Source organism: Pediculus humanus, genomic scaffold (assembly GCF_000006295.1).
Source record: "Pediculus humanus corporis 1103172107436 genomic scaffold, whole genome shotgun sequence".
Lineage (NCBI taxonomy): Eukaryota > Metazoa > Arthropoda > Insecta > Psocodea > Pediculidae > Pediculus > Pediculus humanus.
Window position 1 is genome coordinate 221230 of NW_002987058.1, and position 72089 is coordinate 293318.

Genomic DNA, 72089 nt, shown 5'->3' on the forward strand with positions numbered 1-72089 from the left:
AAAATTTTATTATTATTATTATTATTATTATTATTTTATTCGAAAGGAAAGATTTTTTTTTACATTTTGAGGTTTTATTACATATGCTGCGAATATTTTTTTAATTAAAGGTACACATTTTGCCAAAAGTGTTTTAATGACATTCCGGGGGACACCGTGACACTAGGAGACGATCCAAGTCAATCTCAATCGTACGTAACAATCTAATAATTATTTTTCCATCGTTAATTAAATAAAATTACGAAAATAACAAAAAAAAAAAAAATTGTAAAATTTATAGGGTAATTAAAAAGGACCAATTCAAGGAATTAAAAAACGATCATTTAGAGTTGGAGCCTTTTGTAGCCTGCAGTGATTGCGGGAGAAAATTACATCAGATTTGCGTGCTTTACATGGAAGCCATATGGCCAAATGGGTATATATTTTCCATTCAATTAATCCCTAATATATATATATATAAATAATTATGTGTAGTTCTTTTTAATAATCAATTCATTTTGTTTTAGATTTACTTGTGATAATTGCCTGAAAAAGAAGGGTGCGAAACGTAAGGAAAATAAATTCAATGCCAAAAGGCTTCCCGTGACAAAATTAGGAACCTACATCGAAACAAGAGTGAATAATTACTTGAAGAAAAAAGAAGCGGGAGCAGGCGAAGTCGCGATCCGAGTGGTTTCGAGTTCGGATAAAATAGTGGAAGTCAAACCGGGAATGAGAAATAGGTTACTATGCGAATTTCCAATTTTAAAGGAAATATTTGAAATATTCCTACGAATGCAGTTAAAAACGTTAATACTTAATTATATGTGTTACCTTTTAGATTTGTTGACAATGGCGATCTTCCAGAACAATTTCCATATAGAGCGAAAGCTTTATTTGCATTTGAGGACGTGGATGGAGCCGACGTTTGTTTTTTCGGAATGCACGTTCAAGAATACGGTTCTGATTGTCCGACACCGAACACTAGGCGCGTTTACATCGCGTATTTAGACTCTGTACATTTCTTTAGGCCTAGGCAGTTCCGTACGGCGGTATATCATGAAATTTTACTAGGATATCTGGATTATGTAAAGCAATTAGGGTGAGTTAAAATAAATTGAATTTACGGGGAGGGGGGGGGAGGAGGACTTTAAAAATATTTGTAATTTGTTAAAGAAAAAAATTATTATTATTATTATTATTATTATTACAGTTACACAATGGCGCATATTTGGGCATGTCCACCGTCTGAAGGTGACGATTATATTTTTCATTGTCATCCTGCTGAACAGAAAATACCAAAGCCTAAAAGACTTCAAGAATGGTATAAAAAAATGTTAGACAAAGGCATTATAGAAAGGATAGTTTTAGATTATAAAGTAAGAGATAGTGGCAAAAAAAAAATAAATAAATAAATAAATGTTTTGTCAAAACGTAAGCTTTACCTAAACTCTTAATTATTATTTTTATTAGGATATACTAAAACAAGCAATGGAAGATAAATTAAGTTCAGCTGCGGAATTACCTTATTTCGAGGGAGACTTTTGGCCTAACGTTTTAGAAGAAAGTATTAAAGAGTTGGATCAAGAAGAAGAGGAGAAAAGAAAACAAGCGGAGGCTGCAGAAGCTGCTGCAAGTGTTAGTATAATAAAATAAATTGAAATTAATATTATTTTTCGGGCAAAATATTTCATTGATCATTTTTTACTCTCGAGCATTACTTACTTTCCGCTTTTTGTTCTAATTTAATTAATTTTTTTTTTTTTTTTTTTTAAGGTTTATTCTTTGTCAGATGATGCTGGCGAAGGTGGATCAGATGGTAAGAAAAAGGGACAGAAAAAAGCTAAAAAGTCAAACAAGTCGAAAGCTAATCAAAGGAAAAATAGTAAAAAATCGAATACTCCTCAAACTGGAAATGATTTGTCGGCTAAAATATTTGCCACAATGGAAAAGCACAAAGAAGTATTTTTTGTCATTAGACTTCACTCTGCTCAAAGTGCTGCAAGTTTAGCTGTAAGTTGCCTAGAGAAATTTACACGCTTTCAAGTTTCAAATCAGAAATTTTTATTTAAATTTTAAAATTTTTATAGCCCATTCAAGATCCCGATCCTTTCATTAACTGTGATTTAATGGACGGCAGAGATGCCTTTTTAACAATGGCCAGAGAAAAACATTATGAATTTTCATCGTTGAGAAGAGCAAAATATTCGAGCATGGCCATGCTGTACGAGTTACACAATCAAGGTCAAGACAAGTAAGTTCACCTTTGAAAATTACCTACAAAAATTTTAAATTTATTATGTGATTGTTCATGATTCGTAACAATTATTCAAAATTATAGATTTGTATACACGTGTAATAACTGCAAAAGCCACGTGGAAACAAGGTATCACTGCACGCAATGCGAAGATTTCGATTTGTGCGTTCAATGCTACGACAAAGAGGGACATCCGCATAAAATGGAAAAATTGGGTTTCGATCTCGATGACGGTTCGCCCGTCGAGGGTCAAAAGGCCAATCCGCAAGAAGCTAGAAAATTGTCCATTCAGAGGTGTATTCACTCATTGGTTCACGCTTGTCAATGTCGCGATGCTAATTGTAGGTTGCCAAGTTGTCAGAAAATGAAGAGGGTGACGCAGCACACAAAAGTTTGTAAGAGAAAAACAAACGGTGGTTGTCCCATTTGTAAGCAGCTTATTGCTCTATGTTGCTACCATGCGAAACATTGCCCTGTAAGTATTCACCGCACACTCGTTTATTTACCTTTTCACTTGAAAATTATACAACGTTTGAATAATTAATAATTTTTTTTTTTTTTTTAGGAACAAAAATGTCCGGTACCTTTCTGTCTAAATATTAAACACAAATTAAAACAACAACAACTTCAACATAGGTTACAACAGGCTCAATTATTAAGAAGAAGAATGGCTGTTATGAATACAAGAGCGAAACCGACTTCAACTCCATCCTCTCAGGCTGTAAGTTTTCTCACATTGCCTTTCTTAAATAAAACCCGGAATAGAAATTTAAGTTTTGAAATTTTACATTTGTTATTCATCTTCAGGTGAGTCCAGTTAGTGGGCAAAACGTAATGCTACCCATGCAATCACCTCATCAAGGAATCGGCTTAAAGCCCGGGGCACAAACTCCTCCGCCAAATGTACTTCAAGTCGTCAAACAGGTTCAGGCCGAAGCGGCGAGACAGCAAGCGCCGCATGGGAATTTCGGAAAAGTTAATCCGCCTCAGGCTGTCATGCCGCCTCCAATTCAACAACGTATAAGCAATATAGGTCAACATTTATTACCAATGGATCAATGGACGCCGAGGTATCCCAACAATACTCAGCAACAGCAGCCGCAGAATAATATCGGTCCCGGAATTAGGCAACCCGGACAACAAGTAATGCCTCAACAACCAGTAGTACCGGTAAAAATTTATTTAAAAAAATTTTCGGTTAATTTTTTTTCTTTTTTTTTTAAAATGAAAATAATAAATAATTACAGCAACAACAAGTACCTCAGCAAGCTCAAGCGCAGCAACAACAGCCTCCTCCTCCGCCTCAACAACAGCAAATGATGGTCGGCCTTCGTCCGGGAGGAGGGGCTGGATTACCACCCGGTTCTCAGGTTCAAGTCGCCGGAGGTGGAACAATGCCAAAACAAGCTCTTCAACAATTGTTGCAAACGTTAAAATCGCCAAACACGCCTGACCAACAACAGCAAATTTTACAGGTTCGTTTTTTTTTAAAATGTACAATTACACTTGATGATTAAAATATAATTAATCGCCATTAATGAATGAATAAAATGAATTTTGAATTTTTTCAGATACTTAAGAGCAATCCGCAATTAATGGCAGCTTTTATTAAACAAAGGCAAACGTATCAACACCAAATGCAGCAGGGTCAAAACCCTCCTGGACCAATGACGAATGCTCAGGTTTGTTAATTTCATTTTTTTTTTAAATTTCAAATTAATCAAAAAAAAAGAAAAACGGTGGAGGGGGAGGGGGGGGAAAATTTAAATTTTTTTAACATCTCAATTAAATGCAAATATTAATATTCCTTCTTTAACACTAGATTGCCAGATTTTGGGTTTTATACCTATTTTCCGTGAATCAGGTCAAAATTTAGTTTTAAAAAAAATTTCTTTTTTTTTTTTTTTTTTTTTTTTGGTATTTAATTTAATTTAATTTTAATTTATATTTGTATGTGTGACGTATTTACAGTACCTTAACCGGAAACATACAAAGTGGAGTCAAATCGACTCTTTCCGGCAATCTAGTGTTGAATATCATTTCAGAAAGTATCAAACCGCCTATCCTGATAATCCTTCTATTTACCTTTCCTCATCCTGTTAATTTTATTCTCAGTGAGTATTATTATTATTATCAATGCAGACATTAACTTTTTTTTTATTATTATTATTATTATTTTTCAAATATGCTTTTAGTTAAGGCGAATAATAATGTTTGAATTTCGTTGTAGATTATTTTGCATTTTTAAATTTGACATTGAGTTTGTGTTTGTAGCTGTGAAACGATTTGAAAAAAAAAAAAAAAACGGTTGCGTTATATTTTTAGGGTCCATCATGCTCAAATCAAGGTAGCCCTGCCATGAATAATCCTCAATTACAGCACATGTTAAGTCAGCAACAGCAGCATCAGAATAGGTTACAAATGCAAATGCAAATACCGGGCCAGCAAATGGCGCAACAAAATCCTCAACAACAACAACAACAACAACAAGGACAGCAACAAGCTCACTGGTTTGTTTAATGATTTTTATGCGTACGCGCGTGTGCGTGTTTAAAGTATAAAAAAAAAAATTTTTTTTTTTTTTCTTTTCTGGTAGGTACAAACAACAATTATTAGCAATGACTCAGCGTCAACAGCAGCAGCAGCAGCAACAACAATTCCAGCAACCGCCCGGATACCCACAAAGGTTGCCTGGGATGAGGCCTCAAATGAATTACGGTGGTCCCGGGTACAAGCCGACTCCACCTCCCGTTCCGTCCCCGCAAGGAGTCATGGGCCCTCCCGGCTCGAATCTTGTTCAGCAACAACTCATGTCCGTCAGGTCTCCTCCTCCGATACGTTCGCCTCAACCGAACCCGAGTCCGCGACCCGTGCCGTCTCCGCGTAATCAACCCGTGCCGTCGCCCCACCACGGCCCCATGTCTTCGCCTCATCACGAGTTGGGCGGCGAAATGCTCGGACTCACACAACTCGCGGGGGGTCAACCGTCGCATCATAATTCCGCCGGCGGACCCCCGTCGAATCCTCCGTCGCAGGAAAACGCGGATGTGACTCCGATGACTCCTCAGGACCAACTGTCAAAATTTGTTGAACAGTTATAGTAGTGGATACAGGAATGGACATAAATATTGTTGATGTACAAGACGACTATATTAATTGTTAATAAAAATAAAAAAAAAAATAAAAAAAAAAAACGAAAAAAAAAATTTTAAAAAATCTGGAAAAAAATTTTTTTTTTTTTTTTATAAATACTATAAAAGTAAAAAAAAAGGAAAAAAGGAAAAAAAACAGAAAAGATGAAAATTTTAGTGTATTGTCCAAAAAAAAAAAGAAAAAAAAAAAAAAGAAAATGCAGTGTTCAATTTTTTTATACTCATTGACGAATTAGTATTGTTGATAGACAAAATAATATTATTGATTACATTTAAAATAATTTATATATTTATATATATATATACATAAATACATAAATACATATATACATATATGTATATATATTTAAAAGGTGAAAAAAAGTAGTAAGTTTTTTGTTACGATAAAGGAAATAAGTATAAAATAGGTACGAGGAAATAAACAGGAAAAAATAAATAAATAAATGTAAATAATATGATAATGTGAAGTTAAAAAACTCCTCCGGTGTGAAAATATTACTACTCATTTTGTTTACTAACTCCAAACAAACAAACAAACAAACGAGAAACAAACGAAAGGGAAAAAAAATTTTTTTAAAACGGTTATTATTAGTAAAAAAAAAAACATTCTTCGGGATTGTCTTTTTTTCGTACGAGACAATCTAATTTTTTCTCTCTCCTCCCCTTCCACCTCGCTCCTCCCACCCTCCCTGTCACTCCTCCCTCTTACTCCTCCCACTCCTTTCCTTTAAAAAAATCCTAAATTTCCTTAAATGTTCCTTGTACATAATAATAATAATAATTTTTAAAAAAAAAATGTAAATATCGTTCGTTGTTTAAAAAACTTTTGTAAAATGGTGTTATAAATAATAATGATGATGGGAAGAAAGAGGAAGGAGAAGAAGAAGGGAACGGAAACGGAAACGGGATTTTTATAAACTGATAATTAATTAAAGTGATTGATGTAATTATGTTTAAACGGAGAAAAACTTTTTATATATATAAAACTAAAAAGGTTACGAAGAGGAAAAGACTTGATGTTTTTTTTTTCCGAATATTGAGAATAATAATAATAATGATGATGATAATGATAATAATGATAAAAGGAAATGAACATTTGTGAATATTTTCAAAAATGATATGAAAACAGTGTTTTTTTTTTTTTTTTTTTTTTTTTTAATATTAATATATATGTACATATATATTAATATGAGTGTACATATATATGATGTGTATATATATATATTTGAGTGAGAGTGAGAGAGAGAGAGAGAGAGAGTGTGTGAGTACGCGTGTATGCACGTGCGTACGTACGTGTGTATGTATTTGCGTGTGTGCGTGTGTGAACGACACGCAGCCGAATAATTTATTTAATTAAAAATGTACTTTTATTATTTACAAGTAATACCGCGACACGTGTGCGTCCGTGCGTGCGTGCGTGCGTGCATACATGCATACATATGTACATAAATGAGTTTACATAAAAATAATTTTTTTTTTTTTTTTTAAATTATCATTTACGATGAAATAAATATACTTTTTTCCTACTTAAATAAAATAATTAATAATAATTATTATTATTATTATGTAAATTTTAAATTAAATAAAAATTGAATCAAAATAAAATAAATATTAATATTATTATTATTATTATTATTATTATTATTATTATTATTATTATTATTATTATTATTATTATTATTATTATTATTATTTTTAAATTAAAATTAAAAAGAAAAACCCCCCCCCCTTATTGAATCGAATGAAATTTTATTATTATTATTAATTATTATTTATTAATTATTATAAATAAATAAATAATTTTTTTTTTTTGTTAAATTTTTCAATAAAAAAAAAAGAAATTTAGTTATTTAATAATAATAACGATGATGATAATGATGATGATAATAATTTAAATAAAAAAAAAAAAAAAAAAGAAAAAAATTTAATATAAAAGTTTTTAAAAAAATAAAATAAAAAAGTTTTTTTTTTTTTAAATTATTTTTTTTTTAAATAAATAAATAAATAAATTTTAATAATAATAATAATAATAAAAGAAAAAAAAATTGTAAGTAAAAAAAATTTTAGTAATAAAAAGTCAATTTGTAGAAATTTATGTATAGAAAAATCAAAAAAATCAAAACATACAAATAATAATAATAATAATAATAATAATATAAAAGAATTGAAAAATAATTATTTAAGTAATAATAATAATGATAATAATAAGTTTTTTTTTTTTTTGTAAAATATAACATATATATATAAATAATAAATCGGCGAATTAATTTATTATTATTATTATTATTATTATTGAAATGAGTTCCGAACGAGTAATAATAAATTTGTATAATTTAAATATAACAATTAATTAAGGATTATAAATAAATAAATAAATAAAATAAATAATTTAATAAAAAAAAAAAATGTTTTGTACAAAATATAAAAAAAAATAAAAATAATAATAATATAAGATATATCATCAATATTAATTATATTGACAATTAAAAGTTACGATTATCAGTTTTTATGCTATTATTTATTTAAAAAAAAAAATAAAATAAAAAATTCACTTTGAAACGTTTATTATAATAAAAGTAAATGACAAAAAAAAAAAAAATTTTATAGATATATATATATATATACATATATATATTATTAATATTATTATTATTATTGTTTTAATTTATTTTATTATTATTATTATTATTATTATTATTTTCATTTTAATTTTTTTTTTTTTTAAATAAATACCTTGTCTTCTTTTTTTTTTTTTTTTTTTTTGAATAAAGAAAGAAAGAGAGAAAAAAAATAATGATAATAAAAAAAAATGATAATTATATATTTATGTGTGTTGAGTTTATATTTATCGTACCGTTTAACGAGTGAGAAGAAATGTTTTTGTTTACGTTTTGTTTTGTTTTCTTCTGCTGCTGACGTACGCTGCAGCCGATTTCTGGCGCCACTTTTTTTTTCAATTTTGTTTTTCTGCATTCGAATGCGGGAAGCGTAACGGCATTCGAACGAATACAGTACGGTTTAAATTCGCGAAAAATAATTAATAGTTAATTAATTAATAATAATAATAATAATAATAATAATAATAATAATAATAATAATAATATTTATTCCGCGGTTTTTTATTATTATTTCGCGAATGTTTTTTAATAATAATAATAGATTGTTGTTAATATAGATCGTTGATGAAAAATGAAAACGATAAATAACCGTTAATAACGGAAAATAATAATAATGAGAATGTGTGGGCGGATGGGGAGGGGGAGTGGGGGTAATATTATTTTATCGTGTATATTTTCGAGTTAATCGTGTGTTTTTAATAAATAATTTAATGATTTATTTAAATTTTATCATTAAAATGGAAAAAAAATTGCGTCCATTAAGTTAAATAACGGTTAAACGTTTCGAAATTTATTTAATTTTATTAGAAGAAGAAAAAATTTATCGCTATTCGAGTTGTTTTGTTAATTACGAAATTAAATGATTCATTATTATTATTATTATTATTATTATTACGTATTATCCCAATATTTTAAATTAATTTTCGTTGGCATTTAAGTTATTTTTTTTTTTTTCATAATATCCGTTTAAAAAATTTGCGTGGGAGTTTAAGTGGTTATTTTACACGATGATAAATTACATAAAAAAATATTTTATTACATTTAATAATGTTAACAAGTAAACGTTTGGAAAATATCGTTAAATGAGTTAATTTTCAACAGGTGGATTTTTTTTTTTTGTTTTTTTACGTGAAGGAATAAAATAGTTTAAAAAAAAAAAAAAATTAATGGATTATGGAATTTAATGGCGATGGATGAGTAATATGGCGATTTCGTAATATTTAAAAATTGTTTTTTATTTTAAAAAAACATTAACACAATTAATAGTAATATAATAAAACACGTTTCAATACTTTTTTAAAAAAAGAAAATAAGTTATAAAGGGAAAATATATATTTGAGCAAATTTTACAAACGTTTTAAAAAAAAAAAATAACGTTAAAATTTTTTTTTTCGAACGCGTTTTGATTTCGTCATCATTTCGTCACACTAATGGCGCCAATTTTTTTTAAAAGAAAATTTAAAACGAGATATTAATTATTAATTTAATTAAATCACTCAAGTTAAAGAATATAATTTTTATTAATTTTTAATATATTATATTATAATTTATTTATTATAATAATTTAAATTCGATATAATATTCGTTTACTTGAAAATTTTTTTTTTTCTACGTTGGTTGCCCTGTGTTTACAAAACTATTCGCGTATTCGTTCATAATGAGTTGATTCGATTATTTTAAAAAAAAAAAAAAAAAATTAATTTAATTTATCATTCTTAATGTATTGGCTTACATCATTTTGGAAATTTGAATGCTTGTTTTATTAGCTTCTTATTTGAAAGAAGCAAAATTTATTTAGAATATGGGAAAGTGTTCTGCTAGACACTTTGTTTTGACAATATGCACTTTGCAACTTGTTAGTACTTTACATTAAGAGATATAATTTTTAAGATGATAAAATCATCTCACAAGACAAGTGAGGTAATATTTTTATCTATTTTTTTTTTTTACACAGCTTGTGGTTGTAGAATGTCAAGTATTTGATTTTATGGGTTTTATGTATGGGCCAATCTTAGCCAATTTTTTTCACATAATTTTTATAATTCATGGATTTTTTGGAGCATTGCAATATAGTACCAAATACATACTTTCTGTGAGTATAATTATGTATGACCTGATTCATTTTTTTCATCGTTTATCACATCGAAATCATTTTAAATTTTACCTCATACTTATTATTAATTTTTTTTTAGTATTCTTTATGGAATATTTTTTGGATAGGTTGGACGGTTTTTATTATTTGTTTTTATTTAGATACTGGAGTTTTAGACAAGGTAAATATTTCTTTTGAAAATTGATTTAAATAAAAAATTTAATTCCCCTTTTATCGATACAATCATTATTATTATTTATGATTATATTTGAATATTTTTCTTTTGTAGAATAGTGATATTTTAAATTTAGGAACTGGAAGTAGAAGTTGGTGGGAAATACACGGATATGGTTGCATAGCCGATTTCACATCAGTCAATAACGGTTCTAGTCTAGAACAAGATCCTGATCCATCCAGACCTCCTAGACCGACTAAAGTTGAAGGTTGTCTCATTGAATATCAATTTATCGAAGTGATTCAGGCATCAATGCAATGTTTACTCAGTGTGAGTTTTATTATATCTATATCGAACTAAAACTTTAGCTTAAGCAAGATTCGAATACACTTGAATAATTTTTTCATTTCATTCCTTTAGTTTTAGTAATTGAACATGAGAATGATTATTTTGGTAAAATTGATTATTTAATTTATATTTCTTACAGATTTTAGCAGTTATTAGTGGAATGTACATGAGCAAGTTGTATATTGACGAAGATGATAGTTGTAAGTTTTTATAATTTTGTTTCCTAATTAAAAATTCAAAAAAAAAAAAAAGAATAAACTTATGTTTACCTGATAAATTAAGTTGTTTAAATTGCACAATGAGGTGATAGGGAATAAAATTTAGCATAACACGCATAATTAACAAAACTTAAACAAAATTTTTTCTAACATTTTACATTTAAATTTAGCTTGCTTGCACTTACATATGTAATCAGTTTTGTGATTTAAAATAACACTAACACATTTAAAAACGAAAAAACAAATTCATATTAAGTCTTTAATCGATTAGAACGAATAAAGAGAAGGGGGGAGGGAGGGAGTGTGGGGGGGTCAAGTTTATCTTACTTATATTACATCGAAACACTTTAAAATTACAGTTGACTATATTGGTGGATTTCATCCACAAAATATGTGGTAGTTTGGTAAGTTTAAAAATAACTTGAAATTTATCAAATCGTTAAATCCTTCTTTGATTATTTTATTAATTTTAAATTTATGAGAAAAAAAAAAAAACTTAAAAATTGAGAAATAATAATTTTTACATTTTGCATAGCACTCGACTTTGGTGCTACTACCCTAACCTTAACCTTATTACTTTATTTTCAGTGTTGTTTTTTTGGAACAATTCTAAATCGTTGAGGCAAGTTGAAGTGCATCCTATATATGTGTCAAGCGAAATTAAAAATTGGAATTGCTTCAAAAATAATAATAATAATAATAAAATAAAATATAAAAGAAATGAAGATAATAAAAGACGGAATAGTAGTAATCGTAGTCGTAGTAGTAGTGGTGGTGGTGGTGGTATGATGTATTATAATAGGTCAGGTGTGAGTTATTCGAAATTAAAAATAAAAAATAAAAATAGAAGTAATTATTCAACTGTCGATGATTTTTTAAAAGCATCAGGAGCTGCTACATATGTTTAATTATCAATTATGATTTTTTATTTCACTTTTGACGACATTTTATTTGTTTTTTAATTGAAAAAGATCCATTTCGATCCATATAAGTATTCGATATTTACAAAAAAAAAAAAAAGTACTTAATAATGTTTTGTTATAAATAATATTCATTCGACAATTCATTCATTCATTCATTCATTCACTGATTTATTATCAGAGAATTTTTTAACGAATGAAATTTAAATAACTAAGCAGGATGCGCACAAGTAATTACCATAAGACAAATTTTTGCAAATATCATTCATATATTATTTAATAATAATGATAATAATAATAAAACTGGCCTACTAGTCACAACGAAAAATATATATATATAAATATATTTATAATAAATAAAATTTGGGATTATAAAAAAAACCAAAAAATTATTTTATTGTTATTATTTAAGCAGTTTGTTAAAAATCGTCTGCTTTTTAATTATTTAATTTTAATTATTTAATTTAATTAATTTATTTAAATTTTATTAACTTGTTTTATTTTTTATTATTTTTTTTGACATTATGTAATTTATTTTAATAATATATATATATACATAAATATGTAGGAAGCATATTTAAAGCTAATTTTTTTTTTTTTTTTTTGGCTTTATATATATTATATACTAATACAAATCGGCGGCTTGCGCGGTGTTTGTGCCTTTTTTTTTTTTTTTTTATCCATTTGCTAAAGGAGTAGTAGATTTTCTTTTATTAATAATAATGATAATGATAATGATAATGAAACTGATGGCAAATTTTGTTTATTTTTTTTGTAATTATTTTTATGAACAAAATGGGTGAGTATTAATTTTTTTTTTTTTTTTAAAAGCTTTTCTTTTATTTCTGCTTATTATTATTATTATTAGTATTATTATTATTATCGACTTATCACGCTGTCCTTTTTTTTTCTTCACTCTAACCGGATTTTATTTTATATTTAGCTGGTTTGGCTTTTTCTGCATTTTGAATTCATTTCTCACTGCACAAAATGGCTTTTATAATGTTTAGGTAGGTTTTTTTTTTTTTCGAATGCGTTAAATAATTATATCGAAATACGATTGTTATATTTTAAACGGTTAAAAATAAAATTTTATGATTGATTGATTGATTGATTGATTGATTGATTGATTTTGTTTGCAGCACAAACGAAAGATTCCCGCGGATCCGATGCTTATCCGCCAAATTACGCAACACAAACCATGAGGAGTCATTTGAGTCAATATCAACAACAACAACCGGATCGGTCTGATGGTGAGTTTGAGCCCCCCCCCATAGTATTCAATTAAGTTTTGTTTGGGGGAGAGGGAGGAGGAGAAGAGTAAAAAGATTTTCGTGATTTTTTAGGTTACGGACCACGTCCCGTTTCGCCGAGACCCATGACACCTCGAAGAGTCAAACGGAGGAGCGTTCTTGCTAGAGACACGATGAACAGATCTAGTCTGACACAAAGGAGACAGGGAAGCTCAAGATCAAAGTAGTTGTTATTTTTTGTCTTTGCAAATTCCCTCCTCCCCCCTCTCTCTCTCTCCCTGTTTTATTAATTGATTCGATTTTCGACAAAAGGTCGTCGTCATCTCAAAGAAGGTCACGAACACATCAGAATCCGGTCACGAAACTTTTGGAACAACAAAATAGATTTTTAGAATCTTCTATGATTTCTACGTCGTTCAATGATTCTTCCATTCCTTTGGATTCGTCGTCCAATCAATTATCGGCGGCCATGATGGATTCTGTCGGAGGTGATGATTACGATGTAAATAATGGATTCAAGACTGTGGGTTTAAGCAATCCAATTTTTCAACAAAGTAGTAATTCGTCACTTAATCAATCTGGTTGGGTTTTGTCGCTGACATTGCTGTCGTTGCTGGAAATCATTCTTTATTATTATTATTATTATGTTTTTTACAGGTGCGGATGAAATATACAGGCCCAACAGCGCACGTTCGAGTTATTCGAATTATCACGCTAGTCGACCTGTCAATCTTCTTCAAAACAACAACAACGATTATTTTTCAAATCAAGCCGTTGCTCAAGTTCCAATAAGTACAAATAGAAATAATAATAATAATAATAATAATAAAATAAAACGAGAGGTGGTGGAGGAGTGGGGGGAGTAGTAGTAGGAGGAGTAGGAGATAATCAAAATAATTTTTATCCAAATAAAAACGTTGCGACGTTAAAATCATTTTCACAAAAAAATTTTAATTTTTTAGGTCTTAACATAAAAGGAAGCCACGGGGGTAGTGGTAATAATGGTGGTGGTGGTAGTGGCAGCAGCAACAACAACAACAACAACCAAACGAATAGTAGTAATAGTAATTATAATAATAATAATAATACGTCACATTTTACGAGAAACGATGGTAGCATGAGAAATTCTAATAAAAGGTTTAGGGTGGATTTAACGAGAAATACGGATGGAATCGCGAATTCGTTTTTCAGTCAGGGACCACCGGCGTACAGGGAGGGAAACGGTTTAGATTCGGAAACGGTTATTTAAATTTTATCAAATGAAGGAGGATGAGGAGGATAAGAGGATAGAGGAGGATGAGGGTGAGAGTAAGAGAATGAGGATATGAGGTTGATGATGAGAATGAGGTTGAGGTTGAGGTTGAGGTTGTGGTTGAGGATGTGGATGAGAATGAGGGTGAGAGGAGGAGGATAAGGATGAGGATGTGGATGTGGATGAGGATGAGAGGATGAGGATGAGGGTAAGAGTATGAGGATGAGAGGATGAGGATGAGGGTAAGAGTATGAGGATGAGGATGAGGTTGAGGGTGAAAGGATGAGGATGAGGATGAGAAGGAGGATGAGAGGATGAGAAGATGAAGATGAGGATGGGAGGATGAGGATGAGGATGAGGATGAGAAGATGAAGATGAGGATGGGAGGATAAGGATGAGGATGAGGATGAGGAGAGGGGGGAATTAAACTATTTGTTGCTTTCACATTCCGTTTAATTTATTTATTGATTGATTGATTGATTTTCTCTCTCTCTCTCTCTTAAAAAAAAATTATTTCTGATCTCTTTTTTTTTATTTTGATGATGTAGAGTGAAATTTTTTTTTATATATATTTTTCATCCGTCCCTAAATTTATATATATATATACATGAATATAGTTTGTGGTTGTTGTTGTAAATATTTGATAATTTAAATGGAGGTACAAAATAATTTTAAATATATAAGTAAACCGTTTTGTTTTAAAAGCGGTGGTGAAAATCATTCCTGTAAATTATTAATAATAATAATAATAATAATAATTAATTAATTTATAACGAAGTCGACGAGTAGGAGTTTTTTTAGTTTTTAATGATTTAAAAAAAAATTTTTTTTCACTGTGATTTATTTTTTTTCTTATTAAAATTATTAATAAGTATATTTATTATTATTATTATTATTATTTACATAAAATTAATAATGATGATATAAAAATAATTTTTTAGTTTTCAAAGTGGCCATTTTTTTTGTTGTATTGTTTTAATTAAGATAAAAATATTTTAAAAAATGATGGAATTATTTTAAATAAATATGTAAATAAATAAATAATAGATTCTTACAAAAAAAAAGGTGATTTATTTAACAATTTATAATTAATTAATTAAAATAAATCATTCGAAAAATTATATTCTAAAAATGAAAACTATTTATTTGTATATATATATTTATTATAAGTAGAAGAAAGAACAAAAATATTATTAATATTAATAAAAAGGAAGAAGAAAATTAATTAATCGATTCATCGATCGATCGATCGATCGATCTATCGATAGATCGATTTTAAAAAGAAACGTATAAAAATAAAATTAACCCAATGCCATTTCATCATCGTCTTTTTTATCATCGTTTTTTTTATCATCTGTTTTTTTCTTTTTTTCCGGTTGCTGTTTGGGTTCATCATCGTTTTTACCACTTTGATTTAAACTAGTGTTTTGCAATGCTTTAACAAATTCTTCCATGTTTCCCTATAAAAAAAAAAAAAATAATAATAATAATAAAAAAAAAGGGGGGAGAATGTTTATTTTTAATCGTTTCAACTTTTTTTTTTCTTTTTTGATTTTAATTGAACATTTACAAACGACAAATGCAGGTTTCAAGTTGGGCAACATATACTGTTTCCTTATTTATTTATTTATTTAAAACTACATAAAAGATCGATAAAGATAAATAATAAATAAAAGAAAATAAATCATCTTTATAATAGAAAGAAAGAAAGTAAAATGAAGAGTAATGATAATCGTTAATTGTCCATCGACAACCTATTCTTATATATATATTTCTACTATTTTGTTTGTTTGTTTGTTTGTTTTATTATCCTACCTCTCTAGCTGCATTAACAGCATTTTCCCCAACTTGAAACTGCTGTACAACTGGTCCTAAATGACCTGATTGTAATGCTGCACTGAACATACTAACCGCCTAAAAGTATAAAATTTAAAAAAAAAAAAAGAAAATAACATGGCCTAAAATGTAATCCTTATTAATCAATCAAAATCTAACCTGTTGAAACTGAGGTGATGTTATTGTTGATCTTAACTGTTGTTCTGTACTTTCTGTTCCTCCTATGTTCGGAAGATGAGGAGATAATTCTCTTATTAAATTTGGATCATTTAAAACACCAGCTATGCTTTCAGAGTTGAGAGCATCGGATAAATCCACTAAATATAATAATTAAATTTATTATATTAATCGAATAAACATTACATAAGAGACATTTTTTTTTTTTTAAATTTACCATTGGGTGGAGCAGTTACTCTTCCTTCTGTCGGTTGAGTAAGATTAGATAAATATTTTTGTAAATCGCTCAATTGTATCGGCTGATTGCTAGATGCTACTCCAGAATTATTTCTAGTCACCGTAGTTCCTGCATTAGCAGCCCCTGCAGCATTAGTTGTGGCTAACATTCTTTAAAATAATAATAATAATAATAATTGATTATTTGAATGAATGAAATTTTATTATAATGCGAGATGATATGTTTGACAATACCTCACTGATGAATCAGATGAAGTTGTAGTCGAAGCAGATTCCGTTGCAGTAACTGTATTATTTGTAACGACAGGAGCCCTCTCTTGAGGGGGCCTACTCATTGTACTTAATAAGTTACTCAATCCGCCAGCACCACCGGTACCAAAAGTTCCAAAAAGTTGCATCAATTGATGCTGTGTCATGCTACCCAAAAGATTTTGTAAATCAGCTTCTAAAAAATTTATAAATAAACTGTATTTTGATATGGAGATGTAAGAATTAATAAAATATCAGTTTTATGTGATCAATAAGAATCATTTTAAAAAACCTGGATTATGTCCGCTTCTTCCAGAGCCTGCAGCAGGAGGATTATTTAACATTTCGACAATTTTTTTACAATTTTCTTCATCTTTATCAGTTTTAGGTTCTTGAATCCAGAAAAAAAATTTTCTGCTTGATGATTTAAATTTCAATACGTAAACTCTTCCAGTGGTACATTGTTCGACTTTTTTAAATTCACTATCATCTGGGAAAATTATCAAATCCTGAAAAAACGATAAATTTGAATAAATGATAATTTGATGAAGGAAATATATGTAAGAAAATATTTTATAAAAAATGCTTTTGTGATGTGATGAAAGATTGTTAACCGATTTTGTTTTTTTACACCATTTGCGGCGAATTAAAAATCGATATTTACAATTTATACGAAATGAAAAAAAATAAATAAATAAATAATTTCTTACATCTTCAACAACTCCCGTAACTCTATCTTTCCAACAGAAATGCATCAAAGAATCTTCCGATTGATACACGTATAATAACCCTTTACGCTTATCGGGATGCACCATTTTACCTTTCATGGTCATTTTTCCGGCTTTGAATTCGACCAAATTTTTATTTTGACTCCTCGTTGCCGTATTACCAAAAAGAGCTCCTGAACTAGGCATATCGAACTCAAAAAAAAAAAAAACCAAAAAAAAACCAAAATAGATGTATATGTGTGTGTGTGTAACGAAAAACCCGTAAACGACGATTAATTTGATGACTTGCTTTTACAAATAGCTAATATTGAATATTTTCCGACAAATCTGTAAAAAGCAGACAAATGTCGACCGTGTAAAAAAAAAAAAAAAAAACAAAAAGGAAATTTGTTTTTTATTCTATGGAATTGTAAATAACAAGTAAATATTAAACGACGTGGAAATAGATAAATTTCTCGTTTCCCCCTCTTTCTTTTTATTTCGTGAATAATTTATTAAAAAATTATATATATATTTATTTTAAATATCGATATATATATTATATATAAATAAATAAAATTTATCTTAAATCTAATTTATTTATATTTATTATTTGCGACAAATTAATCTTTTTTAAAAACAAATGTTCAACTAATTAAAAACGTTATTTATATATATATTCTATATTTGATTTAAAAAGATTATTTGATTAACTATAGCCATCCTTGGGATCCGCTAACGGGTTGTACTCCGGGTAAATTTGGCAACGTTGCACTCCCGTTCCTAGATTTAAAAGCTAAACTTTGTTCGGTATTTTTCGTCTGTGGTTTATCCGGTTGTTGTTGTTGTTGTGATTCTTGATTGGATTCGATCGAACTCGAACTTTTCATTTGATTTATTTTATAATCTAAATTACCGAGTAACGGATTTTTATTATTCGACGAATTGATTTCATCTCGATCGTTTCCATCATCTTCTTTAAATTGTACTAATTTAACAGTGTTAACTTCTTGATTACGCGTAGGCACTGAACTAGCTCTTTTTAAAAGTTTATTATTTGATTCGTCGCAAAGTGAATAAACATTCGAAACGGGTATCTGTACGGTATCTGAACTTTTATCATCACTTTTAATACATTGTTTCGTTCTTGATGTTGAAAATTTTTTACGTTTTCTTTTCAATGCTGCCAACGCACTCGAACCCAAACCGAAATTCGATAATCCCGATTGTAAACTTGATAAACCGCTACCCAAAGCATCGACCAAACTTGGATTTGAATCCGATTGTGATTCGGTTTGATTTTCATCGCTACCCGGACTGTTGCTGTTGTTGTTGTTGTTGTTTGTCGAATATCTATCGGTTTTAGAATTGCAAACGGAATCCTCGGATCGACTCCTATTTATGAGTTTACTCACTTTTCCCGATTTAGCAGCTTCCATTAATGTTCCCCATCTTTTCTTACGACTCGAACTCCTTTTCGAAATGTTAAATTTTGGAGTGAGTTTAGATAATGATTTTTGTGACGGAAGTGAAGTGCTTAAACTTCCTGTTTGTACATATGGTGGAGCCGAAGATGGAGCATCGTGCATTGATTCTCTTAATTGATTTGATTTTTTTGGCACTGTGTTTGGAGTCCCTATAATTCCTATAATTGAATGCTCTTTTATTACAATAAATTATTATTATTTTTAATAATTACACCTACCTGATATAGTAGAACCGAATAAATCTTGATGTTGTAATATTTCAGGTTCTGCTTGTAAATTTGCTATAAATTCGGCAACGGGTGCCAATGGTACACCCGGTCCCGGTGTTGGTGCTATATTAAAACCTTTCATTAACCTTCTTTCCTTCTGACGGTTTTTCTTACCACCGGAACCTACAGAAAAGAATTATTATTATTTTCCCCCAACTATCCTTTCGCTATTGGTACCTATTTTTAAAAAATTCATACCTGCACCCATTCCGGAAGCCGTGCTCGTATTCATTCCAGAATTTTTTAATATTTCAATGAGTTCGCATCTAAATGCAGATATATCCTGTTTTATTTCGTTCACGTCATCTTCCGTGACTCCTTGTGATTCTGCTTTTCTTTGTTCGACCGTTACGTACCTTCTAACAAGATTTCTCATTATGCTCTGTAAATATTAATTAAATTATTTTCCATCACATCCATATTCAAATTCAATGAGAAAAAAGTTGTTATCATATATATATATGGCATCAGCCGTTATTATTTTACTTCTTGGCTCAAGCAAAGCAATGTAAATCTATCTATCTATCATAATAATAATAATTATTATTATTATCATGTACATACGCATTACACACAAGGAATGATGCAAACACACCAAAAAAAAAAAAAAATTATATGTATTTTTATACTACCTGATATCGAAAATCTCGTTCGCTTGCTCTTTTCACTTTCCGCTAATTGACAAAAAGAGACAAAATCCGTGTGAGAAAAAATTAATCCCTTTTTTTTTTTATCGTAAATACATACATAAATGTATTATGTATGTATGTACGTATGTATACATAAATAGATAAATAAATAAATGAGTAAACGCGTACGTTTTATTTCTTTCGAATTATTTTCACGTCGGTTTTTAAACAAATTACATCAGCTGAAATATTGTTTAATCATCATCATTATTATTATTATTACTTAATTAATAATTATTAATAAAGTTGGTGCTTTAAATAAATAAAATTACCGGCGGCAGATAAAAAAAAAAATTTTTTTAATTACGTGAAAACCGCGCATTTTTAACACATAGTCTTATGAGGAAATTTTTATTTTAAATTTGGTTAAGGTTTTACTTTAAAAAAGTTCGAGTCGATCGATAGATCGATCAATCGATCAGTGTTTACAAATATCGACGACAGAGATCGTTGATTTCCCCCGTTACTCGGGTGATAATAAAGAATTTTTTTTTTCTTAAAATTTATTTTTGTGTGTGTCTGTATGTGTGTGTGCGTGCGCGCGCGCGTGTAATAAATAATTAAATAAATAAATAATTAATTAATCAATTAATAATTTTATTAATGCCAGCCAATAAAAAAATAAAAAGCAAATAATTTAATTTAATTTACTTTTTTTTTTTGCACCAATCAAAAGCTGTGTGTGTTTGTGTATTGCACTCGATACTAATTTTTTTTTTTTTTTAAAGAATTAATATTATTATTATTTTACTCAACGATTTTTAATAATAAAAAGCCAAAAAATTTTTAATAATAAATAAATAAATAAATACAAATTTAAAATTTAAAATTAAAAAAAAACAAGAAAAATATTTCAACTGAATATTATTATTTTTTTTCTCTCTCGCTCTGAGACTTTTGTTGCGATAAGTCTCAAATTTTTAATTACAAAATTTTTTATTATCATTATTATTATTATTATTATTATTATTATTACTGTCTTACCATTTCCAAATGCGCTAACGCGGAATTCTAAAAAAAAATTACTTATTTGTTTTTATCATAACCACTCACGTTAAATTTTTTATATTTTTTATTTTCAATACACATAAATAATAATAATAAAATACGTTTGAAATTTTATGACGTAATAATAATCATCCGTATCACTCGCACTCGTTCGTAAAATATATTAATAATAATAATAATAATTACCCTTATCGTTCTCATGTGTTCTTTTTTAGCCGCTCTCGAATGACCGCAAAGTTTTCTATACAACCACTGACTCAAATACCACATGCTTTTAAATGTTGGTATTATATTAAAAGGAGGTGGCACGGTACCACCTTCTTCGAAATAACTTATCCATAATTTCGAACGTGCAAATTTCCATTCAACGTCAGCTCTTTCCTAATTTAAAAAAACAAAAACTCATAATGTATGAAGAGCAAGATGGCGGACGACAAAGGGGAAATGTACTCACGGATATGAGCTGATAACTATGATTCATCATTGCTATAAGAAGATTGAGCAAAACGACAATATTGATAACGCTATAAGTTCCAAACATGAGCATACCCCAAAATCTTGTAAATGTTTTTATTCCCTCCAATTCGAAACTATCCAAATCGATCAAACCGAAAACTGCCCAAAATAACGTTTGAGTCGTTTCGAACAAACTGTAACAAAAAAAAAATTCGATAGATAGAAAGAGAGAGAGAGGGAGAGGGGGAGGAAAATAATTTCATACTTTGAAAATCTTCTCCAAACAAGGCACGCTGTTCTGTCGGACGACAGATTTTTTGTCATGTTTTTACCCAAATCGTATTCCGGCACGCATTTTTTTTTTTCCATGTCCGCATAATACCAAAGAAGTTGATTTAAACCGCAGGAAAATGCAAATAATACCAACACGTAAAGGAAAAAAAATTTCATTATGTCTAAAACCATTCTGCTGAGTGAAACTTGAAGAGGGCCTAAATATGGATTAACTGAAAATATGTACACCAATTTGAGGGAACTGAAAAGAGAAGGAAATCGTTATGACGTCATACTCTTATGAAAAAACGTTTAAAAAAAAAATTTAACGGTTTTACCTAAATATATTAGCTGCTGAAAAAAGTCCTTCTGCTATTAACATAGGATCCCACGTATCCCATTCTTCTCTTTGTAATTCGATATATAGTCTATTTGATCCGGTACCTTCGCTTATTTCTTTTTGAACCTGTAAATGCGTGTGTGCGTGTCATTAACGACCAAAACCCCCCAATAATGAGTTTTAATTTAAATAACTCACCCTGTAGTAAGCAACGATTCTTAATGCCACGGTGGCAACGTATAAAGACATGGTAACGAAGTCTATAACGTTCCACATATCGTGTACGTATTCTTCGAGTCCGACATCCCAAAGTTGTTTTATTTCACTCCAAATCAAACCTTTTATCAAATCAAAATTTAACCTTTAAGGTATAAAAAAAAGGTATAACAGACAAACTTACCGGCAACCCAAAAAAGTATAAGCCATTCGATTATGGATGGTAAAGCTCCTCTTTTTGTCGTTATATCCGGTGCTTTCATACCATCGTTTGTCAATCCGAAAAGATCACCCACGACCGTTTCGATTCTTTGTGATGCAAGTATGAGTAAAACTATTTTCCAGAAAGAAAAAAAAGAAAAATTGGCATTTCTTCCTTCCATCATACCCGCCCCCCCTCCCCGAATAATAAATCTTACATAGAAAAGTTAAATAACTTGCTGAATTGCATATGAATTTAATAAAAGGTTTTCTCATTGTTTGTCCTATTTTAGAATGTGGTGCCAGAATGTACATGAGAGAAAAAAATGGGAAAAGTATTCCGATCCTGACAATTTCCATTGCTTGGAGTATCATGTTTTTCCTACGAAAACCCGGGAGTCCCTCGTACCAAATGGACGCAAGTAATTGCTGGACGTTTGGATGAGCAACGAACTGAAAAAAGAAAAACGATACATCGATCGATACATCGTTCGATTCGATACGATTTATTTTTTAAATAAAAAATTCAAATAACAAACTTTTTTTTGCCTTAATTTAATGGCTAATTTTAAACGATTTAAATGCATTCTTTCACCGTGTTCGAAAGCGGGTCCCGTGGGATCGTGATTTAACAAAACTTCTAATTCGTATGAACTCCTAGTGTGGTCTAATAAAGCCGTTGCAAAATCTTGGCATTGTTTTCTCAATTCCTAATAACAAACAAACGACAAACAAATAAACAATTAAAAACAAACGCCATCAATTTTTATTTATTTAATCCGTGTAATTAACGCTTTAAAAAAAAAACAAAACAAAACAAAATTTATTTTTAACGTATTAATAAAACTATCGTTCGAAATCCCCTCCGTTACCCCTCCGTTCCACCCCTCCATTCTACCTCCTCCTCCTTTTGCCCCTTCCACTCTTTTATTATTTTCATTTCCCCTCTTTTCCCATCTCACTCTTATTTTCATTTCCCCTTATTTTCTTATCTCTACGATCTCGTTTTTATCTTTATAATTTTTCCCCTGTTTCCCTTCCCCTCTTTTTCCCCTCTTTCTCTGCATCAGTCTTATTTTCATTTCCCCTCTTTTCTCCTCCTTTTTTTCTCTCTTTACGATCTCGTCTTTACCTTTCTCTTTCCTATTTTTCCCCTTCTTTCTCCTCCTCTTTCTATTCTCATATTCTCTTTCTCCTTCTAATCCCTTTCCGATTGTCTCTCTCTCTCTCCCTTTCTCTCTTTCTCGATTTACCCTCAACCTTCTGTCCTTTCTTTCTTTCTTTCTTCCTTCTTTTCTTCCCTACCTACCTACCTTTCCATTCTCATTCTTTTTTTCATTTCTTTCGAATTTTATTTATTTTTTTTTTTTTTTGTAAATGTGTTTCACGTCTTTTTTTTTCCTCTTTCATTTTTATTTCCGAAATTAAAAAAAAAAAAAAAAACAACCTTTTAAGGTTGAAAAAAAGAAGGAAAAGGAAACGAATTTTCTTTGCGCCAGTTAACTTGTTTTATAGTAGCGAACCTCTTTCCTTTTTTTTTTTTTCCTTCTTTTGCCTTCCTTTTTCTTCTTCCTTTTTCAAAGTTAAGCAATAAATTTTTTTTTTTTTTCTTCTGTCCGTCCGTGTGTTCTTTCACCTTTTTTTTTTAAAATTTTTTATTCGAATCGAAAACCGGAAACGTCTTAAATTAAATGACGCGCATCACAAAAAAAAAGAAAATTTTCTGTTTTTTTCGCCTTTTTTGTTTTGTTATTTTTTTTTTCGTCGAAAAAAAAGCGTGAAAAGGATCGCGGATCAGGATAAATAAAGAGAATAATAATAATAATAATAATAATTTAAAAAAATAAAATTTTAAGAAGAAAAGGTTAAATAAAAACATGATGAAAAAAGGAAATAGAAAAATGATGATGTGGATTAGTTAGTGACGTAATTATAATGTTTACCTCACGGTATATATAAATTTAAAGGATGGAAAATTTTTATTTGTACCTGATATTGAATTTTAAATTCGTGTTCTAGAAAACTCAACCTTCTCAATTCCCAACTTAATTCAAATGCTGTCAATATGGGATCTTTTGATGATAATGCTATCAGTGATGGACTTGCCAATGCTCTATATGCGTTTATCCTACTTCTAGAATGTCTTAAAGAATCTTCTTGTCTTGACGTCACGCATTCCTTACAACCGCATCTGTTATTAACAAAAAACCGTTAAATTAGAATTTTTCTTTTTCGTACCGGATATCGTTTTTTCACGTACTCCACATCCGATACGATACCTCACGTGATGGGGATCTGGTAACGTGGCACCTCTATCAAGTAATATTTTTATTATTTCGTAATTATCTCTATGAGCTGCTAATATCAATGGCGTTATATCCGGTGTAAATGTTGCCGTATCCGGCGGTAACGCTTCCCAACTCTGCTGGAAAATAATTTTTTTTTTTAAATTAGAAAATTTTCCATTGGTAATTTTAATGATAACCCCAACACAAAACCTTCGAACTATAAAAAAAAATTTTAAATCATCAATCAATCAATCAATCAATCAAATCGATAATGATGGTTGTTGTCGTTGTCGTTGTTGTTTTTTTTTTTTTCATTTGGTTGATAATAAATTATACAAATATACATTTCAGATTTCAAAATGGAGGATGAAAATAAATCCATCTCCCTCTCTCTCTCCCTCTTCATCCTCCTCCCTCCTCTCGTCCCCCCACAAAAAAAAAAAAAAATTGAATGAGGCAATTAAATGAAATTAAGAACATTCGATTTGGAACGAAAGGAAATTATCATCAGTCATTGATTGAATGTTTGTTTGTTTACTAAAAAAAAAAAATTCAACTCCAACAACAATTTAAAAATTGACGTTTTTTTTTTTTATGGATAAAATATAAAAAAATTTATTTATTCTATGGAATGAATTTTTTTTTTCTTTTAATTTATTTACATATATAAAAATTTCGTGTCGTAATTAAGTAATTGCGGAATAGATTGCGGACAGATTGTGCTGTTTTTGAAATACGTTTTGCATTTTGGCACAGATTAGAACTTTTGATATATTATTATTATTATTATTATTATTATTTGGTTTCCTCTGTAACGTCCGACATTTTATTGAAAACATGGGGAGCCAAAGCGAGCATTTCCGTTTTATTTTTGAAAGGGTATCAATGCTTCGCATGTCAGTGAAAAGTTGTGGGCTGTGAGGGTGATGAAGCCTTAAAAGAATTGGGAGTCCTAAAATTCCAGAGATTTTTCTTTGAATGATGAGGAGTGCTCTGAGTGTCCAGTTGGGGTTGATGATGGGCAAATAAAGGCCCTCATTGATTATGATAGGCAGAGTGCGACAAGGAACATTGCAGAGAAGCAAGATGTGTCACATGCGGTGCCTTGGGTACCAAAAGAAGCCTGGGCATAGCCTTAGGGAATGTGAGTTAACGAGGCGACTTGGTCTTTGTGATATGCTTCTTAAACGACCCATTTTTGAAAGAATGGTCCCCTGAGATGAAAAGTGGGTTGTCTATGACAACATTTTGAGGAAAAGATCCTGGTCTAAGCAAGGCGAGCAAGCAACAACAACTTCTAAGGCTGACATTCACCAAAAAAAAGGTACTGCTATCAGTTTGGTGGGATTACAAAGGCATGGCACCTACTTTGATCTGCTGCAACGAAATCAGATCATAAATTCAGAGGTTTATATTTGACAATAATACCATCCGAGAAAAACGACCGAAGGTAGCCAATAGAAAAGGAAGAAGAATTGTCTTTCATTACGATAATGCCAGGCCCTCCACTTATCTTTATAATTACTAAAGCCACGTCATTACGACCACGTCACAAAGACCGATCGAATCGTTATTCCAACGGTTTTTTTCTTTACAAATTTCAAATTTTTTTTTTTTTTCTGTGTTGGTAATACGATTTTTTATTTTCTGAAAAAAAACGTGTGCGTGTGCATGTGCATGCGTGTCTGTTTTTATTTTCATCTCTCTACCGAATTAAAATTTATTATTATTATTATTATTAACAAAAGAAAATATTTACAAAAAAAAAAAAGAAAACAAGTCTACGAGACTCGACAATAAACAAACATGGCGTGAAGTTTTTTTCTTTTTCACGGTTATAAAAAAAGAGAGAGAAAGAAAAAATAAATAAATAAAATTTATTGTTTTCTATTTTTTTTTTTTTTTTTAATAAAATAATAATAAAAAGTTAATAAATTTTAAAAAAATTATTATTATTATTATAATCACGAAAAGAATGATTCGTTGGTTTTTTTTTTTTTAATAAATTTTTCATTCATTTTCCGTGTCACGATCAATGAATTTTTCGAACGTAAAATTACGTTAAAAAAAGAAGAGAGAGAAAAAAAAATTTTTTTCCCTTTGTTTGTTTGTTTGTTGTCGTGTCATCACAACAACAACAACAACAACCCCGTAAGTAAAAATTTTTAAACGATGAACCCCTATCGTATTTCACGGTCGAAAAATATTCGAATTTTTGATACAATTATTATTATATCATCTTTCTCTCTCACTCTTTCTCTCTCTTCCTCTCTCTCTCTCTTCCTCTCTCTTTCTCTCTCTCTCTTCCTCTCTCTTTCTCTCTCTCTCTCGCTTGACAAATCTCGTTGAAATTTTTTTTTTTATCATTTCGTTTCAGAAGCACTTTCATCTTCAGAGATGACTCGAATTCTCTGTCTCTTTCTCATCTAGCAAAATCCTTTTGCTTTTTAAACTCTCCCCCCCCTCTCTCTCTCTCTGTCTCTCTCCCTCTCTCCCCCTCCCTCTCCATCTCTCAATGATTATACTTCATCCTTTTGATTTTATAAGAATTATTTTATTGACGAAACCTTTTTCGTTTTTTTTTTTTGATTTTTCGTTTCCGGTGTCATTTTCAAAATCCTCCTATTTTCAAAAGAAAATTATCATTATTATTATTATTATTATTATTATTATTATTATTTTCAAAACGAAAGAGTTGTGCTCTAGAAAAAAAAACAAAAACAAAAAACTTTTACAAAAAAAAAAAAAAGTTTCGTAAAAGTTTCTAAATTTTTTTTTTTTGCCAAATTTCCAGTCTCTCTTTCCACCCCCTTCCCACACACAAAATATTAATAATAATAATAATAAATAAATAAATAAAATTTTTCACTGATGTTTTGCACGGGTAGTTTTAAAAAATTTGTCGTAAAAACAAAAAACAAAAACGAAAACAAAAAATGTTTTTCGGAGTAAATTTTTTCCGAACGATCCTTTTTTACCCTCCCCTTCTTCCTCCCTGTACATCCTCTCCCTCCCTTTCTCCCCTTCATTGTTTTTTTTTTTTTTTATAAATTTGATTAAAATTTATTTTATGGATTCGAAAAGAAGACGAAAACAAAATATTTTTTTTTTTTTTAACTTAAAAGCTTTTTAAAATTTACATTAATTTTATTATCATTATTATTAAAGTAATTTTAACGGTTTTTTCTGTTTTTTTTTTTTTTTTTTATAAATTTTACAAACGAACGTAAAAATAATAAACTCGATTTTCTTGTTACGAATTACGTATATATATCATCATCATTATTATTATAGAAAAAAAAGGAAAATAAATTAGCTTCGTAAGTTAAATATGAAAAAATTAATTTAAATATGGCGGACGCCGAATGAATTTGAACGTTAAAATAATAACCGCGAATTACGTTTCGATAAAAAATTTTTTTTTCTCCTTTTTTAATTGAGTGAAATAATGAAGAAGATGAAGAAGAAGATGAAGAAGGAGATGAAGAAGAAGAAGATGAGGAAGAAGATGAAAAAGTAATAAGAAAAATAATAATAATAATGACGAATACATTAAAAAAATTTCGATTATTAATATACGTATGGAATATTTGGATGTTTTTTTGGTTACGTGACCTTTTGGCCTTTTAAAAAACGAATGTTTAACCTTAGGGGGAGAGGGAGTGATCCTTTATTAAAACTTACGTGAGGTTCTCCAGGTTTATGTATTGTTTTTTCGTGATCCAAAAGTACTTCGACAGCTTCGACGAATTCTTCGGAAATGGCATGAAGTAAAGCATCCTTCGTTTCGACTTTATGTTCGATTAATAATTCGACCATTTCGAGATTTTCATTATCTATGGCCATTAAAAGTGCCGAACGTCCCAATGGATCAACGCAATTTATATTTATAAAATCCGTTTCTTGAGCTTTTTGCAACGTTCTGCAAAAAAAAAATAAATAAAAAGAACGTTATAATAATAATGATGATAATAATAATGATAATAAAATTTTTTTCTACGAATAAAAGCATAAATTATCAATATCAGAAAAATTTTTTTCGTTTTTTTTTTTGACGTATCCCTGCCTCCTTTTCGTTGATTTGGAAAATTCGTTTTTCATTTTCGATTTTATTGGTATCCCTTTCTATTCCCCTCTCCTCTCCCTCCTCCCTTCCCGCTCTCTTTAGAAAAATTTTTTCCAGATGTCGGAGAAAGAAAAAAAAACGTTTTTCGAATCCGTACTCACACCAACCGACATTTTTCATTTTTTTTTTTTTCTTAACATAAAAATTTTCCACACGGTAAATTTATCTGTGATTTTTTTTTACTAATGATTTTGAGTTATTTATACTTACTCTATTTAACTCATAGAGTAAAAAATTAACGGTCGAAAATTTCGTTCGTGCACATACTACGCTTAAAATTTACCTCTTTGTCGCGCATATAAAATTTTCCCATGATTTTTTTTTTTTTTTTTTTAAATAAATAAATGCTATGTATATAATAAATATCAATTCGAGTGCGTGCGTGCGTGTGCGTCCAAGTGCGCGAGAAAGAAAAAAAACCTGGATTCGTCCCTGGAGAAAAATTAATGCAACGAAATGTATTCATTACAGCTCCGTACTTAATAATAATTTTTATTATTTTAAATTTCCCCCTTTCCCCTTTCCCCTTTCCCCTTTTCCCTCTTTCCTCTTCCCCTTCTCCTCTCCCCCATCGCATGACGTTTTACGTGACGTCATATTATAATTACGTAATAAATAATGTATTACCGATCTCATTTGAATAAAAAGATACTCGCGTTAAAAAGCAAAACGTCAGGGAATTTTTTTCCCTCCTTTTTTCCTCTCGACCACTCACGTCATCCTTACGTCATCATTTTAACGGAAACTGTAAACACGTGACGAAGTAGTGGCCTCGTGAAGGGGAGAATACGAAGGAGGGAAAAGGTTTTCATTTTTATAACCGTAAAAAAGAAAATAAAAGGAAAGATTTTAATGTTTAAAAGTTTTTATAATTTTCTTACAGGAATTATTATCCAACAAGAATTTCTCTCTCGATAATGCATATATAATCAATGAGAATAATTAATTAATCAATTAATTAAAATTATAAATATTAATTAACTAATGGTGTAAATATTTTATTATACTGTGGTTTAATTTTAAAGTTTAGTAAGTAAGTGTTTGTACGTGCGTTCGTGCGTGCGTGCGTGCGTGCGTTATAGAATAATAAGGTCAAGTGGAAGAAAATTATTATTATTATTATTATTATTATTATTATTATTATTATTATTATTATTATTATTATTATTATTATAGGTTTAGTGATTGACGTATAAACATTTAAAACTATAAAAAATTTTATTACTACGTTGTAATAAACGCAAGTGAATTTTTTTTTTTTTTTTTTTTTTATTGCTGACAATCCTGTAATCATGATATTATGATAATAATAATAATGAAACTTGCAACTACTTGAAATTTAAATAAATTTTTTTTATTTGAAAATGAGGGAGAGAGAGAAATAGAGAGAGAAAGAAAGCAAGTGAAAAAATTATGTGTGTCTGTATGTGTGAGAATGAGAGAAGAAGTCGAAAAAGTATATGTGTCTGAGTGTGTGTGTGAGAGAGGGAGAGAGAGAATATGGAAACAGTGTGTGAGAGAGAGAGAATGTGAAAACAGTGTGTGAGAGAGAGAGAGAATGTAGGAAAAGTATGTGTATGTGAGAGAGAGGGAGAAAATGGAAAAAGAATGTGTATGTGAGCGAGAGAGAGAGTAAATGGAGAAAATATATGTGTGAGAGAGAAAGAGAGAATGTGGGAAAATTATATGTGTGCGGTATGTGTGTGTGTGTGCATGAGAGAGAGAGAGAGAGAGAAAAGTATATGTGTCTGTGTGAAAGAGAAAAAGAAAGAGAATTTGAAAACAGTGTGTGTGAGAGATAGAAAGTGGAAAAAGTATGTGTATGAGAGAGAGAGAGAGAGAATGAAGGAAAAGTATATGTGTGTGCGAGAGAAAGAGAGAGGGAGAGAAAGAGACGATAAAAAATTCAATTAGCTGTTAGCTGGAAAATTCACGCGGAAAAATTTTAAATATTTTATTTAAATTTTAATTATAATCAATTGTAGCTTATTAATTTTTTTTTTTTGTTAAGGTTTTCTTAGATTTTACGACAGCAATTTCCCTCTTCCTCCTCTCCGCCCTCCTCCCCCTCTCCGTTTTTTCCGTCGTCGAATTTTAACGTTTAATTTAAAAAAAAAAAAAATTCATTTCCTACTTGTAATGAATTCCATCGAATTTCTTAAATAATTAATTTTTTTTTTTTAAAGTAAAATTTATTCCAAAATCTGTTTTAAAAAAAGAAGATGATGATGATAATAATAATAATAATAAATTGAATAATGGAGTCATTAAAAAAAAAAAAAAAAGTTAAAAAATTTATGGATAAAGTTTTTAACGGGTTCAACGTTTAAACACGCGCCAAAAAGTTTTCAGATCGATTTAAAAAAAAAAAAACATGGAATGACCCGTACAGATGCAGAAGGAAAAACAGGAATATCCGGATTTTATCCAGACGGTTCCAAAAAAAAAATGAAAAAAAATTAAAAATTCTCTTTTGATTTAATTAAAACCGGAAATAATTGATCTACCAACCGGATACATATATTTTAGATTTTTTTGTTTTTTCCTTTTTTTTGTCCGTTGGGCGGATCCTTTAATTGTAATGATACGACAATATTAAACTCTTGTCATCATCAAATTAATTTTCAAAATTGATATTTCAAGGTTTTTTTTTCCTTTATCAATGGAAAATAAAAAAGGAAAGAAAAGGAAAGAAAGGAAAAATGTGATAAAATAAAACAACAACAACGACAACAACCCGATAATGTAATGTTATGTAATTTAACATCTGCGGTAAACGATTTGCAAATTTTTTTATATTTTAAAAATTCTTCTGCCACGTTTTTTTTTTTTTTTTATTATTGATCTATGTAAAATGAAATGAAGTGAAATTTAAATCAAAGGCCATTATTTAAAATTAATTAATAAAATTTAATTCTCTATGACATAAAAAAAAATTTTTGTTTCAATTTTCGAATTTTTTATTAACCTTCTCACTGTTGCCAAATCTCCTCTTTCGACGCTTAGTAAAAATCTTTTTTCGTCAACAACTACAACACTGTCTCGAAAAATAAGAAAAAAAATTAATAATAATAATAAAAACTAACTAAAACCAAAAAATTTTATTAACGTCGTCATCAACATCGTCATCATCATCAACATCACCATCATCATCATTATTATTATTATCATCATCATCATCATCATCATTATTATTATTATCATCATTATAAATTCAAAAAGTTAAATTTAAAAAAATAAATAAATAAATAAATTCGAATAATTGAAGCGTGCCTTAAAAATAACGGTTAGACTTAACAAACGGTCGAGTTTTAAAAAAGGGAAAGGGGAAGGGAAGTGGAAGGAGAAAGGAAAAGGGAGGGGGTAGGGAATTTTTTTATTTTAATGCCACGTCTCGTATTTTTTTTAATTTAAGTAAACAATCGTTCGAAATTCAGTTTTACTTGTAAGCGTTATGAAATTTTTTAATAAAAAAAAAAACAAAATGGCGGAGCAATAAGAAAAAATAAGAAGAAATAAAATAAAAAAAAATAATAAAAAAAAACAAAAGTTTTTAAAACCTTTAAAAAAAAATAAAAAATTCAAATAATAATAATAATAATAATAATAATGGTAACGGTTGAGGGGGGCTTTCGAGTTTTTAAAAAAAAAATTTCAGATTTGAAAAGTTGGTAGCATTGCATACAAAAGCTTATACGTTATAAATCTAAACACACAAACAATGAAAGCAGACAAATTATAATAAATTGACGAACGAATTGTTCGATCACGCGTTTATTATCATTATCATTACTTTTTTTTCTCACGAGTGAGAGAGAGAGAGAGAGAGATAAATTTTTGTTTTACCTTCTCGTTGATGCCACGTCTCCCCTTTCGACTGCTAAAAGAAATTTTTTTTCATCCAACGACAGCTGTGCCATTTCCTGATGCGGTCTAACGACATTTTCTTCTTCCATCATTCCGTGTATGCTGTGCCTCTGTATAAAACACAAAAAATTTTTGAAAAATAATAATAATAATAACGCATTTTTGCGTGGGTACGTGGGTGGGTTCGTGCGTGTGACTTTACTAATTAATTAATTTTGATGGATTTTTTATAAATTAAATTTTTTTTTTTTTTATTTTGCAATTTGAACTCGTGTATTTAAATAAAAAAAAAACAATACACACACACACACGTATCGATAACGATGATGATAATAATAATAATAATAATAATAATAATAATAATAATAATAATAATAAATAATTAATCGATCATGTATCGGCGATAATTAATCGAACGATTTGTGTTGAGTTAATGTATCCCACGTACGATATACGTGTGCGTTTAAATTAAATCATAATTACGAGGTTTTATTTTTTTTAAAATAAAAAGCCCGGGAAAAAAAAATTTTTAATTAAATCTTCCTCCCTCTCTCTCCTCCTTACCCCCCCCCTCAGAAAAATATATCGTATCGTTCATATTTTGTACGGGGAAGGGGACGGGGAGGGCGGGGGAAAACGATAAATTATATCGACAATATATAACGCCATATTTCTTTTCGAAAAAATTCTCGTTCGAAACGGGTCCCCCACCCTTTTTCCCTCTCTTTCTTTCGCTTCCTGCCCCCCCATTTTTTTGCGGGGAGGGGGAATTTCGAATATTTTTTTTTTTATTTAATAAAATTTGTTAAACGTTTTTAAGAAAAGATATTATTTATTTTTTTTAAACAAAATCGTTCGGGGATATTTTTAAAAATGGCGACGTTTTTCCGTTTTCCGGGAAGGGGTGAGAGGGTGAGGAGGTGAGTGAGGGGGCGGGGTAACGTTGATAATGTGAAAGAATTAACGACTTTAAGAAAAGATATATATATTTTTTTTTTAACAAAATCATCATTTGAGGGGGTATTTTTGAAAATGGCGACGTTTTTTCCGGGAAGGGGGAAGGGTAAGTGGGGGGGGTAATGTTGATAATTTTAAGTTAACGTGAAAGAATTAAATTTAAAACAAGAGTTAAAAAAATAAAAAGAAGGTATTAAGTTAAAAAAAAAATGAAAAAATGTCAGTTTTTTTTTGGGAAAAAAAAATAAAAAAACTTTTCCCTTAAAAAAGTTTTCCTTTAAAAAAAAACTTGTTAATTACCTGACTAAAAACTTTTATAATTATTATCATCATCATCATCATTATTATTTAAAAAAAAAAAAATTATTTAAAACGATGCAAAATAAGTTTTAAAACGATGTTAACGACTTTTTTTTTTTTTAATACAAAGTTCGCAACTACAAATACAATGATGACCGTTAATAATAAAAATAATAATAATGATGACGATGATGATGATGATTATTATTATTATTATTATTATTATTATATAACCAAAACGAAAATATTTCAATGAAAAAAAAAAAAAAAAAATTAAAATAAAATCGTTTTTAAATTTATTATAAAAAAGTCGTCAAATAAATCATCGCCATTTTCAATAAATTTTCACGTTTCGTAGAGGAAAAATTTTCCCGCCAAAAATTTTTTCCACCAAAAATTTTTCCCCCTTTCGTCGAATTTTAAAATTTACGTATATATATTAAAAAAATGACGATAACGATAATATAAAAATTATGGAAGGTGAGAACATCCATTTTTTTAATATATATATTAAAACTTCAGGTGTGCCTTTAATAAAAAAAGAAAAGTTTTCGACATAAAATATATATATATAGGAAAATACGATACTCGTAAAATAATAATAATAATAATAATAATAATAATAATAATAATAATAATAATAATAATAATAATGTAATTTTCACGATTTTATTATTATTATTATTATCGGAAAAGAAAAAGAAAAACGAAATTTTTCGAGAAAAATCGATAAGTTTAATTTCTCTTACTCTTAAACGTTCTATTATGACGTCATCGTAAAATAAAAAAAAAAAATTAATTGAAGTAGTACGAGAAAAGAAGGAAAAGGGATAGAAAAATCATAGAGTAAATAAACCCCGTTTGTATTATATGTGAGTACGTATCGTCGAACACGCGGTGTTGCCAAAATTATTAAATTAATTAATTTTACCGTTGATTGCATCACACATTAATTTTCTTTAATTGCTTTTATTATTTTTTTTTCCGAATGCAAGGGGGTGAGGGAGGAGTGCATACCTGAAAGCGAGAATTTTGGGAAGAGAGTGTGGATGTGGATGGGGGAACAAAATTTTTAAAAATGTTAAAAAGAGAGAGAGAGAGAGAGTTGAAAACAAAAAAATTATTCTGATTGCAAATGGCGTTTATAATAAAACAAAGGTTTTAAAATGAAAAAGAAATTTTTTTTTCTGTACAAAATTTTTTAAATGGTCATCGTCATCATCGATTGTGGTTGTTTTTGTGGTTGTAACAGATTCGAAACAAAAATGGAAAAGTTAAAAACAAAAAACGGTAAAAAAACCAAAAACAAAAAGGGTGAACGTTAAATACGGGAATAAAAATTTTTATCGACAGTTAAAAAAAGTTATCATTATTATTATCATTATCACCATCATCATTATTATTATTAAATATTTGTCAGTTCGCCATTTTTTTTTTGTAATTGTTAATCAAATAAATAAATTTTTTTCGTTTGTTTATAACGACGAATTGATTGACGACGAGTGGAAAAAGAAAATGGTGGATGTGAAATTTTTTTTTTTTTTTTATTGTTTTACCTTGACTTTGTTTTTGTAATTTGATTTATCCGGATCTTTGGGTATGTAAGAAAGTGGTGCCTGAGGAAGTCTCCCTTCTTCCATGTCCAAATAATTAACGCTCATGCTGTTGTTATCGTTTGAACAAAACGATCCGGTTAATTCCTCATCGAAAGTGTTATTCGCACCTGAAACCGTTAAAATTATAAAAATTTAAAACCGATTGTAACGTATGTTCCCTCCCTCTTTCTCTCTCTCTCTCTACACGACCCATTTTCTCTCTCTCTCTATCTACAGCACTCATTCTTTCTCTCTCTCTCTTTCCCTCTATAGCACTCATTCTCCCTCTCTTTCTGTTTGTAGCACTCATTTTCTCTCTCTCTTTCTTTCCTCCCTCTTCCCTCTTCTTCTCTTTCCCTCTCTCTTTTCCCTCCCTCCCTCTTCCTCTCTTTCCTTCTCTCTCTTCCCTCCCTTCCTCTTCCTCTCTTTCCCTCTCTCTCTTTCCTTCCTCACTCTCTCTCTTTCCTTCCTCACTCTCTCTCTCTTTCCTTCCTCACTCTCTCTCTTTCCTTCCTCACTCTCTCTCTCTTTCCTTCTTCCCTCTTCCTCTCTTTCTCTCTCTCTTTCTTCTCTCCCTTCCTCTTCCTCTTTCCCTCTTTCTTTCTCCCTTGCCTCCCTTCCTCTTCCTCTCTTTCCCTCTTTCTCTCTCTTGCCTCTTTTCCTCTTTCTGTCTCTTTCCCCCCATCGCACAATTTCCCCGATATAAATTTTTTTTTTCAAAAACAAACGTCACGAATAATTTACGCATCACCTGTCGCGACCTCATCTCCGTCCTACAAAATGTCGTACGAAATGAAAAAAAAAAAAATTTTTTTTTTTTTTATTAATTTTACAATTATTCACGTTTTAAAAAAAAACGTCCGGTAATTAATTTTTTATGACGTCACGGAGGCATTATAGTATTATTATTATTATCATCGTAAATTTTTACAAAAAAAAAAGTGATGCGAGATGATGAGGGATTTACTACTGATGCTGATGCTGATGAAAAAAAAAAAAGTCGAAAGGAAAAAAAAAATATTTTTTTTTTGGTGATTTTAGGCATCGGTAATGTGGGGGGGGGGTAAAAAAGGGACGAATCCCCCCCACACCCCTTCCCCGAACCCTCGCCTCTCATTAATAATATTACAATTTTTCCGCCCCCCCACACTCCTCTTTTTCATTTTAATCATTTAAACACCCGATTTTGTAGTTAATGACGTAACTCAAATGACGTCGGAAAAAAAAAGTAAATCACGTGATTAAAAAAAAGAAAATTTTTTTCATTATCCGAATGTGTTAAGCGAAGAAAAAAAAAAGAAAAAAGAAAACGTTAAAAACATTAACGCCCTTTTTTTCCCCCAACTTTTTCTTTTCTTTTGTTTTTCCGAGAAAAAAAGTTTTTCATTTTCTCTTTTTTTTTTTCTCTTTGTCTTTGTCTTTGTATCTTCTCATCTTCTTCATTCATCTTCATCCAACGTGTCGGAATCATCTTTTCTCTCCTATTAAAAAAATTTTCTTTTTTTTTTTTTTTTAATGTAAACAGAGACAATAAAAAATGAAATTTTCAACGTTGATAAAAAAAAAATTCAAGAGAGTGAGGAGGAGGAGGGGGAAGAGGGAGAGAGGGAAAAAGAGGGGAGGGAAAAAAGAAGGGAAAAGAAAATTTTCGAATTATGGAAAATGGAGAAATCGTTTGAGGGGAAATTTTGGAGTGAAAGAAGCTTGGTGAGAAAATGAAGAGATGGAGAAGGTAATGAGAGGTTGAAGAGGGGAAGAGGAGGGGGAACGTTTGAGAAGGAGAGATAGAAGAGAAGAGGGGAGGAAGGAAAAGAAGGGGGGAAACAATTCGTAAAGAAAAATTTGAATAAAAAGGTAATTTTTCAAAAAAAAAAGAAAGGAAAATTTTTTTTTTCTTTTCTCTCTCGAGAAAAATCGGAAAACCGGATATTGTTGTTCGTATTCTCTTTCCGCGCTTTCGTCATTTTTTTTCCTTTCTTCCATCTTTTGTAAAAAAATTTCCCTGTCGAATATTTTAATAGATTCGATTTAATATCGTCGATATAATTGTTACGCCATTACTGAAATAACGAACCGGAAGTAATGGGGGGGGGAAGGTGGAGGAAGAAAAAAGGCGGCAAATAGAAAAATTTCAAATTTTCTTTTTTTTTTTTTGCATGTCTTTCGTCGACGGTTTGACCTCTTTTCTTCGAGTTTACATTTTTTTAAACAAACTAAAAAAAATTTTTTTTTTTTTTTTCAAATAATAAAAATTTTTAAACAATTTTACGGATGAAATATTATGAAAATTTACATACAAAAAAAAAAAAATCTCGAAAATTTTTATTATTATTATTATTACCAATTTTTATTAACCAATAAGAAAACACGATTGGATTCCATTAAAATCCATTAAAAAATAAATAAATAATAATTATTATTAATATTATACGGTTAGTAAATTTTTTCAATTTTCTTATTACGTCACGTAATAAAAACGTTTTCGTAACGGTTTTTTTGTTAATTACGATCAATTAATTTTCATTATTATTATTTTTTTTTTTTTACTTCATTAATTTTTTTCATGTTTTTAAATTTTTCTAGAAAATTTACAAATTTTTTAATGATTAACACTGAAACGATGATTTTTTCTCGATGGGAATGAGATAAACAAACCAACAAACAAACGAAAAAAAAATCAAAACTCGCGCATTTTCCCCCTTAAAAAAAAAACATTTAGTATCGATTTTATCGATCGAACGATTACTCGAATGAAAGTGTAGGAAAGAGAAGTGGGAGAAAAAGAAAAGGAGAAAGGCAGAGCAGGGAAAACAGTGAGAGAAGACAATGAAAAGTAAAAAAAAAGGGGGGAAAGAGAGTAAGAGAAATAAAAGAGGAGGAGGGAGTAAGAGTTGTGCGGAAAAAAAGAAGGGGAAAAGGAATATTACTAAAAAAAGAAAGGGGAAAAATATTAGGAAAAAAAGAAAGGAGGGGGAAAGAACAAGAGGTCATAAAGAGAAGGGGTAATGAGAGCTGTTTAGAAAGAAAGAGGAGGGGAATGAAAATTGTGCGAAAAAAAAGAAGAGGGGTAAAAGAATATAAGTAAACAACGAGGGGGGAAAGAAAGGAAGAGAAATAAAAGAGGAGAAGGGAGTAAGAGTTGTGAGACAAAAAAGAGGAGGGGATTAATAGTTGTGCGAAAAAAAAGAGGAGGGGGGAAAGAATATAAGTAAAATAGGAGGGAGAAAAGAGATAAGAAATGAGGGGGAAAAAAAGAGGGAGGGAAAGAAAAGCAAAGAATCAAATCAATTTTATTTTAAATTTTTTTTAAAATCTACGCGCCAAAATTCAAAAAAAAATTTTTTTTTCAAATGAATACCATTATAATATCATCATCATCATCATTATTAATTTTTTTTAAAAATTCGTTAGTTTTTGAAAGCGTGCGAAAATAATTCGTCATTTCATATCTTTCGCGTTGTTTTAATTATAGTCGTGTCAGTAGAAATAAAAGACCAGAATAGTAACTATGGTAACACTATTCGGATGAGTGACAAACGAATAACTTTTTTTTTATCCTGCTTCTAAGTTTTGGATTTCGAATTTACATTCGTATATAAGAAAATAGATATTATAAAATATGAATGAGAGAGAGATAGAGAGATAGAGAAAGAGAGAGAAAGGTTGAAATTTGCACAAAAAAAAAGGCGTAAATATACATACATTTACTAATGCATGTCTTTGACGAGGTTATGTGATTTAATTTAAAATATGGCTGCTCTGAGGTTAGGAGGCGGTGGGGGAGGAAAAACCTTTTTACCTTTTTTTTTTTTTCGATTTCGATATTTTTCCTTTTAGTAGAGAGAGAGAGAGAGAGAGAGAAAGAAAGATAAAAAATTGCACGCATGATAAAAAAAAAAAAAAATTCATTACACAGGCACGAAAATTTTTTTTTTTTTTTAATAAGAACAAAAGAAAGAAGAAGTCATGTGGCGTTGAAAGGTTACAAGGAGAAGTAAAAGAGCGGAAAATGAAGAAGTGGTAGAAGACAAAAAAAAAAAGACGATGGTGGAGAAAGAGAAGAGAAGAGAGAGAGAGAGAGAGAAAAAAAATTGAAATAAATGAGAACCGTTGAGTTTTTCAAGGAGGCAAAAAATCTTTTTTTTTCTTCCTCTTCCGCCATCACCACCACCACCGCCACCATCTAAACCCACGTTTTCTTCAGCGATGACTCTTATCTCACCACCACCACCCCTTCACACTCACCACCATCATTGTCTTCTTTAAAATATTGTAGTGTCAAGTCGAACCGTTTTTCAAGCAAAAAAAAAAAAAAAAATTTTTTTTTTTTTCTTCCCTTTATTTTAATTGCCTCTTTAATACGGTTTTGACTTTATTTTTTCAAAATGGCGACGATAAAAAAAATAACACGCATATGTCAACGTTTTTAATAATAACCGTTAAAAAATTATATTATAATATTTTTTTTTATACCGGAAATATTACAACAACGTTATGGAATAATCATTATTTTTATTTTCTAATTCCACGTTATATTTCCCGTTGAGCTCTTTAAACTTTTTTTTTTTTATTTATTTACAAAACCTTTTTAACCGGTTCATTTAGTTTTATTTCGTTGATTTAAAAAAGAAAGAAAGAAAGAAAAATCGCATTTGAACCTATTCTTTTTTTTTCGTTTGTTTGTTTGTTTGTTTGTCAAAAGCAAACAAAAAAAAGTCAACTCGAGATTTTAAAAAAAAAAAAATTTTCTTTTCTTCCAAACGTTTTTATTTAAATTTTTGGAGAAAATAATAATAATAATAAATTTTTTTTTTTCGAATTTCGAATCGATGGTTATGCGACGCATTTTTCAAATAACAAACGCTCAACGAACAAACAAACAAACAAACAAAAACTAATTACAAAATCGTTTGTAATCATATTGGCGTGTAATTTTTACGTTTCAAAGACCCAAAGTTTTTTTTTGTTATGTGAAAATTAATTTTTTTTTTATTATTTTTCACGCCAATTCCCGAAATTCCCTTAAATTTTCTTATTATTATTATTACTGCTGTTGCTGTTGTTGTTTTCACGTTTTTCGTTTTGTCGAAAACTTTTTGTTTTTATTCGACAAGGGAAAATATATTCAATTTATTTACGAACGAACGTGTCACAAATCAAAAAACGAGAATTTTCTCAAAAAAAAAATTTTTTTTTTTTTTTTTTAAACTAAAAAAGGAAAATCCTGTCGGAATTTTCTCGAACGTTATTATTATAATTCATATCACGTGATGTATACGTATACATGTTATCTTATCGTCAAGATTATTATTATTATTTGGAAAACAAAAAAAACTTTACGGTATAAAGAACGTCGTTCCTGTTTGAAATGATCCAAAATAAAATTTATCAATTTTTTAGAATGTTCCAGAAGAAGAAACCCCTTCCTCCCCCCTATTTTGTAATAATAATAATAATAATAATAATAATAATAATAATAATAATAATAATAATTTTTAAATATAATGGAAAATCTAATTTTTATTTAATCCGTATTCTTCCTTATTTTCCCATCTCTCTTCTTAATCCAAACGAAAAAAAAATCTCATTTTTAAATTTTCCCGCCAAAAAAAAACAAAAAAATTGAAACGTCATTTTTTAAATTTTACCGCCAAAAAAATAACAAAGGAAAACATTAATGAGGTTGGTTGAGGTGCGGTGTTGCGGTTGTTCGGAATGTTAGGAGTAAATAAATCGCTCCGTTCTGGTTAATGTATGGATATTGAATGTTTTCTTTGTTAAAGATGGCGATGATGATGATAATGATGATGATGATGATGATGATGATGATGATGATGATGACGACGACACCTTCTTTTAAAATTGTTATTGTTTTACGGGGATGAATAATAACTTCCTGTCGTTCTTTCTTGAAACAAAACACGCGACGAAATAGAATGTTGATGATAATGATAATAATAATGAAGATGATGATGATACTAAAGGTGATAATGATAATAGGATAACGTTGATGAAATGAGTCGTGTGGTAAACCTTTTGAAATTGAAAATAAAATTAAATTTTATGTCGGTCGGTTTTAAATCAATTCACTTGTGAAAATAGAAATTTTAAATGACGACGACGACGACGTCGACGTCGGTCGTGGAATAAGAAAGAAAAGTTTTTCTTTCGAAAGGAGAAAGGGTGGAGAAGAAGGAGGAGAGCATTAAAAAAAACAGAAAGAAAAAAAAATGTAAAATCGATGTGAAAATTTCACCCGCGAGGCGGCGCCCATTTTCAAACGTGGCCCTGGAAAATTTTTTTTTTTTTTGACGCATTAAGAAAGTTTTTCATTTTAGGGAGGAGGGAGAAATTTAAACATTTTTGGCGGGAAATTTATTAAAAATGAATACCCACCCAAAACGATCGCGATTATTCGCAAGTTTAAAAAAAAAAAAAATATTATCGAACCGTGAAAATTATTATTAGCCACGAGGGAAAAACGTCATTATTAAATATTTAAAAACGTGGCATTAAAAAATTTCATATAAATATATAAATAATACCCCCCTATAATTTCAAAAAAAAAAATCTTTTTTAAAACTTCCATTTCATTCTTTCCCCCTCCCCCCTTTTTTTTTTTATTCAAAAAAAGTAAAAAAATTTCTTTCAAAATTGAATAAAAAAAAATGAAGTCTCGAGGGTTTTTTTTTTTTTTTTTTTTTTTTTTTTTTTTTTTTTCATTCATTGAATTTTCTTTTCTTTCTTTCTTTCTTTCTTTCTTTCTTTTTAATAAGTTTAAGATTTGATCTGGAATGGAAAAGCAAAAGAAAAAGAAAAAATATATAAGTAAAAAGAAAAAGGAGAAGAAAATTTTTTTCTTTTTCCAGGTGGCTTCATTCATTTTATTTTATATCTTTAATCAAATTTTTTTTTTTTTTTTTAATTGAATCATTTCATTAACTTTAAATATTATTATTATTATTATTATTATCGCATATCGTATGGATTAAAAAAAAAAATTTTTAATGCCCCCCAACCCTTCCCCCCGCTTTTTTTTTTTAACATTTAAGATTTTTTATTTAATATATTTTTTTTTTCCAAAATGTCGTCGTGATACAAAAAATAACAAAAAAACTCACCCCTCGTATGGATTTCCGTGTCAGGATCCTTCCATTCTGTAAACTGAAAACAAACAAAAAAAAAAACAATTAATTTAATAAAAGAAAAATCTTTTCGCGCCAAAAACCGACGATAACAACAACAACAACAGCGACGAAGACGATGACGACAACGACGTAATTAATTTTATTTTATTTCCCCTTTTTCCCCCTTCCCCTCTCCTCTCCTCTCATTTAACGTCGACATATTTTTTGTATAAACGCGACAAAAATGTCATCATTGCCATCGTCGTCGTCGCGTAAAAATTTAGAAAAGTTTAATAAAAAAAAAAAAGGAAAAACGTTTCTTTGTTGTTTCTACAGTTTTTGTTAAAGTTTCGACAAAAATTTAAAACGGCGGCAAAATGTTTGCTTACGTCATCAACGACGTCATCGTCGTCGGTTTTTATAATAATCTTACATTACAATTTTTTTTTTGTTTTGTGTGTAATATTTCATCCATTTTCTTTAATAATGATGATGATGATGATATTGTTTTTCTAGTTTTTCCATTTTTTTTTTTTAATATTTTACCTAGAGATTATTATTATTATTATTAAAAAGTAAGAGAAAATAAAGAAGAGGAGGAGGAGGAGGAGGAAGAGGAGATTGAAAATTACGATTAATAAAAAATTTTCCTTATTTTTTATTTCATTCGTTTGTTTGTTGATTTTCTTTTTTACATATATTTTCAAAATGAAAAAAAATTTTTTTTTTAAAGAAAGAAAAGTTTCGATTTCTTTCAACAACGATTCTAATCCCACGTTAAAAATTTATTTGTAAAAAAAAAAAAAACAACAACAATTCCGGGGTCAAGGTTCGATTTTTATGAAAAAGAAAATTCAACGTTTCTTTACGAAACGAAGGTCATGTCAAAATGGTTTACATGAAAATTTGTTTAAAATAAAATAAAAACCGTTACTAACAAACGAAAGAGCGAATGAACAAACAAACAAACAAACAAACAAATAAAAGGAATGAAATCGTGCCAAAAATATGCGTCGAGAATAAAATAACCATTTCAAATTCTCTATCTCTATCTCTCTCTCTCTTTCTCTCTCTTTGGCAAATTAACTATTTGGCAACGAAAGAAAACTTTTTTTTTTTTTTTTTATTATGTTGGTATCGAATAACGTGAAAATGCTGTCGTGAAAATCTGTTGGGAAAGGCAAAAACGTTTTTATTATTTAATCCGAATAAAAAAAAAAAAAAAATCGTTAACATTCGTGCCAACATGACGACGACGACGACGACGACGACGTCCTCATCATTTCTTATCATTTTTTTTTTTTTTTTTAACAAAACCGCAAATTGATGACGTATTAAAAAAAAAAAAATCAATCGATCATAATGATAATACTTAAATTCGCATTAAAAAAAAGAAAAATCAAAATGGCGGATAATAAAAAATAAAAATTAATAATTTAAAGAAGACAAAAACATATTTTTTTTATTGCCATTTTTTTTTTATGTCGGTTCGGGGGGCCGAGGGGTGGGGGCGGGAGTGAGGAGATGGAGGGGAGGGAGGAGGAGGGGGTCGGGGGGAAAAACGTCGCCGTTTTAAAAAAAAAATATGGATGTCGTATGAAGAAATAATAATAATAAAAAAATGAAATTTCACGGAAAAAAGGAAAAGTTCGTTCGTTTTATTTTTTTAAAAATCGAAATTTAATGATGGCGGCGTATACTACGGGATTACAAAAAAAAAAAATTTTTTTCTTCTTACACGAATGATTTTTAGTTTTTTAGTTTTATTACAAAATTAAAAGCCGTTATTTTTTAAAGTTTAGTTTATTTTTTAAAATAGTTTCGACGTGAGTCATTTTGTTATAAAATTTATTATTATTATTATTATTATTATTATTATTTTCCAAAACGAAAAACGAACAATTTTCCTTTTCTTTCCTTTTTTTTTTCGAGTGCGTTCATAAAAAAGAAGGAAAAAAAAAGATACCGTAATTATTAAATCAACAGCTGACAGCAAAAAAGAAAAAAAAAAATATATATATAATATATATATATCGAAAAAAGGAAAAAAGGAAAAAAGGTTTTTCCAAAATGGCTGTAAATTTTTTTTTTTTTTTTTTTTATATAAGTCGACAAAAACCGAATCGAATTTTTTTTTTATATTTATTTATTTACACACACATTCGGTCATTCAAGTTTGATAAAATTCCCTCCCACCCTCCCCCTCCTTCCTCCTACCGTCGTTTTTTTTATTATTACGTCATCGCCGCCATTTTTTTTCCTTTTTACCTTTTTCTTATTCATTTTTAACTTTTATATTATGGTACACGTACGTTTATTTAAATTTAACGACGTGAAAAAATTTTTTTTTTTTTAAAGTGAATAACGACCGTTAAGAAAAGAAAAATAAGATGCAGAAGAAAAAAAAAAAGAAAATACGAGTGAGTAAATATTAATAATAATAATAATAATAAGAGTTCGTTTTGAGATAATTTATTTAAAAACTTTTGGAAAATTTTTTTTTGTAATGGAGATGTTTTGTAAACGACAACGACTTTAGGTCTTCGGACGTTGCCAAATTTACTACCGCACACTCACACACGCGCGAGCTTTCGCGTTCTATTACGTATTTCCGGTATGAAAAGAAAACAATCGAATAACGGACGATTTTTAACGGTTAAAAATTTTTTTAAAAAATAATTTCGTTAGAGAAATGAATTCGAGTTTTTTTTTTTTAATTTTATTTATTTTTTACTTATTAAAAATTATTTAATTATAATATTAATAATAATTTTTTCTCTTCTTTTTAATGAATACAATTGAGGTTATTTCAATTTAGAAAAAAAAAAAAAATCTCTTAACGTTTTTTTTGCAATAATTTAACTTGATGTTTCCGTTTCCTTTTTGACTTGGAAAACGTCTAATATAATTTGTTTTCATTTTTTCCTTTTTTTTCCGTCGGATCTCGTTTCTATTTTATACGTGTAATATATTTTTATGGAAAATCTAACAAGTTCAAGGATTCAAATTTCCCTGTGGCTATTTTAACCGTTTTTTTCTCTCTCTCTTTCTCTTTCTATTATACGAATATTCGTGTGAGGGAAATAACAAAAAAGAAAAAAAAAATGTTATTCATTGTTTTATTTTATTATGTTGTATGCCCTGATTAAATAAATATATATACATTTTCCCCTTTATTCTTCTTTCAAATGAATTTTTTTTTTTCGTTTCATTTCTTTTTGTTCGTTTGTTTGTTTGTTTGTTTGTTCGTTTTTTTGGTATTTTATCGCTTTCGTACGTACGATTTAAACAAACGCAAACAAACGCATTTTTTGAAAAAAAAAAAAAAAAAAAACAATGTTCTTAGTTATCATTATCACTATTATTAATTAACTGAAATTAATTAAATTCATGAAAATTTTATTTTAACAAATAAACGAGAGTAAAAAGTTATTAATAATAATAATATCATTATTTAAAAAGTATTTAATTAAAATATAAGAACGCCATTTTAAATTTCCACAAAAAAATTTTTTTTGTAAAAAAAAACGAAGTAACTACGATAAATAAACAACGCGAATCGGTTAATTTATAAATCTGATCACGCGTCATCGTCGCAACCACCGCTTTCTATTAAAAATTTTCTTTATCAACCTTGTTGCCTTTTTTCTACCCCTTACCGACGCCATATTTTTTTTTTTTTTTTTTTTTTGTTTCTCCTCCGGCGGTTACATCATTTTATTTATGACTGGTTACGTCACATCATCTTACGCTTCGTATATGTATATATATTATTTTTTTTTTCTTTGCACCTTTCCATAACCGTCGCCGCCACCACCGTCACCACCGCCACCGCCTACTACCGCCACCACCGCAACCGCCGCCATTTTCTCGTTTTCAATATGATTTTATATTATTACATTGTATACGTCGTATTTTCAAAAAAAAAGAAAAAAAGTGGAATCGGTAAAAAAATTTTTTCTTATTCCGCGATTCTTTTATATTATTATTATTATTATTATTATTATTATTATTATTATCGTTCGTATTGTGAACGCGTTATTAAAAAAAATAAATGAGAATTGATTTTTTTTTTCCTTTTTATTTCTTTTTTTTTTCTTTGGATTTTTCATTTTTTATGATAAATTAAAAATTTAAACGCTTGTAATAATAATAATAATAATGATGATAATGATGATGACGATGATGATGATGAAGACGATGAGGATGACGACGATGTGAATAAAATGAAAGAATATGTAACAAAACAAAAAAACCATGCGAAAATAGGTCTGGAGAAGAAAGGATGGATAACGGAAACGGAAGGGGGTCGAGGCGGAGAAGGGGGGGTACGATAGAAAACCGATTAAGAAAAATGGCGGTCGTAAAAGCGTGTGTTCGATACGATGTGAAAAATACGTAATAATAATAATAACAGCTTAAATATAAAAAAAAAAAAAAAAAATTTAAATTATAAATTTCGGTTTCCGAGACAAGAGAGAAATAATTCAAATCGTCGTGGAAATAGAGTGTTGAAAAAAAATCCATTCATCTGCCACGATCGCTCAACCGGAATTTTCTAAAAAAGGATTTATTTTTTTTTTTAAATTTAAAATAAAAAACACCTCAGAGATTTGAGCAACCATCCTTAAAAAAAAAAAAAGAAAATTTCAAATCCTGGATTCTGGAAAAAAAAAAAATTTCTATAAATACGTAATTATTTCGTTTATAATAAATATGATGATAATGATGATGATGATGATGATAATAATAATAATAATAATCGAATATTTTTAGTTTCGTTAAAAAAAAAAAAAAATAATGATGATTTTTGTCCGTGTGCCAAATCGTTATTATCATCATCATCATCATCATCATCATCATCATCATCATTATTATTATTATTCACATATATGAAACAAAAGAATTTTTCAAAAAAAAAAAAAAAATTCAATTTAAACTTTTTTGTTTTTTACTTTAGTTCGTTTAACTTGAGAAAAAAGATAATAATAATAATTAAATTTTTTTTTCCAGGAGTCTAGACCCACGATGATTAATTACACGTTAAATAAATAAATAAATAAAATGAAAAATAAAAAAATTTCAGTAGAAACGCATATTCAAAGTAAATTTTTAATAAAAAAAATTTTTTTTTTCCAAATTAAAATATGAAAAATATTTTTGAAAAATGGAGGGAAGAGGCAAAACAGCAACAACTTCCGGTAAGTTATTTAAATATTCACGAATGTGAAAGAGAGAGAGAGAGAAAATAAATAAATTTTTTTTTTCTATATATATATATATGTAATAAATTTTCTAAAACGATTTAATAATTTATTTAAATGAAAAATGTACGCGTGTGCGTGCGTGAGTAATAATTAATTTTAATTTTTTTTATCGTGGCAGTAGAAAAAAATTTTTTTTCTTTTCTTTTCCCTTACCCCTCTCCCTCCGATTCGTTTCGTTGTTTCTCTTTGAAAAAAAATGAAAAAAAAAAAAAATGCAATTATGACAATTTAATTTATTTAATTTAATTTAATTTTTTTTTCGAACGGAAACGGAAGTCGAATAAGTTTTTTTTCATTGACGTAACCATAATAATAATAATAATAATTTTTTATTAAATCGAATTTGATAAAAAAATTTATTTTATGTAATTTTAAATTATTAATAACACCGATAACGATTTTAAAAAATAAATAAATATAATAATAATAATGATGATGATGATGATGATGATGATGATAATAATTATTCGTAACCGGAAATAAATTTACAAAAAAAAAGGAAGGAAGGAAGGAAAGAAAATTTAAATTCCTCTTTGTTATCACACTAAATCAATAATAAAATTTGACATTTAAAAATTATTAATAATGATAATAATAATAATAATGGAAACCGATAAGTTTTTGTGTTTTTTGGTTTGTTTAACGGTTAAAACAACGAACAAACGACATAAATAAAATTTATTTATTTATACAATTTTATTGTTGTTGTTGTTGTTGTCGTGGAAAATCATTAATCATTTGTAATCGTTTTTTAAAATTTATTATCAAAAAAAAATTAAAATTAAAATTAAAATTTTAAAAAAAGAATTCCAGTTGAATTTTGGAAAATTTTTATGGAAAATATTTTTTATTAACGTAAAATACAAAAACAACAACAACAGCAACAGCAAGCGTCGTTTTTATTCCTTTTGTTTGTTTGCTCGTTCGTTTGTTTTTTTTATAATTTCCGTTTCCGGTTTTTTTTTTATTCTCTACCATAACTAAATCATTTAAAAATAACGGTCGCGAATTCGAACACGCGTAACGAAATGCGTAACGATTTTTTATTTTTGAAAAAAAAGGCGCCTAAAATTTTTTTTTAATTCTCACGTATCCTTTTTTCCAGAACGCTTCCCTCAGGATTTTGTTGTAATAGCAATTAATAATCTCTGACCTAAAATTAATAAAAAACTTTGCCAAAATAAAAAAAAAATTTCTACCGTGTAAGTTTAAAATAATAATAATAATAATTTGCCGCCAAATTTGCCGCGATTAAATTTTTCAAAAAACTTTTTCCTTCCCTTCCCTCCCCTCCCCTCCTCCTTCTTCTTACGTCACGCGTGTGTTCGATCCTTTTTTTTCCGTTATTTTCAAAAATTTTCAAACTCGGGATAATCTCATTCGCGAAAGGTTTTAAAATAATTTGTTTTTAATTAATTTAATCCCACGTTTATAATAATAATTAATTATCGTTTAAATTAAAATTTATCATCGTAACGTGTCCGCCATTTTGTTTTTTACAACTTTCGTTATTGTGAGAAATTTACCGAAAAAAAAAAAAAAATTGATAAAGACAAACATTTAAAATAAATAAATTTAAAATTTTTTCTTATTTCGTTTAAATTTTGCGGTTTAAAAAAAAAAAAAAACAAAATGGCGGAAAACATAAACAAAATTCAAATTTATCATTTTACCCCCTCTCACTCCTACACTCCCTCCCATTTTTTTTCCCGCGTAAAATCTGTTTTATTATTATTATTATTAATATTTAATAATGCGTTATGCCGCAATATTTAAATTTTTTTGTTTTCCTTTTTTTTCTTTTTTTTCCTTTTTTCCTTTTTAAATGGAGTAAAATTTTCATTTTATTCGCATTTGAATGAAGGAAATTTGTTTTTTTGTTTTTTTTTTTACGAAAAGAAAATTCTAGAAGGAAAAGCATTCGAGTGTCATAACGACTTTTTTTTATAAAAAAAAAACCGTTTGTGTGTTTTTCGATTGTGTAATTTATTATACAAAAAAAAAAAAAGAGGCGAATAACTTTTGTTTTATCATTTTTTTTTTAAACAACAAAACAAAATAATCGAAGTAGGGGGGAGGGGGGAAGGGAAAAATGGCGGGAAAGGGAAACGGAAAAAGAAAAAAGAAATGGAGGAATTTGTTGTTTGTAAAGGATAAAATTTAGTTTGGAAAAAAAAGAAAAAAAGGAAAATCATTTTTCTCTCTCTCACTTTCTCTCTCTCTTACTCTCTCTCTCTCTCACTCTCTGTCTCTCTCTCTCTCTCTCTAACGAAAAATAAACTACGACTTGATAAATGTTTAGCAGTTTTTTTTGTTTTTTAACTTTTATCGATTCGAAAAATCAATTTTTTTTTTCTCTATCTATTGACACGACTAGAAGGGGAGAAGGGCGGGGGCGAGGTGGGGGCGAGGTGGGGGCGGGGATGGGGAAAGGCGAAGGAGAGAAGGGGAAAACAAAATTTATTTATTTATTTTAGTTTTTTTTTTTTTTTATTAAAATCGTAAAATTTTACATAGAGTAAATAAATCTATTAAATAATTTATTCGAAAAAGGGAAAAAGGGGTGGGAACGGGGGAGGGAAAAAAGTGACGATTAATGGAATTTTTTAAATTTAAAATTTATCCCACTCAGTAAATAATTTAGTAACTGAAATTTAAAAAAAACAAAAAAAAATTTTCCGGGGATTTGACAAAAAAAAAAAAAAAACAAAATGGCGGAAAAGTGAAGCGAAAGGGAAAAACGCATTAAATGATTTTTTTTGTTATTATTTTTTCGTTAAACCTTAAAAATTTTTTTTTCTCTCCCCATCGTACCTGATTACCTGATTTTTTTTCCCCGGGAAAATTTATTCTTTTTCTATATTATTATTATTATTATCATCGTATTATTCCCAGTTGTTTTCAAAATGAAAAAACAAAAAAAAAGTAAAATAAAATATCGTGCAAATAACGTTGGGAATATTTTTTTTTTTTTTGTTTCTTTCGTCGAATTTTCCTTTTTTTTTTTTTATAATCTCGTCGACGTCGTCGTTGTTTTATATATTTTACGTTTTTTTTCTTTTTCCACGTATATTTACGTATTCTGATGCCACGATAAAAACGATAACAAATTTATTCCTTTTTCCTTTTTTACGGTTTTAATACGAAGAGAAAAAAAAATTTCGAGTGATTATTTTAATAAATGTCAATTTTTATTAAATTAAAACAAACTCGAAAAGGAAAAAAAAACCGAAAACAAAAGGTTCCTTTGACAATGAAAAGGAAAAAAAAAAAGGAATTCAATCAGGCATAGGAAAAAAAAAAAAAATGATTTATAAAAATGTCCGAACAATGAAAAGGTTTTATGGCGCCACGTCAATTCGACATTTGCATTTTTCTTTCTTTCTTTCTCTTCCTTTCTCTCTCTCTCTCTCTTTTTTTTAGTTTAGTTTTTTTTTTAAATTTATCGTGTTTAATTTAAATTTTGTTTCTAAACGTTTTTATTTAATTAAAATAATAATGATAATAATAATGATAATAAATGTAAAAATTTAACTTTTTAATAAATTTTTTTTTCCGTTATAACTCAATTTAAAATTTTATAAACTTTCTTATTCCACGTTCGTTTTTTTGTCTTTTTAAATAATAATTATCATCATCATCATCGGCATCATCATCATCATCATCATCATTATTATCAGTATTTAATTATTTCTTTCTAATTATTGATTTTGATGAGTAAATAAGTTAAAAAAATGAAAAGACTTTATTGTTAGTATTCAATTAAATTATGACGTATTGTGACGTGTGTATGAAGTCACGTGACTTTTTTTGTAAATGGCGGCCATTATTAAAAAAATTAAGGAAGATTCGAAACGTGAAATGTTTTTTACTTTTTTTTTTTTTAACCGATCGGTAATTATAGTTTTAGTATCGTAAATATAAAAAAAAAAAGAAAATAGAAAAGAAAATTTAAAAAAAAAAAAAAAAAAGGAAACGGAAAAATCGGAAACTGGAACGCCGTCAAAAAATAAAAAAAAATAAAAAATAAAATTAAAACTTTTTTTTTTTTTTTGTCAGACGAATAATTTCCGGTAGAATTATTTTGCAAACGTAAGAAAGAAATATAAAAAAAAAATTGTTCGTTTAAATTTTTTTTTTTTTTTTTTTTTTTTTTGGAGAATGTGCTGGAAAAGGAAAAAGCGACGTATGGGGGCGGGGGGCGGGGGCGGGGATGAGGGAGAAGGCGGAAAGTTAATATACCCGACATTAAAAAAATTTAAATATGTATATGTTTTTGTTTTTGTTTTGTCTTCTGCTTTTGTATTTTAAAAAAGTTTTAAAAAAAAAAAAAGTTTAGTTGAAATTTTCATCTTCTACCCCCCTCAAAAAAAAAAAAAAAACGATATAAAAAAATGTTTTTTTCGCTGGAATTTCGTTTAATTTTAAACGATTACTGATGAGCATAATCATCATTATCATCATCATCATCATCATCATCATCATCATCATCATCATCATCATCATCATCATCATCATCATCATCATCATCATCATCATCATTATTATTATTATTATTATTATTATTATTATTATTAAGTTTTTTATATTTATTATTCGATGGGATTTTTATTTTTTCCAAAATCGTAAATGAAATTCTCTCTTTCTTTCTCTTTTTCTCTTCCTCACTCTCTATCTATCTCTCTCTTTTTCTTTCTCTCACTCTCACTCTCTCTCTCTCTCTCTCTCTTTCTCTTTCTCATTCTCTCTTTCTCTTTCTCCTTCTCTCTTTCTCTTTCTCTTTCTCCTTCTCTCTTTCTCTTTCTCTTTCTCCTTCTTTCTCTCTCTCTCTCTCTCTTTCTCTTTCTCCTTCGCTCTTTCTCTTTCTCTTTCTCCTTCTTTCTCTCTCTCTCTCTCTCTTTCTCTTTCTCCTTCTCTCTTTCTCTTTCTCTTTCCATTTCTCCTTCTTTCTCTCTCTCTCTCTTTCTCCTGGTGGTGATTAAAAAAAAATTTTTTTTCTCATCGTTCCGACCTTTTTTTGATTTTATTTAAACATTCTTTTCTTATTAAAACAAAACCAACGCTTAAATCATCATCATCATCATCATGATTATTATTATTATTAAAGAAAACCACGTGTCTTTTATTGTTTCCTTTTTTTTTTTAATTGCAAACCTTTTTTTTTTATATTTTTTTTTTTACTTTGTTCGAATCGAAAAATGGGAAAATTTTAATTGAGACTCGTAATTTTTTAAATTTTTAAAAAAAATTAAGTCGATGATGATGTAGATGATGACGTAGATGATGACGTCAGAAAAAAAATTATAGAGTAAAAAAAAAATTATTAACACGAACTTACCTTAACTTTACGTTGCACTCCTTTAATAGATTTTGATTCGATTTCAAAATTTTTCAACTGATTCAATTTATTATTATTATTATTTTTCTTTATACGAAATAATTTTTCTTTTGTTTGTTTGTTTGTTTGTAGTTGTTAAAGATGATTTTTTCTTTCTGAAACAAAAAAAAAAAAAAAAAAAAACAAAATTATCCGGTATCGTATCAGATTTTAATAAAAAAAAGAAAAAAAAGCTCATTTATTTTTTTATTTAGATCTGTTTTTAAAAAAAAAAAAAATTCAATTTGTTTTTTACTCTATTCCTTCCTTCCCCTCTTTCTTCTTCTTCTTTTTCTTAATTTTTCCGTTAAATTCGATTTTATTTTTCGTTTTTCCGACATTTTCCCCTTTTTTTTTTCCTATATCGAATAATAACAAGAAAATTGACTATCGACAAAACAATTTTTGGATAAAACAAAAAATAATTTTTTTTTATTTAAGTTAATAAACACGAAGTGGCAGTAGATACTTAATAAAACAAATTGAAAAAAAATTTAATAAAAGGACGTGAATTTAGAAAAATGGAACGAATTTCGTGCAAAAAGATTCGTGGCAATAACAACAAAACTAATAATTTTTTTTTTTAAATTTTAATTCCACGTACGTTTCAGGACGATAAAACTCACGCGAATCAAGTAGGGTAGCCCTATCGTGTCAGAAGACACCATAACCACTCACTAATTTAAATGATTTAAATTAAGGTTAATCAAGAACACACTTAACAAAACAAACGTCATAACAAATAATAAGAGAGAGAGAGAGAGAGAGGGAGGGAGGAAAATCATCTCTCGAAAACCTAAAACAACAACAACAACACACGTCACTGACAAAATCGTACAACCTAAACGTCAACCAATTCAAAAAAATTATATTAATTTTAACATACGAGACACGACAACAACAACAACAACAACTACAACAACCCAACAAACAACAACCGAAAATTTTTTTTTTTTTGATTTGAGTTTATAAATTTTTAATGTGACGTTTTTCTAACAAAAAACGAGGTGAGATTCAAAAAAAAAAAATTATTATTATTATCATCATTTGATCTTTGGGTTTGTTATAACGGAAGTTTATTACCAACTTTACAAAAAAAAAAATAATGATAATAAGAAAATTTTATTCAAAAAGTTTTTATTAAAAAAAAAATTTTCTTTAGAATCGTAATAATAATTAATCGATTAATTAATATATTTTGTGGTGTGGGGGTTGGGGGGAAGAGAAGGAGAGGGACGAGGAGGGGGGGAGACGGAGGGGAGTACCTTAAAAATTTCTGTACATAAAAAAAAGAAAAAAAACGATTTAATTAATAAAATAAATAAATAAATAATTTATTCGGTCACGTTTTTAAAATGATGAATCGTCTTTTCCCTTTTTCCTTTTTTTTTACTCTATTCTATTATTTTGACGTGTCAGAAGAATAAGTTTATATAAAAATATCGAATTCTCTCGATCGACTGACTAAAAATGTTTTTTTTTTTTTTTTTTTTTTATTAAAAATAAATTTAATATAATTTTCTTTTTTGGAAAAAAAAAGATATTTTAAAATCTATTCTTACTTTTTTTTTCCTCCCATCTTTTCTTATTTTCCTTTTTTTTTAAACAATTCCCAAAATAATAATAATATTGAAACAAACGAGTTGATTAATTTTATAAAAAAAAAGAGAGAAAATCGTTAAATTTATAAAAAAAAAAAAATAACCGTCAGATATTTTTCTTTTTTTTTCATTTTCTTTTTTTTTTTTTTTATTTTCTTGTTATTTACACTCGAAAAGAATTTTCTTTTTTCTTTTTCTTCTTCTTCTTTTTTATTTTATTTAAAAGAAAACAAAACAAAAAACATTTAATGCCACGAAACTTTAAATTTGTAAATTAGGAAAAACGAAATAGAAAAATGATGAAATCATAGAGAGGAAAAATCGGTAGAAGGGGATGGATGGTACGAATACAAAATGGCGGCCAAAAACGTTACAATGGGCACACGCACGCGCACAGCGGAGAAAATGCGAAACACTTTTTCCATTTTTTTATTTATTATCATCATCATCATCATCGTTTAAAATTATCAACGCGTTAAATTCCAAAAGGTTTTTTTTTTTGGTCAATTTTGAACTTTGAACCTTCTTCCCTATAATAACCTTTTCGAAACCTTAAACATTCGTTTTTCCCCCACCCCTCCCCTTTTAAAAATCGAAATTTATTATTATTATCATTTGTAAGGAAAAAAAAACTACGCTTAAACGATATTAAAAGGAAATTTTTTCTTTTTTAATGACGAAAGCAATGGGATAACGACAGCAAAAAAACGAACAAACGGCAGCAAATAGCAGAAGAAAAAATGTTTTTAAAATAAAAATAATTTGTTTTTTTTTTTTTTTTTTTTTTTTGTAATAAATAATAAAAGTTAATTAAAAAAATTTTTAAGTTTAAAACAAATTATTTTTTTTTTAAACCGACATATTATTGTTATTTCTTTTTATTTATTAATAATTAAAATAAATTTTATTAACTAACGAATACATAACAATAAAATAAAATAAATAAATAAATTGCAGACAAAAAACAAAACAAAAAACAATATGGCGGCCGGCCTCGCATTTTTCTTTCTTTTGTTTTGTTTAGACGACCGTTAAAAAATTTCATATTAACTAAATAATTTCGCTAATAATAATAATGATGATGATGATGATGATGATGATGATGATGATGATGATGATGATGATGATGATAATAATAATGATTATTTTGTAGGTTAAAAAAAAAGAAAATGTCGAACGTGTGAATGACGTCACAAATAAAATTTATAACGTAATTTTTTTTTTTTTTTTTTTGCGAGAGTTGAGTTTGATAGAGGTTCAACATGTAGAGAGTTTAACATGTGAGTTCATCCCGTGGGATATTTTTCTCATTTTTTTTCCTCCGAAAAAAGTAAAAAAAAAAAATAGAAAATTTATTTATTTATTTATTTATTTTTTCTCTTTTCCCCTTTCGACCGGAAACCATCTTTCACTCCGTCGAAACGGAAATAATACCAAAAAAAACAAACAAACAAAAATCCAAATTCTGGATTACTGGAATCATTTTTTGCTTTTTTTTTTACTCGTGTAATTAAAATCCTACAACCGTCGTTTGATAATAATAATAATAATAATAATAATAATAATAATAATAATAATGATTTATTACTTTTAAAATTATTAAAAAACGATTAATTTATATTAATCCACGAGGAGATACGATTTGGGGACAAAAAATCGAGGGAAAAAAAGGGTTCCCTATCGTCGTTCCCTATCGTAGCTTGTTTGTTCGTTTGTTTGTTCGTTTGTTTGATTGATGGTTTAAGGAAAATATATATTTAATTATACTATCGGGTCGGCAAAAAAAAAAAAAAACAAATGACGTAATAAATTATTTTCCTCGAAATTATTTGTAAATTTTATTATTATTAATTTTTTTTTCCAGGTGGTGAAAAATTATTATTATTACTGTAATAAATTTATTATTTATCAATTCTCGCTGGAATGAAAATTTCCAAAATAATAATAATCCGCGTGTGTTTGTGCCCCCCTGACCCCCCTCGATTACGCTCTGTAAAAGCAATTTTCTCATAAGTTTTTATTTTTTATTTATTTTTTTTCCCTCCTCCTCCTCTTTTTCCTCCTTCTCCTCCTTCTCTCTCTCCTTCTTCTCCTCCTCCTTTTCTTCCCCTTTTTCTTCCTTAATCTCCTCCTTCTTCTTCTCTTCCTTCTGCTTCTCTTCCTTCTCCTCCTTCTCTCTCTCCTTCTTCTCCTCCTCCTTTTCTTCCTCTTTTTCTTCCTTAATCTCCTTCTTCTTCTTCTCTTCCTTCTGCTTCTCTTCCTTCTTCTCCTTCTCCTCCTTCTTCTTCCTCTCTTCCTTCTGCTTCTCCTCCTTCTCCTCCTTCTCTCTCCCCTTCTTCTCCTCCTTCTCTCTCTCCTTCTCCTCCTCCTTCTTCTTCCTCTCTTCCTTCTCCTCCTCCTTCTTCTTCCTCTCTTCCTTCTGCTTCTCCTCCTTCTCCTCCTTCTCTCTCTCCTTCTTCTCCTCCTCCTTCTTCTTCCTCTCCTCCTTCTGCTTCTCCTCCTTCTCCTCCTTCTCTTTCCCCTTCTTCTCCTCCTTCTCTCTCCCCTTCTTCTCCTCCTTCTTCTCCTCCTTCTCTCTCTCCTTCTTCTCCTCCTCCTTTTCTTCCTCTTTTTCTTCCTTAATCTCCTCCTTCTTCTTCTCTTCCTTCTGCTTCTCTTCCTTCTTCTCCTTCTCCTCCTTCTTCTTCTTCTCTTCCTTCTGCTTCTCCTCCTTCTTCTCTTCCTTTTTCTGCTTTTTTTCCTCTTTCTCTTTCTCTTCCTTCTTCTCTTCCTTCTCCTTCCCTTCCTCCTCCTCCTTCTTTTCCGTATCATCATCATTTTTTCTTGAAATTTCCATCTTTTTTTTATTTTATTTTATTTTAATAATATTATTATTATCGTCGTTGTTTACTGGGGAGAAAAAAACGTTTGACGCTTCAAAGTTTTTTTCAAATTTCGTGCATTGAATAAATAAATAAAAAAGAAAATTTTTTTTTTTTTTAACTTTGGTGATTTTCGATGATGGAATTTTCTAGAAAAAATTATTATTAAAAAAAAAACAGAAAAACGGTGGAAAAACTTTTTTATTTTTCCAATTTATTATTATTATTTTTATTATTAAAAAAAAAAAAAAAAAGAAGGTGACTAAACGACGACAAAACGAAAAATGAATTATTTGTTTCGAACGAAATGACGTCATTATTACGTCACGTTAAATGAAATTTTTTCGTTTTTTTTAAAGTATCCGACAAGCAGGTGTTAAAAAAATCGAAATTGTTTGGAATTAATTTTTTTTTCCTTTTTTTTCCTTTTCCTTTTTTTTTCCTTTTTTCCTTTTACCTTTTAAGTGCGGTTTGTAAAAGGTTAATCGACGTCGGTTAAAATTTAAATAGTAAAATTTAAAAAACCGAAATGGGAAAATCCAAAGGTGAAAAATTAGCCTTTTTTTTTAAAACGAAAATTTCACACGCCGAAAGAAAAGGATAGGAGAGGGGAGGGGTGGGGGAAGAGGAGTTCGAGAGGTCGAGAGGTCACGATGGAATACTACTATGTCGAATAAAAAATTTTTATTTTTATTTTTATTATAAAAAATTAACAATTCGAAACTCGTAAGTGAGAGAAAGAGTGAGAGAGAAACGTGAGAAATTAAAAAAAAAAAAAAACATTTGTTTGTTTGTTTGTTTGTTTCTATTTATTCTTCTTCCACTTTATACTTTTTTTTTAAATTTTGATTTCTAGAAAATTCTTAATTGAATTTAAAAATAAAAAAATTTTTTTTACGACGTTTCGCTAATCGAATATTTTTAATACGAGAATTTATTTTGAAAATTAAATAATAAAAAAACGGAATTTTTCTTTTTTTTTTACCGTTTAAAATTTTGGCGGGAATTTTGATTTTTTTTTTTTTTTTAATCCATCACAAAATTAATTGTTTGACATTTCTTTGCAGAAGAAAAAAAAAATGAAATGAAAGGAAAAAGGAATCGAAATTACAAATGATCGGTTAAATAAGGATTTAAAAAAAAAAAAAAAAAAAAAAAAAAAAAAAAAGGATTTTGAGGCGGATTCTGTGGATTCTTTTGAGATTATTCTTCTTTTTTTTTTAACAAACGACTTTATCAATCTTGCACTTGTCAGTTTTACGTCTCTCTCTCTCTCTCTCTCTCTCTTTCTCTCCCTCTCTCTATATCTTCCTTTCGCTCTCTTTCTTTTTTTTCACTCTCTCTCTCTTCCAATCTTTCCTTTGTACTTTTTTCCTTCTCTCCATCTTTCTCTCTATTTTACTCACATCCTTATTCTCCTTCTCTCTTTGCTCTTTCTCTCTCTCTCTCTCTTCTTCTCCTTCTCACTGTTTTTGCCCCTTCTCTCTCTTTGTTTCTACCCTTCTCTCTCTCTCTTTTTCCATTGTTTCTACCCTTCTCTCTCTTTTCCTCTCACCTTCTTACTCTCCTTCTCTCTTTGCTCTTTCTTTCCCACTTATTGTCTTTTTTTTTCTCTCTCTCTCTCTATTTCTCACTGCTTCTGCCTCTTCTTTCCCTGTCTCTCTCTCTTTTTCCCTCAAAAATATTTCAACAATTTTTTTTTTTTACCCGCCCATTAATTATTTGAACAAATAATAATAATAATAATAATAATAATAATAATAAATTATAAAAATTTTCAGAAAAGAAACAAAAAAAAAAAGAAAAGAAAGGAATTCCGGAAATAAATTATTAATTTTAAATTCTAATGCCACGACTGAAAATATACTCACATATATAAATATATTAACAACTAATGTAAGAGTTCGTTAATTAAATTAATACCACTTTTTGAAAGAAAAAAAAAATTTTTTAAATTTTAATTTCATAGAGTAAATAAATGTTTTTTTTTCTCCCCCTGAAGAATTTTACAAAAAAAAAAAGCGAGATAATTTTGATATGTCGAACGATAAAAAAAAAGTTTTTAAAAAATTTATTTATTATTTGAAAAAGAAAAAAGAAAAAAGAAAAACGCGGGAAGGATTTTATATAGATTTTAATTTAGTTTAAAATTGTTTAGAAAAAAAAAAACCGCCGCAAACGTTTCTCTCTCTCTCTCTCTCTCTCCCTCTCTCTTGTTAAATTTAAATTTAAGTAAAAAGTTCTGTTACTGATGGATTCAACCATGTTTCTTTTTTTCATCGGAATTAAAGTTTTTATAATTTTTTTTTTTTTTATTACTTTAAGTTGGCTGTACTGTGAATGTGACTTTTTTTTTTTTATAATGTTGTTTACCGGTGATTTTTTCGATTTGAAATTTATTATTCTTTTGAAAGTAAAGTGGAAAAAAGGAAAAACGGATTAAAAGTTTTTTTTTTTTCTATCGAAAATTCTAGAAGAAAAAGGCGACGATGATGATAATGATAATAATAATGACGATGATGATGACGATAATGATAATGATGGGTTTGAGTTTAAAAAAAAAAGAAAAAGGAAAAAAAATTTTCTTTTCCAGATTTTCGAGTGTGTTTTGAGAGAAGAAAAAAAAACGGAAACGGAAATGGACCCAAAATAATTTCCATAAAATTTTCAAAAATCTAAACCATCCGGAAAATTATTTACACCCGACATTCATTCATTCATTATTTATTTATTTTCTCTCTTTCGATACCAAATCTGGTCATTAATTTTATTTATTTTTTTTTCAAAATGGCGGACGGACTCTTTTCGTGTTTTATTAATAAAATAAATAAATAAATAAATTTTTTTTTTTTTTTTAAAACTGTCCGTGACAGATTTTATAAAAAAAAAAAAAAAAAAGAAAAATTTTTATTCTGCCAAAGGAAAAAAAATAAATTATTATTATAATTATATATGAAAAAGGATAAAATTCAAAGGAATAAAAAAATAAAAAAAGTTTTACGTATTTATCATAATTATAAATATTTTGCTGCGGGTTATATAATTTGTTATTTGCTTCGATTGCAAAAAAAAAAAGGAAAACCGGAAATAGATGAGATTAAGAACGAAATTCATATTTATTTCCTTTTTGTCTTTGCAAATTTTTCCCGTCTTTGCAATTCGCGTATAGGGAAAACATTAAAAAAATTTTTATTTGGTTCGATCCGCCATTTTGTTTTTTTTTCTCTCTCTATGAAAATTACAAACAAATACATCATCAACACTTAATAAAAAATAATCTGTAAAATTTCAATTTTCGACCGACGCAAAAACACAATAATAATAATAATAATAATTTTTTTAACGGTTTACGAAAACCTCAAACTCTTCCATGTTTTTCCCATAAGAAATACGTCAGACGTTCATAATAATAATAATAATAATAATAAACTTACGAACGTGTGGGACGTGCGAATTTTTTTTTTTTACGAAAAAAACGTGGGGGTGGGGGTGAGAGGGGAGATCAAAGATTTTATTAACGGTAAGTTATTTAACGTTTTATTTAATACGTCTGGTTTTTTCCTTTTTATTATTATTATTTTTTTTTTTCGCTTCTTTTTTTTTTTTTTGCTACAATTCGAATGTTTGCGTTAATTGATTAACGGCTTTTTTTTCGGAAAATCGAAGTACTGGGATCGTATTCCATTTGATAAAAAAAAAAAAGAAAAATTTGTTATCGTTATTATTTTAGTTTTTTTGTTAACCCTGAAGAAATGGATTTCGTGCCAACAACCTCTCCACACCGGTAGCAGAGAGAGTGTGGGGGGACTCAGCTGAAGCCAATAACCCAACTAAAATTCCTGAACGTGTTTCTTTTCCCGGAGAGAGGGACGTTCGTGAGAGTAGTGGGAGTACAACTTCCTCCTGAGCCAGAACCATCATCCCACCTGAGGGAGATCCCGATAATTCCTGTTTTTATCCTTTCAGGGACAGTCCCGATCTGTTACTATCATTCCTGTTTCTTCCTGAGAGAAACAGAGATGTCCGGGATCGCGAATCCGTATTCCTTTCACGTTACAGCTCCGCATTTTCTCTATTTGGATTAAGTACCCCCCCGGAACAAGGGTCGGTGCATCCCCAATGTCTCAAAAGGGTGCCAGGTCACTTATCCCCTTACGCTTAGGTACAGGTCTGTGCATGTCTAGTGAGAAACTCTGTGACTTTTGGGTCGACTTTTCCCCTTTTCGGACTCAACCAAACTACCTCGGGCTTCCCCGAGGCATCCAAGTCAAAGGCTTATCCCTAACGGACGCCTAGTCAACGTGGGAAATCCAATTCCAGAACCCCCCCTAAAACATCCCCCATACCCAGCACCCGAGTAGTTGGATTACAAGAGTGCACCACCACTCCCATTACCGTTATTATTCATTCTCGTTATCATTTGATATTATTTAGAAAAAAAAAAAAAATTATTTTTAATTCCAGAATCTCCAGAGATAATAATAATAATAATAATAATAATAATATCGAACGATGACGGCGACAATTTAAAATTAAAATTTTATAAATAAATAAAATTCAAATTTAAATATTTCGGAAACTCTTGGTTTTAAATAATTTAACAGATTAATAATAATAATATCGGATCCCTTTTATTATTATTATTATTATTATTATTATTATTATTATTATTATTATTATTAATTTGATTATTTACGAGAAGGGAAGGGATAAATTAAAAATTTTAAATTTTTTTTCTTATTTAAAATAATAATAATAATAATAATAAAATTTCGTTGAATTAAAATGACCGTTAAAATTTAGTAAATTAAAATTAAATTACCGATTCCCAAATGAATAAGAAATAAAATTATTATTATTATTATTAATATTTCTTTTGTCCGTTTGTTTGTTGTTGTTAACGACGCCATATTTAATTCTACGATTAAATGAAAAAATTAAAAAATTTTAATTTTTTTTTTTTTTTTGAATTATTATTAATAATAAAACGAACCGTATAAAAGAAAATTTCATTCTTCTTTTTTTTTTAATATCGAAAACGTCTTTCCTGCCCTCTCCTTCCCCCCCCCTCAGCCGTTTTACACTCTTTCCCCTTCTCCTTATTAAGTAGGCTTTTAAATACGCGTAAAAGAGAAATTTTTGTTTGTTCGTTTGTTTGCTTGTTTGTTTTTGTTTTAATTAAATTCGTATTTAATAAATCCTCCCTCCTCGAATTTTTTTTTTTTTTTCATAGAATTTGTGCGACGGGAAAAAAAATGGCGTGTGGCGGTTATTTATTTTTTCTCCAGTTTTTTAATAACTGGACATATTTCCCCCCTCCCCTTTCTTCCTCCCCCCTTTTTTGTCTTCATTTTTAAAAGTTGTTGATTTTGAAAAGAAAAAAAAAATTAAAAATTAATGAGAATGAGAAAAATACGAGAGAAAATCAGTATAAAACAAATAAATAAATAAATAAAATTTTCTGAAAAAAAATAATAATAATGATGATGATGATGATAATAATAATAATAATGATAATGAAACGCACTCAATTGAAAATTAAAAAAAAAAAAAATTTCTAGAAAAAAAATTTTAAAAAATTCACGAATTTGCTTCCACGTTTCAATCATTTTTATTTATATGTCGTTTCTTGTTTGTCGTCGTTGTTGTTCTTGTTGTGGTTGTTGTTGTTATATTTAGACATTTATATTGAAAAGCAGACGAAAAAAAAAAATTTTTAACTTTTAGTGGTTTAAAACTTAAATTAAATTAATTAAAATATTAAATTTTTTTTTTTTACTTCCTTTCTTTCCTTCTTCCTTCGTTTTTTTCTTTTTTGCTTTCTCGAATCCATAACGAAGTTAATAAAATTAAACAAACCGGAAATAGTTGTTTTTCTTTTTTACCCTGGAATTACAATGATGAAGATAATAATAATAATAATAATATTTTAAAGTTAATAAAAAAAAATTTTTTTTTATTAAATAAATCCTATTTGTTCTTTTTAATTTTTTTTTCTCTCACCCTTGTATCCGGTTCTCTGCTCTCTTTTTTCCACCGGAAACCGGAAATGAAAAATTTTCTAATTTAAACATGCATCATTTTACGTTTCATTTTTCACTTTTTAACGTGTAAATAACGCGGGGGTGGGGGGGAAAGAAAACGTTTTATGTAATTTTTCAAAAGTTGAAAACGAAAAAAAAAAAATTTTTTAAATTTATTCGTTTGTCGTTTGTTACTTACAATCAACTTTTTCGTACAACACCATTATTATTGTTATCATCATCATTATTATTATTATTATTTAATAATGTTTATTGAGCCGAATTTAAAAAAATTGATGAGCCATCGAATTTTTTTTCCTTCCCAAAAATTAATTCGCAAAAAAAATTTTTTTTGTTTGTCTGCTACGTCTACCCCGTTTGTTTGTTTGTTTGTTCCGAGTTCGTTTTTTTTTCACTTTTTAATTCGCATTTTCATTACGTTACGTACGTATTATTATTATTATTATTATTATTATTATTATTATTATTAAATTAAATCCGAACAATTTAATTTTATTAATTTTTAAGTTAAAAAAAAAAAAACAAGTTATAATAAAAAGAATTTTTTTTTTTTTTTGTCTGAAAAAAACTTGATAAAAAAAAAAAAATTTTTGAAGCAGAAGACAAAGATAATAATAATAATAATAATAATAATAAAAAGTTTTTATGTTTTTTTTTTTTGCCTTTGACTGGAGCCAACATTTAAAATTATTTTTTTTTATTTTTGTGCTTTTGAATTTCATTTTGAACCTTTTTTCTTCATGTCCTTAAAAAAAAAAAATTTTTTTTTTTTTTTGAATCCAGCATAAATTTTAATTTCTCTTCTCTCTCTCTCTCTTTCTCTCTCTCTTTCTCTCTCTCTTTCTCTCTTTTCGTTATAAATAACTTCTCGTAAAAATAATAATAATAATAACAGTAGTGATGGTGATAATAAGACGAATCGCATGCGTAAACATAAAAAGCCTCTTCCTAAGATATTTTTATTTAACTTAATATTATTATCATCATCATCATCATCATCATTATTATTATTATTATTATTAGTTTATTTTAATAAATTTTCTTTTTTTGGCAAGTAAAATTTTCAGGAGCGTCCGATAATGTCGTGGTAGCAATAATAGTAATAGTAATAGTAAAAAAAAAATTTTTTAAAAAGGAAGAAAAATTTCCAGCAGACTAAAAATGGGGAGAGAGTGGGGAGGGAGGGAGGAAGGGGAGGTAAGGAAAGGAAAATAATATAGAGTAAAATCTAAAAGAGCAACACGTAAATATCCGGGGCTCGATAAAAAAAAAAAAAAGAAAATTTCATCGTTGAAAATGTTCTTACGAATAGCCGCCATTAAAAAAAAAAGAAAAATTTTTTTCCCCCGTTAGCGGTAGTGGTAGTGGCAGTAGTGGTGGTGGTGATGGTGGTGGTGGTACTGATCAAATTCAAATTTGCAATCGACAGATCCAAAAATAAAAATAAAAAAGAGAGAAAAAACCAAAATGCAAAGATCAAAAAACCTTCTGACACGACAAAAAAAATGAAATGATTTAACGTTAAAAAGAAAACGTTTGTGAAAAATCATCGACACGATTTTTTTCAACTTCCGGTTTCGATAAATAAAATTAATAATGGCGTAAATTAAAATTGATGGGTATAAACTTTTCAAAACTTTATTTTAAAAAAAAAAACAACCAAACGATTCGTTTTGTAAAACAACCGGAAATTTTCCAAAACCCTTTTTTCAAAAAACCAAAGTAGAATTCAACAACAACAAACATGATCAAAACATAATTATGTTGTTGTTGTTGGTGAGAATCTACGTCACAAAACATAATAATCTAGAATTCATAACGGAAAAATAAAAAAAAATTTCAATACGTCATAATAATAATAATAATAATAAGTAGCACACTTATATTACTTTTTTTTTTATTTTTAATGAGATAAGTTTTCTTTTTGTTCTTTATTATTATTATTATTATTATTACGTGCATTCGAAATTTTAAAAAAAAATTTTCTTCTTCTTCTTAATTTTTTTCCTAACGAGTTATCATAAAAAGAAAAGTTTGTCTTCTGCTACAATTAAATAATGAATCATCATTCGTTTATGTATAATTATTACTTACATAATTGGAAAAGTTGTAACGACCGGGAAAAAGTTTACTATGTGAAATAACAACAACAACAAACAACAAACAACAGTAACAATAACACAAACAACACAATTTTTTTTTATAAATTAGGTAAAAACAAAAGAAAAACTAAAGAAAAAAAACTCGATCGCGATTTTTTTTTTTTCGACTCCGGAAAACTTGATCACTTCTTAACTGTTTTTATTTTTTATTTTTTGGAAAAGCTTCCTACCTCCCCAGAAAAAAAAAAAATCGAAATTCGACCCGTCGTAATTTATCGTTAATTTTTTCGATTTTTGGGGGGGGTGGGAAAAGAATAAAAGAAAATTTTTTTTTTATTTTTTTCGGGGCGCGACGTAAAAACCGATTTTCCCGTTATATATATTATATATATTCCAAATGCCGGCTCCGACGAGTTCTGATTCATCTCTCTCTTTTCTTCTCTTTCCTTTTCCTCTTCCTTCCCCCCTTCCCCCGCCCCTCCACAGAGAGAGAAAGAGAGCTTGCCCAAATATTCTTCTGCCACGCTTCTTTTACGCATCTCAATGCAGCTTTTCAAGTCCCGCCATTCAATGCGCTTGTCCGACATAATAATAATAATAACAATTTTTTTTTAAACCCATTTATTTTATTTTTTTCTGTTTGTTTTATTTTTCTCGTTTGTTTGTTCTTTTGTTTGTTTGTTTGTTTGTATTGTTTTTACCTTTTTTTTAACTTAACGAAAATTATATAGTTTTTTTTTTTTAAGAATTAATTTGATTGGTCGTCGAATTAAAAATTTAAATAAAAGTTTTTTTTTCATTGGACGATTTAAATTATGGTTTTTTTTTTGAACCAATCCAATTCATTTATTTTACCTGTGACGTAATTTCGCAATATTTTCCATCATCTTCGAATGTAGCGTCGTTGGGTTCGTTCGTTTTTACGTTTCCGGTACGTAAATGGAATCACCGACGGAAACTTTAATTTTTGGATATTCCGACCGGAAACCCAAATAAATTCCCATACTAGGACTAGGCATGACTTGACGTTTTCTAGGATCTCTTAAACTTCTGTACCTGAAAAAAAATAAAACAAAATAAACGGTTATATTTATGTAAAAAAAAAAAATGGCGGAAATAAATTGATAAAAATTTTTATTACCTTTTCATCGAAGTTAGAGGTTCCATACTTTTTGACCTTTGACCCGTATTAGGATTAACCGTCGTAAATATGCATCTGAAATTTATTACGTATATATATAATCGCCTTATAAAAAAAAGAATTTTCCGGGTTTTTTTTTTTATCGAGGTCATATAAAATTTTTCATTTACTTCCGGTTTATTGAAAATATATCAACGTACCTGGTACAAGGTGAAATATTTTTAAAAACGGCTTTACCGATTTTAATCCATTCCCAATTATCTTCTTCGAAGGGTAATAATTTTTCACCCTTCACGACAAAATTAGGGCGAAAATTTAAAGATGATATGACTTCGCCATTCGATCTCGTATTTAAATATTCCGTCGATGCATCCGATATCAAATGATATGAAACTGATTCTGAAAAATAACCCTAAAACGACAACAACAACAACCTTTTCAGTTACTTTTTTGGGGGGGAGGAGGGGAGAAAGGGAGGGGGTGTAAAAAAAAAAACCAACTCCGTCATCATCCGTCAATGATATATTCGATATGTCCGTCATTTTTGTTATTTTCGGATTAACTTTTTTAGGTTTTTCCGGTGACGCATAATAAAAAAGCCTTAAACCTTTTTCTTCTTTCAATATACATTTCGATAACCATTTTGCGACATTTTCACCACAATCCCAACCTTTCATCTTGTCGATACAAACGCTGAAAAAAACAAAAAAGCGTCGACAAATTAACAACTTATTTTTCGCGTTATGAATAAAATTAAAAGAAGACGACAACAAACTCGATTGTTTTGATGGGTCCCCCACGTATATCATTTAAAGAAAATTCAACTTGTGTCGTCATATCCGGAGATGATAAAGTCACGACAGGACCCGTAAATTTTGGATTTATTTGACTTAATCTCGGATATGCTTTCCCTGAAATTACTTTACCATTGTCATCGAAAACTCCAAATATTCTATTAAAAAAAAAAAAAAATTAATTAAAATTAAACAAAAATACGATGATGATAATAATGATAATATATCGTACCTGTCTCTCAAGGTTCCATATTGGGGTCCCAATGGTGTGCAATCAAAGGAATTCGGTTTTAGCGCTTTGCACGATTTGATTGGATAAATGCAAAGTTCGGATATTTCACCGATTTTAAACCAATTTTTGGGGGGTTTTGTTTTTATGTAATTATTATACCACCAAGCACCGTAAATTAAACCGGAAACGGTTACGACAGTACCAAATGTTAACAATTTCGAATTGTTATCTGTTTTTTTAAAAAAAAAAAAATTCGTTATTCGAGAAATGATTTTTTATTACCTTTTTCCTTTTAATTCCCTTCCTTCCTTCCTTTCTTCCTCCCATTTTTCTCTTTTTCCCGGTCCGCCTCCCCCCCCCCACCCACGTAATCGGGTACTTTTTTTATTCTCACGTAATTAATACGAATGGTTGCGTTTTCTTTTGTTTGTTGAAAAATTTTTTTTTTTTTTTCCATATCAAATTTCGTTTTTTGTGTGAATTAAGAATTAATTTTAGATTAACATGAGAATAAAACACAAAAAAAAACTAATTAACCTTTTTAATTTATGTCGAGTAATTACGATTATATGATAATAATAATAATAATAATAATAATAATAATAATAATGAAATATGAAGGTGTTGCATTAAAACGGACGCCATTTTTTTTATTTTATAATTTAAATCGATAAATCGTTAAAATTAAATAAACGAATATAAACAAACCAATTTTTTTTAAAAATTTATTATTATTATTATTATTATTATTATTAATATTTTTATTTATGAAAGAAGTGATGATGATAATAATAATTATTATGATAGACTTTGTTTTAAATTTAAATTATTATAAATAATAAAAAAAAAGGGGGTAAAACTTTGTGAGAAAATTTTAAATTTTTTTTTTTAGTTTTTCTTTTTTCTCCAGTTTTCTTTTAATTAATTTATTTATTTATTAATTTTTTTTAAAAATGTTAATAACGCAAAAAGCAGAAAATAATAAAACGTTTCATTTTTTTTTAAATAAATCAAAATAAATAAATAAATAAAAAATTATGGAGAAAAAATCATAACAATAACGATTTTTCCTCCTTTTTCCCCTTTTTTCTTTTTTTTTTTTTTTTTGTAAATTTTATTTTTAAGAAACCTCAATAATAATAATAATAATAATTTATTTATTTATAATAATTAACTTACTCGACATGATTTAAAAAAAAAATTATGAATCGATAATAATCGGATTCCAGTTATTTATTTAATTTCCAGAAAATTTTGAATTTGAAAAAAAAATTTTTTTTTACACTAAAAAAACGCACACAAAAATACAAAATGTCCCGAAACTAAAAAAAAAAAAAAAAAATAAATAAATAAAAAGTTATATTTTCATTATAAAATTTGATTTAACAATGATGGAATTTTCTAGAATTTTTTTTTCTAATTACCCTTTTGGTAATTATATTTTTTTTTTTTAACAAACCTGAAACTAATTACTTCTTCTCCTTTTTATTTCCTTCTCCCCCACCTTCTTTTTTTTGTTTTTTAACCGATAACGATATTCTCTCATACGTCATCAAGTTTGTAACGTTAACAATATAAATAATAATAAAAATAATAATAATAATAATAATAATATATATAAAAGAAAATTTAAAAAAAAAAAAAAAAAACAAAAAAAAATTATTAATTTGAATTGATCGGATTTAAATGTTTTATTATCATTATTATTATCATTATTATTATTGTTTTTATTATTACTATTATTATTGTTATTATGGTTATTATTATTATTATTATTAATAAAAGTAAAATATTATAAATCTTATTATTTTATTTAATGTTTATTACCGAAACGATTTTAATTTAAATTTTCCGATATTTTCCCTTATTTTTTATCGTTTCGAAAACAACAACAGCCACAACAACCACAACAACAACAGCAACAGAAACAACAGAAACAACCGAAATCGTTTTAAATCAAATTCTCAACGAGTACAAAAGAAAATTAATCATTTATTTGTTTTTTTTTTTTTTTTAATTATTTTAAATCGATTTATTCTTTTCTATTTTCTTACATCTCGAATGAATCGAATTAATAAATTTATCAGATTTCAAAGAAATAATAATAATAATAATGATAATGATAATATCGATTTTATAATTAATTATAAATTATACAAAAAAAAAAAAAAAGCAAATTGATATGAATAATATGTTTCATCCTTTTTTTTCTCCTTATCCAGACAAATCATCCCGTTTCCCCCCCCTACTTTCTCCCTCACTTAACCCCCCTCCCGTTTGCCCTAAGGTCCTTTTTAAAACCCTCCCCACCCCCTCCCACCATCACCCTTTTCATTCCTTCTTTATATAAATTAAAAATTAATATTTAAAAAAAAAATTGATGAATAACACCACGCGCTTTTATTATTATTATTATTATTAAAAATATTATCATTATCATCATCATCATGGATACTATTTAAAATTCGAACTTTACAAATATTTAACAATTTAAAAAAAGTTTTTAATCAAAATTTAAATTAATAATTATTATTATGTAACAATGAGAAGGGTAAAAGTATAATTAAATAAAATTTATTATTATTATTATTACTATTATTATTATTATTATTATTATTGTAAAGAATTCGATTCGATTCGGTAAACGATAAACGATAGATAGAAAATTTTGATTATTATTTAATTAATAAATTCATTGACGCGGGTTATTGTGATTACAATATAAAAACGGTTGCCATTGATAACTAATTAAAAAAAAAAGCGAATAATTTATAATTAAGAAAATTCATGGGGAAAATTTCTATTCATTCATTAACCGACCTCCTGTCAATTCATAAATTCAAATATATATCGAAATATATATCGAATAATCGATATCGAAAATCGATATCGTTAAACGTCAATAAAAAAAAAAACGCGCAATTTTTTTTGAAATTTCCAAAAATATTTCAAATTTAATTAAAAACAAAAAATTTTTTTTTCGCAATGCATTTTAAATGGGATTAAAGAACAAAACGTGACATGTTTCATTTTTTTCGCCATGTGTTTTAAATGGGGTTGTTAAAACAAAACGTGACATGTTCAAGTTTTTTTTCTCAATGCATTTCAATTAGAGTTCTTTAAACAAAACGTGATATGTTTAAATTTTTATCTCAATGTGTTTTAAATGGGATTGAAAAACAAAACATGTCATGTTTAATTTTTTTTTGCAATGTATTTTAAATGGGGTTGTTTAACAAAACATATCATGTTTAATTTTTTTTCCAATGTATTTTAAATGGAGTTGTTATACGAAACGTGATATGTTTAAATTTTATTTTTTTTAATGTTTTTTTGTTACTCAAATTATTATACCAGAGAGAGAGAGAGAGAGAGAGAGAGAGAGAAAACTCGTACTTAGATTAAGAAAACAAGGAAAAATTTAAATTATTTATTCAATTGTTATGGATAACGATAACGTTCGTAGAAAAACAAAAAAAAATTATAACAGTAATAATAAAAAGATTTATAAAACCAAGCAGAAGTATTTTTTTTTTTCCATAAAATAAATTTAATGAATTTTTTAATATAAACGTGAATAAGGACAAGTACGTTCAGAAACCGTAAAAAAAAAAAAAAAATTTTTTTATTATGTTTCGTAGACGATGAAAAAAAAAATAATAATAATTTTATTTTTGTAACTCGGGAATATTAAATAATATTTAAAATAATAAATAATTAATTATTATTTGATAAAATAAATAAATAAATATTCATATTTGATTCTTTTTCTTTTTATCCTACATAAAATTTTATATATTTTAATATTTTTATTTTTTTTAAATTCATCATTTTTAACCCCTTTTATATTTAATATTAAAAATTCATATTTTTATGGATATTAATAAAAAAAAAAAACATTTTACTTTTACGATACGCGGTTATAAAAGTTATTTACAATTTTTTCTTAAAAGATTTAAATAAAAACTGCGGTACATAAAACGATTTTTTTTTTTTTTTTA

The 72089-nt window shown here is 28.1% G+C and overlaps 6 protein-coding genes across 6 annotated transcripts in view; 3 read left to right on the forward strand and 3 right to left on the reverse strand.

Annotated features, from left to right (window-relative positions):
• The window catches only part of Phum_PHUM086710 (CREB-binding protein, putative), a gene marked incomplete at both ends in the record, with an annotated part of 10455 nt that extends 5118 nt beyond the window's left edge, over positions 1 to 5337 (forward strand). Inside the window, 15 exons of the mRNA XM_002423752.1 lie at positions 111 to 191; positions 281 to 415; positions 507 to 722; positions 821 to 1081; positions 1193 to 1358; positions 1453 to 1615; positions 1772 to 1992; positions 2070 to 2233; positions 2321 to 2711; positions 2802 to 3009; positions 3054 to 3406; positions 3484 to 3711; positions 3808 to 3918; positions 4562 to 4746; positions 4833 to 5337. Coding sequence (XP_002423797.1) covers positions 111 to 191; positions 281 to 415; positions 507 to 722; positions 821 to 1081; positions 1193 to 1358; positions 1453 to 1615; positions 1772 to 1992; positions 2070 to 2233; positions 2321 to 2711; positions 2802 to 3009; positions 3054 to 3406; positions 3484 to 3711; positions 3808 to 3918; positions 4562 to 4746; positions 4833 to 5337 — 3388 coding nt within the window. The remainder of the gene's footprint in view (positions 1 to 110; positions 192 to 280; positions 416 to 506; positions 723 to 820; positions 1082 to 1192; positions 1359 to 1452; positions 1616 to 1771; positions 1993 to 2069; positions 2234 to 2320; positions 2712 to 2801; positions 3010 to 3053; positions 3407 to 3483; positions 3712 to 3807; positions 3919 to 4561; positions 4747 to 4832) is intronic.
• A 4470-nt stretch (positions 5338 to 9807) lies between these two features.
• Positions 9808 to 11032, forward strand: Phum_PHUM086820 (uncharacterized protein; the record flags this gene model as incomplete). The annotated part of the gene is made up of 6 exons (XM_002423753.1): positions 9808 to 9861; positions 9961 to 10098; positions 10199 to 10279; positions 10388 to 10603; positions 10761 to 10821; positions 11010 to 11032. 6 exons carry the CDS (start codon positions 9808 to 9810, stop codon positions 11030 to 11032), a joined length of 573 nt encoding a protein of 190 aa, XP_002423798.1.
• A 1522-nt stretch (positions 11033 to 12554) lies between these two features.
• Positions 12555 to 14261, forward strand: Phum_PHUM086830 (uncharacterized protein; the record flags this gene model as incomplete). The annotated part of the gene is made up of 5 exons (XM_002423754.1): positions 12555 to 12558; positions 12902 to 13012; positions 13106 to 13235; positions 13325 to 13593; positions 13975 to 14261. 5 exons carry the CDS (start codon positions 12555 to 12557, stop codon positions 14259 to 14261), a joined length of 801 nt encoding a protein of 266 aa, XP_002423799.1.
• Positions 14262 to 16070: 1809 nt separating this feature from the next.
• On the reverse strand, positions 16071 to 17677 carry Phum_PHUM086840 (Adhesion-regulating molecule 1 precursor, putative; the record flags this gene model as incomplete). The annotated part of the gene is made up of 6 exons (XM_002423755.1): positions 16071 to 16178; positions 16260 to 16417; positions 16495 to 16664; positions 16749 to 16959; positions 17056 to 17272; positions 17474 to 17677. 6 exons carry the CDS (start codon positions 17675 to 17677, stop codon positions 16071 to 16073), a joined length of 1068 nt encoding a protein of 355 aa, XP_002423800.1.
• A 506-nt stretch (positions 17678 to 18183) lies between these two features.
• Positions 18184 to 35608, reverse strand: Phum_PHUM086850 (transient receptor potential-gamma protein, putative; the record flags this gene model as incomplete). The annotated part of the gene is made up of 17 exons (XM_002423756.1): positions 18184 to 19115; positions 19176 to 19349; positions 19425 to 19608; positions 21110 to 21304; positions 21378 to 21573; positions 21645 to 21914; positions 21991 to 22118; positions 22191 to 22330; positions 22393 to 22542; positions 22628 to 22862; positions 22949 to 23111; positions 23408 to 23421; positions 24399 to 24600; positions 24689 to 24831; positions 28382 to 28619; positions 32670 to 32800; positions 35504 to 35608. The coding sequence occupies 17 exons, from the start codon at positions 35606 to 35608 to the stop codon at positions 18184 to 18186; spliced, it is 3600 nt and encodes a 1199-aa protein (XP_002423801.1).
• Positions 35609 to 66841: 31233 nt separating this feature from the next.
• On the reverse strand, positions 66842 to 68545 carry Phum_PHUM086860 (molybdopterin cofactor sulfurase, putative; the record flags this gene model as incomplete). Its single annotated transcript, XM_002423757.1, has 7 exons — positions 66842 to 66977; positions 67063 to 67137; positions 67263 to 67474; positions 67563 to 67755; positions 67838 to 68014; positions 68089 to 68317; positions 68452 to 68545. 7 exons carry the CDS (start codon positions 68543 to 68545, stop codon positions 66842 to 66844), a joined length of 1116 nt encoding a protein of 371 aa, XP_002423802.1.
• Positions 68546 to 72089: the final 3544 nt, after the last annotated feature.